The sequence below is a fragment of the Ammospiza nelsoni genome, chromosome 6 (assembly GCF_027579445.1).
Source record: "Ammospiza nelsoni isolate bAmmNel1 chromosome 6, bAmmNel1.pri, whole genome shotgun sequence".
NCBI classification, from domain to species: domain Eukaryota; kingdom Metazoa; phylum Chordata; class Aves; order Passeriformes; family Passerellidae; genus Ammospiza; species Ammospiza nelsoni.
Window position 1 is genome coordinate 60,067,353 of NC_080638.1, and position 71,834 is coordinate 60,139,186.

A 71,834-nucleotide genomic window follows, 5' to 3' on the forward strand; every position below is an offset into this window, starting at 1 on the left:
AGGAGAAAATACCAAAATTTCGGAAATTCCCCACTTACAAGAAAATGGACTGGGATTATATCAAGTGCAGTGAAAAACACAAAAACATGCCAAAACTAAGCTCACAGATGCTTCAAAAGCAGGGGAAAACGTCAGGGAAGAAGACACAACATGGAGGGCAAGATATGAGGGACATAGCATGGACACTTAAAAAGTTCGAAAAAATAGGAAAAAAATCTTTCCCAAAGTGAAAGCCATCAAAAGGCATGGCATGCCATCAAGGGCAGGGACAAGCAGCAAAGATTCCTCTAGTGGTCCTCATTGAAATCGCAAGATTCCCATTCCCTTCCCGAAAGGAAATGAAATTTCCTTTCGGGAAGGGAAAGGGAATCTTGCGACCCTGAAAAAAAAGCCTTACAAACACTCTGGAAAGGAGATAGGATCAAATGAAATGCAATTTTACAAAACCAGAAAATCGGGAATTTTAGTGTCTTCAAAAACTAGGCTCTGAAGAAATGAGCTGCATTGCAAAGGACCAACACATGCCAAAACTAAGCTCACAGATGTTGCAAAAGCAGGGGAAAAGTCAACGAAGAGTACACACCATAGGGAGAAAGATATGAGGGACATGGCATGGATGCTTAAAAAAAAACCAAAATCCCAAAGTCAAAACCATCAAAATGCAGGCAGGCCATATGCCATCAAGTGCAGACACATGCTGCAAAGCTTGCCAAAACTGATCCCCACGGAAGGCCAAAACAGAAAAGAGGGACTTACAAACACGCTGGAATGGAGATACCATCAAAGGAATTGCAATTGGAGGAGAAAATACCAAAATTTGGGAAATTCCCCGATTACAAGAAAATGGACTGGGATTATATCAGGTGCAGTGAAAAACACAAAAACATGCCAAAACTAAGCTCACAGATGTTTCAAAAGCAGGGGAAAACGTCAGGGAGGAAGACACAACATGGAGAGCAGGATATGAGGGACATAGCATGGACACTTAAAAAATTGGAAAAAAAAAAGGAAAAAAATCTCTCCCAAAGTGAAAGCCATCAAAAGGCATGGCATGCCATCAAGGGCAGGGACAAGCAGCAAAGATTCCTCTAGTGGTCCTCATTGAAATCGCAAGATTCCCTTTCCCTTCCCAAAAGGAAATGAAATTTCCTTTCGGGAAGGGAAAGGGAATCTTGCGACCCTGAAAAGAAAGCCTTACAAACACTCTGGAAAGGAGATAGGATCAAATGAAATGCAATTTTAAAAAACCAGAAAATCGGGAATTTTAGTGTCTTCAAAAACTAGGCTCTGAAGAAATGAGCTGCATTGCAAAGCACCAACACATGCCAAAACTAAGCTCACAGATGTTGCAAAAGCAGGGGAAAAGTCAACGAGGAGTACACACCATAGGGAGAAAGATATGAGGGACATGGCATGGATGCTTAAAAAAAAATATCCCAATGTCAAAACCATCAAAATGCAGGCAGGCCATATGCCATCAAGTGCAGACACGTGCGGAAAAGCTTGCCAAAACTGATCCCCACGGAAGGCCAAAACAGAAAAGAAGGACTTACAAACACGCTGCAATGGAGATACCATCAAAGGAATTGCAATTGGAGGAGAAAAAACCAAAATTTGGGAAATTCCCCGATTACAAGAAAATGGACTGGGATTATATCAGGTGCAGTGAAAAACACAAAAACATGCCAAAACTAAGCTCACAGATGTTTCAAAAGCAGGGGAAAACGTCAGGGAAGAAGACACAACATGGAGGGCAAGATATGACAAGATATGAGGGACACAGCATGGACACTTAAAAAATTCGAAAAAAAACGAAAAAAATCTTTCCCAAAGTGAAAGCCATCAAAAGGCATGGCATGCCATCAAGGGCAGGGACAAGCAGCAAAGATTCCTCTAGTGGTCCTCATTGAAATCGCAAGATTTCCTTTCCCTTCCCAAAAGGAAATGAAATTTCCTTTCGGGAAGGGAAAGGGAATCTTGCGACCCTGAAAAGAAAGCCTTACAAACACTCTGGAAAGGAGATAGGATCAAATGAAATGAAATTTTAAAAAACCAGAAAATCGGGAATTTTAGTGTCTTCAAAAACTAGGCTCTGAAGAAATGAGCTGCATTGCAAAGCACCAACACATGCCAAAACTAAGCTCACAGATGTTGCAAAAGCAGGGGAAAAGTCAACGAGGAGTACACACCTTAGGGAGAAAGATATGAGGGACATGGCATGGATGCTTAAAAAAACCAAAATCCCAAAGTTAAAACCATCAAAATGCAGGCAGGCCATATGCCATCAAGTGCAGTCACAAGCTGCAAAGCTTGCCAAAACTGATCCCCACTGAAGGCGAAAACAAAAAAGAAGGACTTACAAACACGCTGCAATGGAGATACCATCAAAGGAATTGCAATTGGAGGAGAAAATACCAAAATTTGGGAAATTCCCCGATTACAAGAAAATGGACTGGGATTATATCAGGTGCAGTGAAAAACACAAAAACATGCCAAAACTAAGCTCACAGATGTTTCAAAAGCAGGGGAAAACGTCAGGGAGGAAGACACAACATGGAGGGCAAGATATGAGGGACATAGCATGGACACTTAAAAAGTTCGAAAAAATAGGAAAAAAATCTTTCCCAAAGTGAAAGCCATCAAAAGGCATGGCATGCCATCAAGGGCAGGGACAAGCAGCAAAGATTCCTCTAGTTGTCCTCATTGAAATCGCAAGATTCCCTTTCCCTTCCCGAAAGGAAATTTCATTTCCTTTCGGGAAGGGAAAGGGAATCTTGCGACCCTGAAAAGAAAGCCTTACAAACACTCTGGAAAGGAGATAGGATCAAATGAAATGAAATTTTAAAAAACCAGAAAATCGGGAATTTTAGTGTCTTCAAAAACTAGGCTCTGAAGAAATGAGCTGCATTGCAAAGCACCAACACATGCCAAAACTAAGCTCACAGATGTTGCAAAAGCAGGGGAAAAGTCAACGAGGAGTACACACCATAGGGAGAAAGATATGAGGGACATGGCATGGATGCTTAAAAAAACCAAAATCCCAAAGTCAAAACAATCAAAATGCAGGCAGGCCATATGCCATCAAGTGCAGACACATGCTGCAAAGCTTGCCAAAACTGATCCCCACTGAAGGCCAAAACAGAAAAGAAGGACTTACAAACAGGCTGGAACGGAGATACCATCAAAGGAATTGCAATTGGAGGAGAAAATACCAAAATTTCGGAAATTCCCCACTTACAAGAAAATGGACTGGGATTATATCAAGTGCAGTGAAAAACACAAAAACATGCCAAAACTAAGCTCACAGATGTTTGAAAAGCAGGGGAAAAGCTCAGGGAAGAAGACACAACATGGAGGGCAAGATATGAGGGACATAGCATGGACACTTCAAAAGTTCGAAAAAATAGGAAAAAAATCTTTCCCAAAGTGAAAGCCATCAAAAGGCATGGCATGCCATCAAGGGCAGGGACAAGCAGCAAAGATTCCTCTAGTGGTCCTCATTGAAATCGCAAGATTCCCTTTCCCTTCCCGAAAGGAAATGAAATTTCCTTTCGGGAAGGGAAAGGGAATCTTGCGACCCTGAAAAGAAAGCCTTACAAACACTCTGGAAAGGAGATAGGATCAAATGAAATGCAATTGAAAAAAACCAGAAAATCGGGAATTTTAGTGTCTTCAAAAACTAGGCTCTGAAGAAATGAGCTGCATTGCAAAGGAACAACACATGCCAAAACAAAGCTCACAGATGTTGCAAAAGCAGGGGAAAAGTCAACGAGGAGTACACACCATAGGGAGAAAGATATGAGGGACATGGCATGGATGCTTAAAAAAAACAAACATCCCAAAGTCAAAACCATCACAATGCAGGCAGGCCATATGCCATCAAGTGCAGACACATGCTGCAAAGCTTGCCAAAACTGATCCCCACGGAAGGCCAAAACAGAAAAGAAGGACTTACAAACAGGCTGGAACGGAGATACCATCAAAGGAATTGCAATTGGAGGAGAAAATACCAAAATTTGGGAAATTCCCCAATTACAAGAAAATGGACTGGGATTATATCAAGTGCAGTGAAAAACACAAAAACATGCCAAAACAAAGCTCACAGATGTTTCAAAAGCAGGGGAAAACGTCAGGGAAGAAGACACAACATGGAGGGCAAGATATGAGGGACACAGCATGGACACTTAAAAAATTCGAAAAAATAGGAAAAAAATCTTTCCCAAAGTGAAAGCCATCAAAAGGCATGGCATGCCATCAAGGGCAGGGACAAGCAGCAAAGATTCCTCTAGTGGTCCTCATTCAAATCGCAAGATTCCCTTTCCCTTCCCGAAAGGAAATGAAATTTCCTTTCGGGAAGGGAAAGGGAATCTTGCGACCCTGAAAAGAAAGCCTTACAAACACTCTGGAAAGGAGATAGGATCAAATGAAATGCAATTTTAAAAAAACAGAAAATCGGGAATTTTAGTGTCTTCAAAAACTAGGCTCTGAAGAAATGAGCTGCATTGCAAAGGACCAACACATGCCAAAACTAAGCTCACAGATGTTGCAAAAGCAGGGGAAAAGTCAACGAAGAGTACACACCATAGGGAGAAAGATATGAGGGACATGGCATGGATGCTTAAAAAAAACCAAAATCTCAAAGTCAAAACCATCAAAATGCAGGCAGGCCATATGCCATTAAGTGCAGACACATGCTGCAAAGCTTGCCAAAACTGATCCCTACGGAAGGCCAAAACAGAAAAGAGGGACTTACAAACACGCTGGAATGGAGATACCATCAAAGGAATTGCAATTGGAGGAGAAAATACCAAGATTTGGGAAATTCCCCGATTACAAGAAAATGGACTGGGATTATATCAGGTGCAGTGAAAAACACAAAAACATGCCAAAACTAAGCTCACAGATGTTTCAAAAGCAGGGGAAAAAGTCAGGGAGGAAGACACAACATGGAGGGCAAGATATGAGGGACATAGCATGGACACTTCAAAAAATGGAAAGAAAAGGAAAAAAATCTTTCCCAAAGTGAAAGCCATCAAAAGGCATGGCATGCCATCAAGGGCAGGGACAAGCAGCAAAGATTCCTCTAGTGGTCCTCATTGAAATCGCAAGATTCCCTTTCCCTTCCCAAAAGGAAATGAAATTTCCTTTCGGGAAGGGAAAGGGAATCTTGCGACCCTGAAAAGAAAGCCTTACAAACACTCTGGAAAGGAGATAGGATCAAATGAAATGCAATTTTAAAAAACCAGAAAATCGGGAATTTTAGTGTCTTCAAAAACTAGGCTCTGAAGAAATGAGCTGCATTGCAAAGGACCAACACATGCCAAAACTAAGCTCACAGATGTTGCAAAAGCAGGGGAAAAGTCAACGAGGAGTACACACCATTGGGAGAAAGATATGAGGGACATGGCATGGATGCTTAAAAAAAAAAAATCCCAAAGTCAAAACCATCAAAATGCAGGCAGGCCATATGCCATCAAGTGCAGACACGTGCGGAAAAGCTTGCCAAAACTGATCCCCACGGAAGGCCAAAACAGAAAAGAAGGACTTACAAACACGCTGCAATGGAGATACCATCAAAGGAATTGCAATTGGAGGAGAAAAAACCAAAATTTGGGAAATTCCCCGATTACAAGAAAATGGACTGGGATTATATCAGGTGCAGTGAAAAACACAAAAACATGCCAAAACTAAGCTCACAGATGTTTCAAAAGCAGGGGAAAACGTCAGGGAAGAAGACACAACATGGAGGGCAAGATATGACAAGATATGAGGGACATAGCATGGACACTTAAAAAATTCGAAAAAAAACGAAAAAAATCTTTCCCAAAGTGAAAGCCATCAAAAGGCATGGCATGCCATCAAGGGCAGGGACAAGCAGCAAAGATTCCTCTAGTGGTCCTCATTGAAATCGCAAGATTTCCTTTCCCTTCCCAAAAGGAAATGAAATTTCCTTTCGGGAAGGGAAAGGGAATCTTGCGACCCTGAAAAGAAAGCCTTACAAACACTCTGGAAAGGAGATAGGATCAAATGAAATGCAATTTTAAAAAACCAGAAAATCGGGAATTTTAGTGTCTTCAAAAACTAGGCTCTGAAGAAATGAGCTGCATTGCAAAGCACCAACACATGCCAAAACTAAGCTCACAGATGTTGCAAAAGCAGGGGAAAAGTCAACGAGGAGTACACACCTTAGGGAGAAAGATATGAGGGACATGGCATGGATGCTTAAAAAAACCAAAATCCCAAAGTTAAAACCATCAAAATGCAGGCAGGCCATATGCCATCAAGTGCAGTCACAAGCTGCAAAGCTTGCCAAAACTGATCCCCACTGAAGGCGAAAACAAAAAAGAAGGACTTACAAACACGCTGCAATGGAGATACCATCAAAGGAATTGCAATTGGAGGAGAAAATACCAAAATTTGGGAAATTCCCCGATTACAAGAAAATGGACTGGGATTATATCAGGTGCAGTGAAAAACACAAAAACATGCCAAAACTAAGCTCACAGATGTTTCAAAAGCAGGGGAAAACGTCAGGGAGGAAGACACAACATGGAGGGCAAGATATGAGGGACATAGCATGGACACTTAAAAAGTTCGAAAAAATAGGAAAAAAATCTTTCCCAAAGTGAAAGCCATCAAAAGGCATGGCATGCCATCAAGGGCAGGGACAAGCAGCAAAGATTCCTCTAGTGGTCCTCATTGAAATCGCAAGATTCCCTTTCCCTTCCCGAAAGGAAATGAAATTTCCTTTCGGGAAGGGAAAGGGAATCTTGCGACCCTGAAAAGAAAGCCTTACAAACACTCTGGAAAGGAGATAGGATCAAATGAAATGCAATTGAAAAAAACCAGAAAATCGGGAATTTTAGTGTCTTCAAAAACTAGGCTCTGAAGAAATGAGCTGCATTGCAAAGGAACAACACATGCCAAAACAAAGCTCACAGATGTTGCAAAAGCAGGGGAAAAGTCAACGAAGAGTACACACCATAGGGAGAAAGATATGAGGGACACGGCATGGATGCTTAAAAAAAAAAAAATCCCAAAGTCAAAACCATCAAAATGCAGGCAGGCCATATGCCATCAAGTGCAGACACATGCTGCAAAGCTTGCCAAAACTGATCCCCACTGAAGGCCAAAACAGAAAAGAAGGACTTACAAACAGGCTGGAACGGAGATACCATCAAAGGAATTGCAATTGGAGGAGAAAATACCAAAATTTCGGAAATTCCCCACTTACAAGAAAATGGACTGGGATTATATCAAGTGCAGTGAAAAACACAAAAACATGCCAAAACTAAGCTCACAGATGTTTGAAAAGCAGGGGAAAAGCTCAGGGAAGAAGACACAACATGGAGGGCAAGATATGAGGGACATAGCATGGACACTTAAAAAGTTCGAAAAAATAGGAAAAAAATCTTTCCCAAAGTGAAAGCCATCAAAAGGCATGGCATGCCATCAAGGGCAGGGACAAGCAGCAAAGATTCCTCTAGTGGTCCTCATTGAAATCGCAAGATTCCCATTCCCTTCCCGAAAGGAAATGAAATTTCCTTTCGGGAAGGGAAAGGGAATCTTGCGACCCTGAAAAGAAAGCCTTACAAACACTCTGGAAAGGAGATAGGATCAAATGAAATGCAATTGAAAAAAACCAGAAAATCGGGAATTTTAGTGTCTTCAAAAACTAGGCTCTGAAGAAATGAGCTGCATTGCAAAGGAACAACACATGCCAAAACAAAGCTCACAGATGTTGCAAAAGCAGGGGAAAAGTCAACGAGGAGTACACACCATAGGGAGAAAGATATGAGGGACATGGCATGGATGCTTAAAAAAAACAAACATCCCAAAGTCAAAACCATCACAATGCAGGCAGGCCATATGCCATCAAGTGCAGACACATGCTGCAAAGCTTGCCAAAACTGATCCCCACGGAAGGCCAAAACAGAAAAGAAGGACTTACAAACAGGCTGGAACGGAGATACCATCAAAGGAATTGCAATTGGAGGAGAAAATACCAAAATTTGGGAAATTCCCCAATTACAAGAAAATGGACTGGGATTATATCAAGTGCAGTGAAAAACACAAAAACATGCCAAAACAAAGCTCACAGATGTTTCAAAAGCAGGGGAAAACGTCAGGGAAGAAGACACAACATGGAGGGCAAGATATGAGGGACACAGCATGGACACTTAAAAAATTCGAAAAAATAGGAAAAAAATCTTTCCCAAAGTGAAAGCCATCAAAAGGCATGGCATGCCATCAAGGGCAGGGACAAGCAGCAAAGATTCCTCTAGTGGTCCTCATTCAAATCGCAAGATTCCCTTTCCCTTCCCGAAAGGAAATGAAATTTCCTTTCGGGAAGGGAAAGGGAATCTTGCGACCCTGAAAAGAAAGCCTTACAAACACTCTGGAAAGGAGATAGGATCAAATGAAATGCAATTTTAAAAAAACAGAAAATCGGGAATTTTAGTGTCTTCAAAAACTAGGCTCTGAAGAAATGAGCTGCATTGCAAAGGACCAACACATGCCAAAACTAAGCTCACAGATGTTGCAAAAGCAGGGGAAAAGTCAACGAAGAGTACACACCATAGGGAGAAAGATATGAGGGACATGGCATGGATGCTTAAAAAAAACCAAAATCTCAAAGTCAAAACCATCAAAATGCAGGCAGGCCATATGCCATTAAGTGCAGACACATGCTGCAAAGCTTGCCAAAACTGATCCCTACGGAAGGCCAAAACAGAAAAGAGGGACTTACAAACACGCTGGAATGGAGATACCATCAAAGGAATTGCAATTGGAGGAGAAAATACCAAGATTTGGGAAATTCCCCGATTACAAGAAAATGGACTGGGATTATATCAGGTGCAGTGAAAAACACAAAAACATGCCAAAACTAAGCTCACAGATGTTTCAAAAGCAGGGGAAAAAGTCAGGGAGGAAGACACAACATGGAGGGCAAGATATGAGGGACATAGCATGGACACTTCAAAAAATGGAAAGAAAAGGAAAAAAATCTTTCCCAAAGTGAAAGCCATCAAAAGGCATGGCATGCCATCAAGGGCAGGGACAAGCAGCAAAGATTCCTCTAGTGGTCCTCATTGAAATCGCAAGATTCCCTTTCCCTTCCCAAAAGGAAATGAAATTTCCTTTCGGGAAGGGAAAGGGAATCTTGCGACCCTGAAAAGAAAGCCTTACAAACACTCTGGAAAGGAGATAGGATCAAATGAAATGCAATTTTAAAAAACCAGAAAATCGGGAATTTTAGTGTCTTCAAAAACTAGGCTCTGAAGAAATGAGCTGCATTGCAAAGGACCAACACATGCCAAAACTAAGCTCACAGATGTTGCAAAAGCAGGGGAAAAGTCAACGAGGAGTACACACCATTGGGAGAAAGATATGAGGGACATGGCATGGATGCTTAAAAAAAAAAAATCCCAAAGTCAAAACCATCAAAATGCAGGCAGGCCATATGCCATCAAGTGCAGACACGTGCGGAAAAGCTTGCCAAAACTGATCCCCACGGAAGGCCAAAACAGAAAAGAAGGACTTACAAACACGCTGCAATGGAGATACCATCAAAGGAATTGCAATTGGAGGAGAAAAAACCAAAATTTGGGAAATTCCCCGATTACAAGAAAATGGACTGGGATTATATCAGGTGCAGTGAAAAACACAAAAACATGCCAAAACTAAGCTCACAGATGTTTCAAAAGCAGGGGAAAACGTCAGGGAAGAAGACACAACATGGAGGGCAAGATATGACAAGATATGAGGGACATAGCATGGACACTTAAAAAATTCGAAAAAAAACGAAAAAAATCTTTCCCAAAGTGAAAGCCATCAAAAGGCATGGCATGCCATCAAGGGCAGGGACAAGCAGCAAAGATTCCTCTAGTGGTCCTCATTGAAATCGCAAGATTTCCTTTCCCTTCCCAAAAGGAAATGAAATTTCCTTTCGGGAAGGGAAAGGGAATCTTGCGACCCTGAAAAGAAAGCCTTACAAACACTCTGGAAAGGAGATAAGATAAAATGAAATGCAATTTTAAAAAAACAGAAAATCGGGAATTTTAGTGTCTTCAAAAACTAGGCTGTGAAGAAATGAGCTGCATTGCAAAGCACCAACACATGCCAAAACTAAGCTCACAGATGTTGCAAAAGCAGGGGAAAAGTCAACGAGGAGTACACACCATAGGGAGAAAGATATGAGGGACATGGCATGGATGCTTAAAAAAAAAAAAAACCCAAAGTCAAAACCATCAAAATGCAGGCAGGCCATATGCCACCAAGTGCAGACACATGCTGCAAAGCTTGCCAAAACTGATCCCCACGGAAGGCCAAAACAGAAAAGAAGGACTTACAAACACGCTGGAATGGAGATACCCTCAAAGGAATTGCAATTGGAGGAGAAAATACCAAAATTTGGGAAATTCCCCGATTACAAGAAAATGGACTGGGATTATATCAGGTGCAGTGAAAAACACAAAAACATGCCAAAACTAAGCTCACAGATGTTTCAAAAGCAGGGGAAAACGTCAGGGAAGAAGACACAACATGGAGGGCAAGATATGAGGGACATAGCATGGACACTTCAAAAATTCGGAAAAAAAAGAAAAAAATCTTTCCCAAAGTGAAAGCCATCAAAAGGCATGGCATGCCATCAAGGGCAGGGACAAGCAGCAAAGATTCCTCTAGTGGTCCTCATTCAAATCGCAAGATTCCCTTTCCCTTCCCAAAAGGAAATTTCATTTCCTTTCGGGAAGGGAAAGGGAATCTTGCGACCCTGAAAAGAAAGCCTTACAAACACTCTGGAAAGGAGATAGGATCAAATGAAATGCAATTTTACAAAAACAGAAAATCGGGAATTTTAGTGTCTTCAAAAACTAGGCTCTGAAGAAATGAGCTGCATTGCAAAGGACCAACACATGCCAAAACTAAGCTCACAGATGTTGCAAAAGCAGGGGAAAAGTCAACGAAGAGTACACACCATAGGGAGAAAGATATGAGGGACATGGCATGGATGCTTAAAAAAAACCAAAATCCCAAAGTCAAAACCATCAAAATGCAGGCAGGCCATATGCCATCAAGTGCAGACACATGCTGCAAAGCTTGCCAAAACTGATCCCTACGGAAGGCCAAAACAGAAAAGAGGGACTTACAAACACGCTGGAATGGAGATACCATCAAAGGAATTGCAATTGGAGGAGAAAATACCAAAATTTGGGAAATTCCCCGATTACAAGAAAATGGACTGGGATTATATCAGGTGCAGTGAAAAACACAAAAACATGCCAAAACTAAGCTCACTGATGTTTCAAAAGCAGGGGAAAAAGTCAGGGAGGAAGACACAACATGGAGAGCAGGATATGAGGGACATAGCATGGACACTTAAAAAATTGGAAAAAAAAAAGGAAAAAAATCTCTCCCAAAGTGAAAGCCATCAAAAGGCATGGCATGCCATCAAGGGCAGGGACAAGCAGCAAAGATTCCTCTAGTTGTCCTCATTGAAATCGCAAGATTCCCTTTCCCTTCCCGAAAGGAAATTTCATTTCCTTTCGGGAAGGGAAAGGGAATCTTGCGACCCTGAAAAGAAAGCCTTACAAACACTCTGGAAAGGAGATAGGATCAAATGAAATGAAATTTTAAAAAACCAGAAAATCGGGAATTTTAGTGTCTTCAAAAACTAGGCTCTGAAGAAATGAGCTGCATTGCAAAGCACCAACACATGCCAAAACTAAGCTCACAGATGTTGCAAAAGCAGGGGAAAAGTCAACGAGGAGTACACACCATAGGGAGAAAGATATGAGGGACATGGCATGGATGCTTAAAAAAACCAAAATCCCAAAGTCAAAACAATCAAAATGCAGGCAGGCCATATGCCATCAAGTGCAGACACATGCTGCAAAGCTTGCCAAAACTGATCCCCACTGAAGGCCAAAACAGAAAAGAAGGACTTACAAACACGCTGCAATGGAGATACCATGAAAGGAATTGCAATTGGAGGAGAAAAAACCAAAATTTGGGAAATTCCCCGATTACAAGAAAATGGACTGGGATTATATCAGGTGCAGTGAAAAACACAAAAGCATGCCAAAACTAAGCTCACAGATGTTTCAAAGGCAGGGGAAAAGGTCAGGGAAGAAGACACAACATGGAGGGCAAGATATGAGGGACATAGCATGGACACTTCAAAAAATGGAAAGAAAAGGAAAAAAATCTTTCCCAAAGTGAAAGCCATCAAAAGGCATGGCATGCCATCAAGGGCAGGGACAAGCAGCAAAGATTCCTCTAGTGGTCCTCATTGAAATCGCAAGATTCCCTTTCCCTTCCCAAAAGGAAATGAAATTTCCTTTCGGGAAGGGAAAGGGAATCTTGCGACCCTGAAAAGAAAGCCTTACAAACACTCTGGAAAGGAGATAGGATCAAATGAAATGCAATTTTAAAAAACCAGAAAATCGGGAATTTTAGTGTCTTCAAAAACTAGGCTCTGAAGAAATGAGCTGCATTGCAAAGGACCAACACATGCCAAAACTAAGCTCACAGATGTTGCAAAAGCAGGGGAAAAGTCAACGAGGAGTACACACCATAGGGAGAAAGATATGAGGGACATGGCATGGATGCTTAAAAAAAAAAAATCCCAAAGTCAAAACCATCAAAATGCAGGCAGGCCATATGCCATCAAGTGCAGACACGTGCGGAAAAGCTTGCCAAAACTGATCCCCACGGAAGGCCAAAACAGAAAAGAAGGACTTACAAACACGCTGCAATGGAGATACCATCAAAGGAATTGCAATTGGAGGAGAAAATACCAAAATTTGGGAAATTCCCCGATTACAAGAAAATGGACTGGGATTATATCAGGTGCAGTGAAAAACACAAAAACATGCCAAAACTAAGCTCACAGATGTTTCAAAAGCAGGGGAAAACGTCAGGGAAGAAGACACAACATGGAGGGCAAGATATGAGGGACACAGCATGGACACTTAAAAAATTCGAAAAAATAGGAAAAAAATCTTTCCCAAAGTGAAAGCCATCAAAAGGCATGGCATGCCATCAAGGGCAGGGACAAGCAGCAAAGATTCCTCTAGTGGTCCTCATTCAAATCGCAAGATTCCCTTTCCCTTCCCGAAAGGAAATTTCATTTCCTTTCGGGAAGGGAAAGGGAATCTTGCGACCCTGAAAAGAAAGCCTTACAAACACTCTGGAAAGGAGATAGGATCAAATGAAATGCAATTTTAAAAAAACAGAAAATCGGGAATTTTAGTGTCTTCAAAAACTAGGCTCTGAAGAAATGAGCTGCATTGCAAAGGACCAACACATGCCAAAACTAAGCTCACAGATGTTGCAAAAGCAGGGGAAAAGTCAACGAAGAGTACACACCATAGGGAGAAAGATATGAGGGACATGGCATGGATGCTTAAAAAAAACCAAAATCCCAAAGTCAAAACCATCAAAATGCAGGCAGGCCATATGCCATCAAGTGCAGACACATGCTGCAAAGCTTGCCAAAACTGATCCCTACGGAAGGCCAAAACAGAAAAGAGGGACTTACAAACACGCTGGAATGGAGATACCATCAAAGGAATTGCAATTGGAGGAGAAAATACCAAAATTTGGGAAATTCCCCGATTACAAGAAAATGGACTGGGATTATATCAGGTGCAGTGAAAAACACAAAAACATGCCAAAACTAAGCTCACAGATGTTTCAAAAGCAGGGGAAAAAGTCAGGGAGGAAGACACAACATGGAGAGCAGGATATGAGGGACATAGCATGGACACTTAAAAAATTGGAAAAAAAAAAGGAAAAAAATCTCTCCCAAAGTGAAAGCCATCAAAAGGCATGGCATGCCATCAAGGGCAGGGACAAGCAGCAAAGATTCCTCTAGTTGTCCTCATTGAAATCGCAAGATTCCCTTTCCCTTCCCGAAAGGAAATTTCATTTCCTTTCGGGAAGGGAAAGGGAATCTTGCGACCCTGAAAAGAAAGCCTTACAAACACTCTGGAAAGGAGATAGGATCAAATGAAATGAAATTTTAAAAAACCAGAAAATCGGGAATTTTAGTGTCTTCAAAAACTAGGCTCTGAAGAAATGAGCTGCATTGCAAAGCACCAACACATGCCAAAACTAAGCTCACAGATGTTGCAAAAGCAGGGGAAAAGTCAACGAGGAGTACACACCATAGGGAGAAAGATATGAGGGACATGGCATGGATGCTTAAAAAAACCAAAATCCCAAAGTCAAAACAATCAAAATGCAGGCAGGCCATATGCCATCAAGTGCAGACACATGCTGCAAAGCTTGCCAAAACTGATCCCCACTGAAGGCCAAAACAGAAAAGAAGGACTTACAAACACGCTGCAATGGAGATACCATGAAAGGAATTGCAATTGGAGGAGAAAAAACCAAAATTTGGGAAATTCCCCGATTACAAGAAAATGGACTGGGATTATATCAGGTGCAGTGAAAAACACAAAAGCATGCCAAAACTAAGCTCACAGATGTTTCAAAGGCAGGGGAAAAGGTCAGGGAAGAAGACACAACATGGAGGGCAAGATATGAGGGACATAGCATGGACACTTCAAAAAATGGAAAGAAAAGGAAAAAAATCTTTCCCAAAGTGAAAGCCATCAAAAGGCATGGCATGCCATCAAGGGCAGGGACAAGCAGCAAAGATTCCTCTAGTGGTCCTCATTGAAATCGCAAGATTCCCTTTCCCTTCCCAAAAGGAAATGAAATTTCCTTTCGGGAAGGGAAAGGGAATCTTGCGACCCTGAAAAGAAAGCCTTACAAACACTCTGGAAAGGAGATAGGATCAAATGAAATGCAATTTTAAAAAACCAGAAAATCGGGAATTTTAGTGTCTTCAAAAACTAGGCTCTGAAGAAATGAGCTGCATTGCAAAGGACCAACACATGCCAAAACTAAGCTCACAGATGTTGCAAAAGCAGGGGAAAAGTCAACGAGGAGTACACACCATAGGGAGAAAGATATGAGGGACATGGCATGGATGCTTAAAAAAAAAAAATCCCAAAGTCAAAACCATCAAAATGCAGGCAGGCCATATGCCATCAAGTGCAGACACGTGCGGAAAAGCTTGCCAAAACTGATCCCCACGGAAGGCCAAAACAGAAAAGAAGGACTTACAAACACGCTGCAATGGAGATACCATCAAAGGAATTGCAATTGGAGGAGAAAATACCAAAATTTGGGAAATTCCCCGATTACAAGAAAATGGACTGGGATTATATCAGGTGCAGTGAAAAACACAAAAACATGCCAAAACTAAGCTCACAGATGTTTCAAAAGCAGGGGAAAACGTCAGGGAAGAAGACACAACATGGAGGGCAAGATATGAGGGACACAGCATGGACACTTAAAAAATTCGAAAAAATAGGAAAAAAATCTTTCCCAAAGTGAAAGCCATCAAAAGGCATGGCATGCCATCAAGGGCAGGGACAAGCAGCAAAGATTCCTCTAGTGGTCCTCATTCAAATCGCAAGATTCCCTTTCCCTTCCCGAAAGGAAATTTCATTTCCTTTCGGGAAGGGAAAGGGAATCTTGCGACCCTGAAAAGAAAGCCTTACAAACACTCTGGAAAGGAGATAGGATCAAATGAAATGCAATTTTAAAAAAACAGAAAATCGGGAATTTTAGTGTCTTCAAAAACTAGGCTCTGAAGAAATGAGCTGCATTGCAAAGGACCAACACATGCCAAAACTAAGCTCACAGATGTTGCAAAAGCAGGGGAAAAGTCAACGAAGAGTACACACCATAGGGAGAAAGATATGAGGGACATGGCATGGATGCTTAAAAAAAACCAAAATCCCAAAGTCAAAACCATCAAAATGCAGGCAGGCCATATGCCATCAAGTGCAGACACATGCTGCAAAGCTTGCCAAAACTGATCCCTACGGAAGGCCAAAACAGAAAAGAGGGACTTACAAACACGCTGGAATGGAGATACCATCAAAGGAATTGCAATTGGAGGAGAAAATACCAAAATTTGGGAAATTCCCCGATTACAAGAAAATGGACTGGGATTATATCAGGTGCAGTGAAAAACACAAAAACATGCCAAAACTAAGCTCACAGATGTTTCAAAAGCAGGGGAAAAAGTCAGGGAGGAAGACACAACATGGAGAGCAGGATATGAGGGACATAGCATGGACACTTAAAAAATTGGAAAAAAAAAAGGAAAAAAATCTCTCCCAAAGTGAAAGCCATCAAAAGGCATGGCATGCCATCAAGGGCAGGGACAAGCAGCAAAGATTCCTCTAGTTGTCCTCATTGAAATCGCAAGATTCCCTTTCCCTTCCCGAAAGGAAATGAAATTTCCTTTCGGGAAGGGAAAGGGAATCTTGCGACCCTGAAAAGAAAGCCTTACAAACACTCTGGAAAGGAGATAGGATCAAATGAAATGAAATTTTAAAAAACCAGAAAATCGGGAATTTTAGTGTCTTCAAAAACTAGGCTCTGAAGAAATGAGCTGCATTGCAAAGCACCAACACATGCCAAAACTAAGCTCACAGATGTTGCAAAAGCAGGGGAAAAGTCAACGAGGAGTACACACCATAGGGAGAAAGATATGAGGGACATGGCATGGATGCTTAAAAAAACCAAAATCCCAAAGTCAAAACAATCAAAATGCAGGCAGGCCATATGCCATCAAGTGCAGACACATGCTGCAAAGCTTGCCAAAACTGATCCCCACTGAAGGCCAAAACAGAAAAGAAGGACTTACAAACACGCTGCAATGGAGATACCATGAAAGGAATTGCAATTGGAGGAGAAAAAACCAAAATTTGGGAAATTCCCCGATTACAAGAAAATGGACTGGGATTATATCAGGTGCAGTGAAAAACACAAAAGCATGCCAAAACTAAGCTCACAGATGTTTCAAAGGCAGGGGAAAAGGTCAGGGAAGAAGACACAACATGGAGGGCAAGATATGAGGGACATAGCATGGACACTTCAAAAAATGGAAAGAAAAGGAAAAAAATCTTTCCCAAAGTGAAAGCCATCAAAAGGCATGGCATGCCATCAAGGGCAGGGACAAGCAGCAAAGATTCCTCTAGTGGTCCTCATTGAAATCGCAAGATTCCCTTTCCCTTCCCAAAAGGAAATGAAATTTCCTTTCGGGAAGGGAAAGGGAATCTTGCGACCCTGAAAAGAAAGCCTTACAAACACTCTGGAAAGGAGATAGGATCAAATGAAATGCAATTTTAAAAAACCAGAAAATCGGGAATTTTAGTGTCTTCAAAAACTAGGCTCTGAAGAAATGAGCTGCATTGCAAAGGACCAACACATGCCAAAACTAAGCTCACAGATGTTGCAAAAGCAGGGGAAAAGTCAACGAGGAGTACACACCATAGGGAGAAAGATATGAGGGACATGGCATGGATGCTTAAAAAAACCAAAATCCCAAAGTCAAAACAATCAAAATGCAGGCAGGCCATATGCCATCAAGTGCAGACACATGCTGCAAAGCTTGCCAAAACTGATCCCCACTGAAGGCCAAAACAGAAAAGAAGGACTTACAAACACGCTGCAATGGAGATACCATGAAAGGAATTGCAATTGGAGGAGAAAAAACCAAAATTTGGGAAATTCCCCGATTACAAGAAAATGGACTGGGATTATATCAGGTGCAGTGAAAAACACAAAAGCATGCCAAAACTAAGCTCACAGATGTTTCAAAGGCAGGGGAAAAGGTCAGGGAAGAAGACACAACATGGAGGGCAAGATATGAGGGACATAGCATGGACACTTCAAAAAATGGAAAGAAAAGGAAAAAAATCTTTCCCAAAGTGAAAGCCATCAAAAGGCATGGCATGCCATCAAGGGCAGGGACAAGCAGCAAAGATTCCTCTAGTGGTCCTCATTGAAATCGCAAGATTCCCTTTCCCTTCCCAAAAGGAAATGAAATTTCCTTTCGGGAAGGGAAAGGGAATCTTGCGACCCTGAAAAGAAAGCCTTACAAACACTCTGGAAAGGAGATAGGATCAAATGAAATGCAATTTTAAAAAACCAGAAAATCGGGAATTTTAGTGTCTTCAAAAACTAGGCTCTGAAGAAATGAGCTGCATTGCAAAGGACCAACACATGCCAAAACTAAGCTCACAGATGTTGCAAAAGCAGGGGAAAAGTCAACGAGGAGTACACACCATAGGGAGAAAGATATGAGGGACATGGCATGGATGCTTAAAAAAAAAAAATCCCAAAGTCAAAACCATCAAAATGCAGGCAGGCCATATGCCATCAAGTGCAGACACGTGCGGAAAAGCTTGCCAAAACTGATCCCCACGGAAGGCCAAAACAGAAAAGAAGGACTTACAAACACGCTGCAATGGAGATACCATCAAAGGAATTGCAATTGGAGGAGAAAATACCAAAATTTGGGAAATTCCCCGATTACAAGAAAATGGACTGGGATTATATCAGGTGCAGTGAAAAACACAAAAACATGCCAAAACTAAGCTCACAGATGTTTCAAAAGCAGGGGAAAACGTCAGGGAAGAAGACACAACATGGAGGGCAAGATATGAGGGACACAGCATGGACACTTAAAAAATTCGAAAAAATAGGAAAAAAATCTTTCCCAAAGTGAAAGCCATCAAAAGGCATGGCATGCCATCAAGGGCAGGGACAAGCAGCAAAGATTCCTCTAGTGGTCCTCATTCAAATCGCAAGATTCCCTTTCCCTTCCCGAAAGGAAATTTCATTTCCTTTCGGGAAGGGAAAGGGAATCTTGCGACCCTGAAAAGAAAGCCTTACAAACACTCTGGAAAGGAGATAGGATCAAATGAAATGCAATTTTAAAAAAACAGAAAATCGGGAATTTTAGTGTCTTCAAAAACTAGGCTCTGAAGAAATGAGCTGCATTGCAAAGGACCAACACATGCCAAAACTAAGCTCACAGATGTTGCAAAAGCAGGGGAAAAGTCAACGAAGAGTACACACCATAGGGAGAAAGATATGAGGGACATGGCATGGATGCTTAAAAAAAACCAAAATCCCAAAGTCAAAACCATCAAAATGCAGGCAGGCCATATGCCATCAAGTGCAGACACATGCTGCAAAGCTTGCCAAAACTGATCCCTACGGAAGGCCAAAACAGAAAAGAGGGACTTACAAACACGCTGGAATGGAGATACCATCAAAGGAATTGCAATTGGAGGAGAAAATACCAAAATTTGGGAAATTCCCCGATTACAAGAAAATGGACTGGGATTATATCAGGTGCAGTGAAAAACACAAAAACATGCCAAAACTAAGCTCACAGATGTTTCAAAAGCAGGGGAAAAAGTCAGGGAGGAAGACACAACATGGAGAGCAGGATATGAGGGACATAGCATGGACACTTAAAAAATTGGAAAAAAAAAAGGAAAAAAATCTCTCCCAAAGTGAAAGCCATCAAAAGGCATGGCATGCCATCAAGGGCAGGGACAAGCAGCAAAGATTCCTCTAGTTGTCCTCATTGAAATCGCAAGATTCCCTTTCCCTTCCCGAAAGGAAATGAAATTTCCTTTCGGGAAGGGAAAGGGAATCTTGCGACCCTGAAAAGAAAGCCTTACAAACACTCTGGAAAGGAGATAGGATCAAATGAAATGAAATTTTAAAAAACCAGAAAATCGGGAATTTTAGTGTCTTCAAAAACTAGGCTCTGAAGAAATGAGCTGCATTGCAAAGCACCAACACATGCCAAAACTAAGCTCACAGATGTTGCAAAAGCAGGGGAAAAGTCAACGAGGAGTACACACCATAGGGAGAAAGATATGAGGGACATGGCATGGATGCTTAAAAAAACCAAAATCCCAAAGTCAAAACAATCAAAATGCAGGCAGGCCATATGCCATCAAGTGCAGACACATGCTGCAAAGCTTGCCAAAACTGATCCCCACTGAAGGCCAAAACAGAAAAGAAGGACTTACAAACACGCTGCAATGGAGATACCATGAAAGGAATTGCAATTGGAGGAGAAAAAACCAAAATTTGGGAAATTCCCCGATTACAAGAAAATGGACTGGGATTATATCAGGTGCAGTGAAAAACACAAAAGCATGCCAAAACTAAGCTCACAGATGTTTCAAAGGCAGGGGAAAAGGTCAGGGAAGAAGACACAACATGGAGGGCAAGATATGAGGGACATAGCATGGACACTTCAAAAAATGGAAAGAAAAGGAAAAAAATCTTTCCCAAAGTGAAAGCCATCAAAAGGCATGGCATGCCATCAAGGGCAGGGACAAGCAGCAAAGATTCCTCTAGTGGTCCTCATTGAAATCGCAAGATTCCCTTTCCCTTCCCAAAAGGAAATGAAATTTCCTTTCGGGAAGGGAAAGGGAATCTTGCGACCCTGAAAAGAAAGCCTTACAAACACTCTGGAAAGGAGATAGGATCAAATGAAATGCAATTTTAAAAAACCAGAAAATCGGGAATTTTAGTGTCTTCAAAAACTAGGCTCTGAAGAAATGAGCTGCATTGCAAAGGACCAACACATGCCAAAACTAAGCTCACAGATGTTGCAAAAGCAGGGGAAAAGTCAACGAGGAGTACACACCATTGGGAGAAAGATATGAGGGACATGGCATGGATGCTTAAAAAAAAAAAATCCCAAAGTCAAAACCATCAAAATGCAGGCAGGCCATATGCCATCAAGTGCAGACACGTGCGGAAAAGCTTGCCAAAACTGATCCCCACGGAAGGCCAAAACAGAAAAGAAGGACTTACAAACACGCTGCAATGGAGATACCATCAAAGGAATTGCAATTGGAGGAGAAAAAACCAAAATTTGGGAAATTCCCCGATTACAAGAAAATGGACTGGGATTATATCAGGTGCAGTGAAAAACACAAAAACATGCCAAAACTAAGCTCACAGATGTTTCAAAAGCAGGGGAAAACGTCAGGGAAGAAGACACAACATGGAGGGCAAGATATGAGGGACACAGCATGGACACTTAAAAAATTCGAAAAAATAGGAAAAAAATCTTTCCCAAAGTGAAAGCCATCAAAAGGCATGGCATGCCATCAAGGGCAGGGACAAGCAGCAAAGATTCCTCTAGTGGTCCTCATTCAAATCGCAAGATTCCCTTTCCCTTCCCGAAAGGAAATTTCATTTCCTTTCGGGAAGGGAAAGGGAATCTTGCGACCCTGAAAAGAAAGCCTTACAAACACTCTGGAAAGGAGATAGGATCAAATGAAATGCAATTTTAAAAAAACAGAAAATCGGGAATTTTAGTGTCTTCAAAAACTAGGCTCTGAAGAAATGAGCTGCATTGCAAAGGACCAACACATGCCAAAACTAAGCTCACAGATGTTGCAAAAGCAGGGGAAAAGTCAACGAAGAGTACACACCATAGGGAGAAAGATATGAGGGACATGGCATGGATGCTTAAAAAAAACCAAAATCCCAAAGTCAAAACCATCAAAATGCAGGCAGGCCATATGCCATCAAGTGCAGACACATGCTGCAAAGCTTGCCAAAACTGATCCCTACGGAAGGCCAAAACAGAAAAGAGGGACTTACAAACACGCTGGAATGGAGATACCATCAAAGGAATTGCAATTGGAGGAGAAAATACCAAAATTTGGGAAATTCCCCGATTACAAGAAAATGGACTGGGATTATATCAGGTGCAGTGAAAAACACAAAAACATGCCAAAACTAAGCTCACAGATGTTTCAAAAGCAGGGGAAAAAGTCAGGGAGGAAGACACAACATGGAGAGCAGGATATGAGGGACATAGCATGGACACTTAAAAAATTGGAAAAAAAAAAGGAAAAAAATCTCTCCCAAAGTGAAAGCCATCAAAAGGCATGGCATGCCATCAAGGGCAGGGACAAGCAGCAAAGATTCCTCTAGTTGTCCTCATTGAAATCGCAAGATTCCCTTTCCCTTCCCGAAAGGAAATTTCATTTCCTTTCGGGAAGGGAAAGGGAATCTTGCGACCCTGAAAAGAAAGCCTTACAAACACTCTGGAAAGGAGATAGGATCAAATGAAATGAAATTTTAAAAAACCAGAAAATCGGGAATTTTAGTGTCTTCAAAAACTAGGCTCTGAAGAAATGAGCTGCATTGCAAAGCACCAACACATGCCAAAACTAAGCTCACAGATGTTGCAAAAGCAGGGGAAAAGTCAACGAGGAGTACACACCATAGGGAGAAAGATATGAGGGACATGGCATGGATGCTTAAAAAAACCAAAATCCCAAAGTCAAAACAATCAAAATGCAGGCAGGCCATATGCCATCAAGTGCAGACACATGCTGCAAAGCTTGCCAAAACTGATCCCCACTGAAGGCCAAAACAGAAAAGAAGGACTTACAAACACGCTGCAATGGAGATACCATGAAAGGAATTGCAATTGGAGGAGAAAAAACCAAAATTTGGGAAATTCCCCGATTACAAGAAAATGGACTGGGATTATATCAGGTGCAGTGAAAAACACAAAAACATGCCAAAACTAAGCTCACAGATGTTTCAAAGGCAGGGGAAAAGGTCAGGGAAGAAGACACAACATGGAGGGCAAGATATGAGGGACATAGCATGGACACTTCAAAAAATGGAAAGAAAAGGAAAAAAATCTTTCCCAAAGTGAAAGCCATCAAAAGGCATGGCATGCCATCAAGGGCAGGGACAAGCAGCAAAGATTCCTCTAGTGGTCCTCATTGAAATCGCAAGATTCCCTTTCCCTTCCCAAAAGGAAATGAAATTTCCTTTCGGGAAGGGAAAGGGAATCTTGCGACCCTGAAAAGAAAGCCTTACAAACACTCTGGAAAGGAGATAGGATCAAATGAAATGCAATTTTAAAAAACCAGAAAATCGGGAATTTTAGTGTCTTCAAAAACTAGGCTCTGAAGAAATGAGCTGCATTGCAAAGGACCAACACATGCCAAAACTAAGCTCACAGATGTTGCAAAAGCAGGGGAAAAGTCAACGAGGAGTACACACCATTGGGAGAAAGATATGAGGGACATGGCATGGATGCTTAAAAAAAAAAAATCCCAAAGTCAAAACCATCAAAATGCAGGCAGGCCATATGCCATCAAGTGCAGACACGTGCGGAAAAGCTTGCCAAAACTGATCCCCACGGAAGGCCAAAACAGAAAAGAAGGACTTAGAAACACGCTGCAATGGAGATACCATCAAAGGAATTGCAATTGGAGGAGAAAAAACCAAAATTTGGGAAATTCCCCGATTACAAGAAAATGGACTGGGATTATATCAGGTGCAGTGAAAAACACAAAAACATGCCAAAACTAAGCTCACAGATGTTTCAAAAGCAGGGGAAAACGTCAGGGAAGAAGACACAACATGGAGGGCAAGATATGACAAGATATGAGGGACATAGCATGGACACTTAAAAAATTCGAAAAAAAAAGAAAAAAATCTTTCCCAAAGTGAAAGCCATCAAAAGGCATGGCATGCCATCAAGGGCAGGGACAAGCAGCAAAGATTCCTCTAGTGGTCCTCATTGAAATCGCAAGATTCCCTTTCCCTTCCCAAAAGGAAATGAAATTTCCTTTCGGGAAGGGAAAGGGAATCTTGCGACCCTGAAAAGAAAGCCTTACAAACACTCTGGAAAGGAGATAGGATCAAATGAAATGCAATTTTAAAAAACCAGAAAATCGGGAATTTTAGTGTCTTCAAAAACTAGGCTCTGAAGAAATGAGCTGCATTGCAAAGCACCAACACATGCCAAAACTAAGCTCACAGATGTTGCAAAAGCAGGGGAAAATTCAACGAGGAGTACACACCATTGGGAGAAAGATATGAGGGACATGGCATGGATGCTTAAAAAAACCAAAATCCCAAAGTCAAAACCATCAAAATGCAGGCAGGCCATATGCCATCAAGTGCAGACACGTGCGGAAACGCTTGCCAAAACTGACCCCCACGGAAGGCCAAAACAGAAAAGAAGGACTTACAAACACGCTGCAATGGAGATACCATTGGAGGAGAAGAAACCAAAATTTGGGAAATTCCCCGATTACAAGGAAATGGACTGGGATTATATCAGGTGCAGTGAAAAACACAAAAACATGCCAAAACTAAGCTCACAGATGTTTCAAAAGCAGGGGAAAACGTCAGGGAGGAAGACACAACATGGAGGGCAAGATATGAGGGACATAGCATGGACACTTCAAAAAATGGAAAGAAAAGGAAAAAAATCTTTCCCAAAGTGAAAGCCATCAAAAGGCATGGCATGCCATCAAGGGCAGGGACAAGCAGCAAAGATTCCTCTAGTGGTCCTCATTGAAATCGCAAGATTCCGTTATCTTTCCCAAAAGTAAATCTCATTTCCTTTCGGGAAGGGAAAGGGAATCTTGCGACCCTGAAAAGAAAGCCTTACAAACACTCTGGAAAGGAGATAGGATCAAATGAAATGCAATTTTAAAAAAACAGAAAATCGGGAATTTTAGTGTCTTCAAAAACTAGGCTGTGAAGAAATGAGCTGCATTGCAAAGCACCAACACATGCCAAAACTAAGCTCACAGATGTTGCAAAAGCAGGGGAAAAGTCAACGAGGAGTACACACCATAGGGAGAAAGATATGAGGGACATGGCATGGATGCTTAAAAAAAAAATAAATCCCAAAGTCAAAACCATCAAAATGCAGGCAGGCCATATGCCATCAAGTGCAGACACATGCTGCAAAGCTTGCCAAAACTGATCCCCACTGAAGGCCAAAACAGAAAAGAAGGACTTACAAACACGCTGCAATGGAGATACCATCAAAGGAATTGCAATTGGAGGAGAAAATACCAAAATTTGGGAAATTACCCGATTACAAGAAAATGGACTGGGATTATATCAAGTGCAGTGAAAAACACAAAAACATGCCAAAACTGAGCTCACAGATGTTTCAAAAGCAGGGGAAAACGTCAGGGAAGAAGACACAACACGGAGGGCAAGATATGAGGGACATAGCATGGACACTTCAAAAAATGGAAAAAAAAGGAAAAAAATCTTTCCCAAAGTGAAAGCCATCAAAAGGCATGGCATGCCATCAAGGGCAGGGACAAGCAGCAAAGATTCCTCTAGTGGTCCTCATTGAAATCGCAAGATTCCCTTTCCCTTCCCGAAAGGAAATGAAATTTCCTTTCGGGAAGGGAAAGGGAATCTTGCGACCCTGAAAAGAAAGCCTTACAAACACTCTGGAAAGGAGATAGGATCAAATGAAATGAAATTTTAAAAAACCAGAAAATCGGGAATTTTAGTGTCTTCAAAAACTAGGCTCTGAAGAAATGAGCTGCATTGCAAAGCACCAACACATGCCAAAACTAAGCTCACAGATGTTGCAAAAGCAGGGGAAAAGTCAACGAGGAGTACACACCATAGGGAGAAAGATATGAGGGACAAGGCATGGATGCTTAAAAAAAAACAAAATCCCAAAGTCAAAACCATCAAAATGCAGGCAGGCCATATGCCATCAAGTGCAGACACATGCGGCAAAGCTTGCCAAAACTGATCCCCACTGAAGGCCAAAACAGAAAAGAGGGACTTACAAACACGCTGCAATGGAGATACCATTGGAGGAGAAGAAACCAAAATTTGGGAAATTCCCCGATTACAAGGAAATGGACTGGGATTATATCAGGTGCAGTGAAAAACACAAAAACATGCCAAAACTAAGCTCACAGATGTTTCAAAAGCAGGGGAAAACGTCAGGGAGGAAGACACAACATGGAGGGCAAGATATGAGGGACATAGCATGGACACTTCAAAAAATGGAAAGAAAAGGAAAAAAATCTTTCCCAAAGTGAAAGCCATCAAAAGGCATGGCATGCCATCAAGGGCAGGGACAAGCAGCAAAGATTCCTCTAGTGGTCCTCATTGAAATCGCAAGATTCCGTTATCTTTCCCAAAAGTAAATCTCATTTCCTTTCGGGAAGGGAAAGGGAATCTTGCGACCCTGAAAAGAAAGCCTTACAAACACTCTGGAAAGGAGATAGGATCAAATGAAATGCAATTGGAAGAAAACAGAAAATTGGGAATTTGAGTGTGTTCAAAAACTAGGCTGTGAAGAAATGAGCTGCATTGCAAAGGACCAACACATGCCAAAACTAAGCTCACAGATGTTGCAAAAGCAGGGGAAAAGTCAACGAGGAGTATACACCATAGGGAGAAAGATATGAGGGACATGGCATGGATGCTTAAAAAAAAAAAAAAAAAAAAAATTCCTAAAGTCAAAACCATCAAATTGCAGGCAGGCCATATGCCATCAAGTGTTGACACATGCGGCAAAGCTTGCCAAAACTGATCCCCACGGAAGGCTAAAAACGAAAAGTAGGACTTACAAACACGCTGGAATGGAGATACCATCAAAGGCATTGCAATTGGAGGAGAAAATACCAAAATTTCGGAAATTCCCCGATTTCAAGAAAATGGACTGGGATTATATCAGGTGCAGTGAAAAACACAAAAACATGCCAAAACTAAGCTCACAGATGTTTCAAAAGCAGGGGAAAAGGTCAGGGAGGAAGACACAACTTGGAGGGCAAGATATGAGGGACGTGCCATGGACACTTGAAATTTCCTTTCGGGAATGGAAAAGTAATCTTGCGAATCCCAAAAGAAATGCTCGCAAACAGTCCAGAAAGGATATTAGATCAAATGAAATGCAATTGAAAAAACCAAAAATCGGGAATTTTAGTGTCTTAAAAAAATAGGCTTTGAGCAAATCAGCTGCATTGCAGAGGACCATAACATGCCACATGGAAGCTGACTGATTTTGGAAAAGCAGGGGAAAAAGTCAAGGAGGATGACGGAATTTGCAGAGGAAGCTATGAGGGACATGGCACGGATTCTTTAAAAAAAAAAAAAAAAACCAAAAAACTTCCCAAACTCAAAGCCATCAAAAAGCATGGCAGGCCATCAAGGGCAGGGACATGCACCAAAGATTCCTCTATTGGGCCCATTGAAATCGTAAGATTCTTTTTCCCATCACAAAAGGAAATCAATTTCCGGGTCCCCCTGCGGGTTTCCCCGGGCTTGCCGCGTGTCCCCAGCCGGCTGTGCCCGGGCAGCTTCCTCTGCTGTGAGGGCTGCAGAGCTGCGGGAGCCCAGGGCTCTATGCCGGCCATCCTGCACAGCTCCCAGCTCCTTCTGCCAGGGCCTCAGCGCCCGCCATTTGCCCTCCGACATGCACAGACAGCCCAGGCCCCATTTGTTGCTCTCATTGCGGCACTGCTGGCCCCAGCGCTCTCCAAGGCCTTCTCCAGGGGCACCTTCCTGCGGCCTTCCAGTCCCTGCCCGGGAGCCAGCAGAGACCTGCACAGATGCTGTTGGCAAAGGCCTGCAGGGACAGCACCAGGGCATGTGGCTTCCCAGTGACACAGGGAGGCCTTAGGCTGGAGATGGGCGAGGAATTCTGGCCTCGGAGGCTGCTGAGGGCTGGCCCACGCTGCCCACAGGAGCTGTGGCTGCCCCATCCCTGGCCGCGTTCCGGGCCAGATTGTATGGGCCTTTGGGCAACCTGGCCTAGCGGAAGGTGTCCCTGCCCTTGGCAGCAGGGCTGGAAGAAGACAATTTCTAAGGACGCTTCCAAGCCACGCCATTCTGGGATTCTGTGATCTGAGCAGCTGGATTGGCTTGACTTCATTTCTTTTTTTAGCTGTAAGGAGTGTATTCATGAGCCCAGATTCTCAGTGTGTGACATTTATCATTACTATAGGCCTGACTGAGATCTATAAATTCTTGCACACCCCAGATTCTGCAAATTTGCATTTTATTAAAACTAGTGTTAAGCAGTTTCCAGCTTTCCACTCTGAAATGCGCTAACTATGGAGCATTAATATGGGATACAGCAGATAGCGACACTAGATAAGGCTTTACTTGTACATAAAAATTGTATCATATATGTAATATATACATATGGCATATAATATATATTATGTAGCTATAATAATATATAATGTACATAATATATACACAATATGTATGTTTTATATGCAATAATTATATCTATTTTATGAGAAACTTTCCAGACATAAATGCACTAAGTCTTAATATATTTCAGAACAGATAGTGAAACTAAAATGTGTTCTCCAGTTATTACTTTAACAGAATCACATATTCAGCTCTTTAGAATTCTTTCTTACCATGACATAATATTTACATGTTTTTTTAATATTATTTCTGTAAGAATATTGTTTTACTGTCTTATATGATAATTTATAAACTTATGAGTATATAATTTGTACACGTGATATCAATATCTATGAAATAAAAATCTAGAGTCTTATATATACAAAATTCCAGGTGATCTCCAACACAGTTCGTCCAATGGTTCCATAAAGGTTTTCCTTCCAGGATGAAGGAGAGACTCCACTGATTGATTCATCCCAGGCAAGCAGTGCTAATTTTTCCTCTTGGTCCTTTTTGCCCTGTTTCTTTTTTTCTTTTTCATTCCCACATTCCCTTTTCTTTCTTACCTCAATTTTTGGCCTTTCTCAAAGGCAGGGAAAACCTGCATCTTGCAGGTTGGGTTTGGCGACTTTCGCCCTTCATATACGGCATGTGCTTTCTTCATGCGCATTCTTAGGATGGGGGAAATTCTTGCAGGGCTTTATGTTGATCTGGTTGACCTCTTTTGAAAAATTAGATGATATAAGGAGGTAGAATACACCCTCCCATGGCTTTCTGCCAGCTGAGGCGGCAGGAGAGGCTGTGGGACCTTTGCCAGAGCCTTTGCACGAATGCTCTTCTCCTTAAAGCACCAAATTTTTACTAGGAGGTGGCTCTCTGCTGCCAGCTGCAAGCAGCACAAGCACAGCTCTGTGGAGGAGAATTTCTTTCAATCATCAGGTCTAAGGATTGCTACAAGCCGACATTGCAGATCCAAGTACTCGCCTATCCCCTGGGAACAGACAACTGGATCCATCACCAAGCGATGGAAAAGGTTGGGTGGCTCAGCTGTTTGAACATCTGGGGGCAAACTGATCTCCTCAGGAAGGCTCTTGTTACCCATAATGAAGTGGTTGAGGCATTTCACTTCCAGGGATAAGAGCAGTCTCTCGCTGATGTCCATAAGTCGCATCAGGAAATGTCTCCTGCACCACTCTGACACGGGAATGATGTTCAGGAGGTGCATGACAATGGTCTTCATGGTGTAGGTGGAAAAGCCTATACCCAGCTGAAGATGGGAGAAGAGCTGCAGGCATCTCAGGTGCAAGCTGCCAGGAGGGGCCTGCCTGGCAATGTGCTTGAAGAACTTCATCTCTGCCACATCATAGGTCTCCAGCCACAGAGTGCTTGGGGTTCCAGCATATCCTGGCTGGCTGCTCACAAAGATGTCAGAGTTACCTCTCCGCACCCCGAAGACCATCTCAATCCTGAAGCTTTCCCTGCCGTTGGTCACCTTGAATTGGCAGGAGCGTGTGGAGGGCAGCAGCACTAAATGCCAGTTGTGGGACTGAGGCAAAGCTGGCCAGACTGCTCTCACCAGTTGGTAGAAACAGTGGGCAGTTTTCTGCATGTCCAGGTAGGAGCTGGTGCACAGGGTGTCCAGGAGGCTGGGATCCTGATTCCTCCTCAGCTCCTCTTCGGGGTGGTGCAGGAAGCACAGCATGTTCTCAGCTTGTTGCTCCCTGGTGCAGGTGCACTCCAGCTGCACAAGGACACGGAAGTTCCTCATGTGCCCCTGCCCTGCACTGTCCAGCTGCAGGTGGAAGCTGTGTCCTCGCGGAGGAGTCATGGGGATGAGCACGCGGTACACCACATCCTGCTCATGGGGACTCCAGCCTTCAAAGGCACTGCCCACCCCGATGGCTCTTTGCAGGACTGGGTAGAAACTGTTTGACAAGATGTGTCCAAAATAAACCATGTAATTGTCCATCAGGTCAGTTGTCCACTCACAGCCTGCCCATAGGTCCTGTACAGGCCACTGGATGCACTCCACTATCATCCTTCCTACGTTCTCTTGATCACGATCATCTGCTTCATTTCCACCCTCATCTTCACTTGCATTCACACTTTCTTCTTCAGGCTCCTCTCTCCTCATGCTCCTTTTGCACCCCATAAACCAAAGGACCAAGAGAAGGACCAGAAGCAGAGCAACAGCTAAGAGCTGCAAATACTTCCACACTCCACTTTGCTCCAGGGCCTACTGCTCCATCTCCCACTCCAGCCAAAACCTTTCCAGTTCCTCTTGCTCTGCCTGCACCTTCATGTGCAGAGATGTTTCCTCATCCCAAACATCACCCTTGGGCTGTGGGTACTGGATGAGTCTTTGCAAGAGCAAGAAAAGGAATACTATGGAATTCATAGCCTGCAGGAGGACAGAGAGAAGGTCTTGAGTGGTGCTGTGAGGGAGGCAATTAGCATTGGGTGAAGCAGGGATGGGGATCCTCAGGGATCTGAGGTCTGGAAGGACAGGGCCTCACACAGCTGGCAGGCAGTAGCAGCATCAGCCCTGTGGCCTGCCCAAGGCTCTCCCACGAGGGGCTGTCCCTGCATGCAGAGGGAGAACCCAGCCCCAGGGGCAGCATTTCTGGCCCAGCCCTTGTTCCCAGCCCAGCCTCCCCACCACATGTGCACTCACTGCTTGCCAAAGCAATGCAGGGCCAGCATTACCTGCTGGGGCCTTTTAGAGCTGCCCCCTTTGTGACACATCCCCCGTGATGTCACACGTGTCACAGATGTCACAACCCAGCCAACCCCACTCTTTATCCCCACCCTGGCTCAGGCACTCAGAGTGGCCCTTTAGTGAAGCTTCTTCAAAGAGTTCCCATTGTTCTTTCTTTTGGATTTATTTTCATCTGCCCTTCATTGGCAATCTCATAGATATCTCTGTTGGAAGGCACCCTTGAGGATCACTGAGTTTAAGCTTTGACTCCTCACTGGTTGAGCTATACTGAAATCTCAGTGTCAGTGAGACTGAAGAGTCTCTGAAGATCCCACAGTGCAACTGCAAACTTAACACTGCCTCCTCTATTAATAAATTGAGTCCCCAAATATTCCATGCCTTTTCAATCCCTCCAAAGAGGTGACTCAGCTATTTCCCTAGGCAGCCAGTTTCCATGCTTGATATTAGTTTTCATGAAAGCACTTTTTCTAAGATCCAATCTAAATATCAACATGTGATACCACTTGACGTCATTTTCCTTGGTCTTACTGCTTGTTTCCTTGTGTCACTGGACAAATGGAATCTTCAGACAAGCCCCTCCTTAGCCCAAGATTTTGTCAACAGCTCATATTTAAGAAATCTCTCTTGTCTGCAAGTTCTAAAGATCAAATCTATTTATAAAATGCATTATTTATTAAACAGGAGATAATAGATAAACGATCTCTGTCATAGTTACTTATGACTCAGTATAAAACTAAAAGGAACTAGAAGTAGATCACAGCATAACAAACAATGTACAACATGAAGCTAACCATATTAAAGCTTGTCAAGGAAACAGCACTGATCAGGAGTCAAATGTTACACACCACTGTGATGATAATAATAATGCAGATTTCTTTCACTTAACCTCCATGGCAGTAATTGCAAAACAAGTGTCCTTGTCCACAGGAGAAGCAACACACATTTCCAGAGAAATGTACAGAAAACTTCTGCTTTGTGAAAGTTTGGTATGGCTTTTATAGTTATAAAGTGAGGTGCCTGTCAGTCAGAAATCCAGCTTCTTTTTCCAGATCTCACTTCAACAGTAAGATGTTTATTAGGAGGTGGGAGATGCCAGCCCACTGTTAGCTCCATGGCTCCAAAAGAACTCGCTGCAAGACTGCTGGTCCTGTTTGAATTACCTGAGCAGTTAACAAACCACAGATCAGCTCTTGAGCAGAGTAAGATGCCCTGCCACACCTGTGAGAATATATCAACCCCCACCTGACTACAACTTCCCTTCAGGGAGCTGTAAAGGACCACAAGGTGCCCTCTGAGGCACTTTTTCTCTATGCTAAACACCCCCAATATTGCAGTGGGCGGCGTTCGGAGTGCCATGACCTTCCCAAAGAAGACTCTTAAAAAAGACACCTCACTGTCTGTGAGGTGAAATCTTGGGGGATTTCAGCTCTTTTATGATTCAAGTGACACAGAAGAAGGGATGGGGTCTTTGCGTGGAGTTCCAAGGAGAGCCTTTACTGAGCTTCTTCCTTGAAACAGTCCAAGAGTCACTCAGGCAGGGAAAGCTGGGAAAGCAGGTATTTATAGAGGGATCTTAAGGGGTGGGACAGAACACTCGGGCCAATGGGATGAGGGCACAGGGTGGAGTGAGGGGGAAGGGCCAGTGGGATACATTCAATCTGCATGTCACAACGAGGCATGCTGGGAGAAGCCTTTTTCCTCACCCTAAAAGGTGGTTCTGAGTTTTCCCGCTAGGGGAGTACAGTGGATTCTTTCCTTGTTGGCCCACCAGCCTCCGCACCCCACCTTCCTCAGCCCTTCTTCATCAGACTTGTGCTCTTACAGAAACATTTCTAATAAAAAGGACTAGAATTTGTGGACATCAGTACCCTTGAAACTACATGCTCAGGTGCTCTTATTAATTAGTCCCTTAAGCTTGCTCTCCCACAAGCCTTAGGATTAGCTCCACAGACAGTTTTTTCCCTAACGCTTAAGATTTTTTACTCAAGCATTTCTTGATTACTGTGGCCAAGACAGCACCAATCACCACTTCACCCACAAGAGCATTTCTATGGACAAACAACAGGTCTAGGAGGGCACTTTTCCTAGTTGGCTCCCACAGTAGCCATGTCAAAAAGCTATTTTCACTGTGGACGTCAGGAATTTTTTGGGCTTGTTTAGCTCTTCTCTGTGATATTTCCATTTGCAGCTAAGAAGTTGAGGTGCACCATGAGTATGACTTTGTGTGACTGATCAAAAAATTTCCTTTCATTCTTTATAGCATCATCTGTGATGGTGGTCACAAGGGCTTTCAGGTGAAGAGAGACAAGAATGTTTACTTCATGATCAGAAGGCTTGATTTGTTATTTTATGATATATATTACATTATGACTATACTAAAAGAAATAGAAGGAAAAGTTCTCAGAAGGCTAGCTAAGCTTAGAATAGAATGAATAACAAAGGAGCTCTCTCCGACTCTGTCTCAGAGAAAGCTCGGTGTTTGATTGACTATTAATTATACACATCTAACATGGGCCAATCACAGGTGCATCTGTTGCATTCCATGGCAACAGATAACCATTGTTTATATTCTTTTTCTGGGGCTTCAGCTTCCCAGAAGGGAAAATCTTAAAGAAAGGATTTTTATGAAAAGATGTCTGCGACACATCATCCACCAGTGTCATCATCCTGGCTCAGTGATCCATTAGAGACTGGGTGAAGCTCACAGAGGGAATAGATTCTCTCAGAAAAGGGATGGCAGTCAGTGTCCCAGTGGTAACAGCACTCTCTCTCACAAGCCCCCTGGCCCCAGCTACATTAGGTTTGACTCCATGAGTATCCTTTTACTCTAGAGGAAAGATGTGGCAGCAATTTCCCCTGCCAATTGAGCAGTGCCTTCTCCATGTCCTGCATTCTCAGATCTGTGTCAGCTTTTCCCCAGGGAGTGTCTAAGGATGGGCAGTTTCTCCTCCTCCACAAGGAGGAATATTAGCAATGCCTCCTGCATGGTCCCTGACCAGCTGGAGCTGCCAGCAAGAGTTTCTGGGTCCACTTAAAATGGTGACCCTGGCTGTGACAGTATGAGAGGAAAGGGTGATGAAAGTCATCTTTGTAGCCTCTGTAGTGTGACGACCCATCCTTAAGGGGAAGCAAGCACCGAAGATTTGTAAACGCTTGTGATTGAAAGGAATAACAAAAGTCAGGGGGTCCACAAATAATCAGAAAACTTTATTAACTAACTACACACTGGGCTTGGAAATCGATATTTGTCCCCCTCCTATTATAAAGCACATGGCAGTGGGTTTTGGATAAAAGGGTAGGATTAAAGGGAAGAGAGGAATTAAAGAGGGAGAGATGTATTAAAGAAAGAGAGAAAGAAAAAGACAAAGAATAAAAGAGAGAAAAAAAGAGAACACCAGTCCCAGTTACAGTGTTGATCCAGTTAATGGAATGTCAATCCAGGAGATAACCCTGGGTTCAGCATCAATCCAGCTGTGCCTATCTGGTCTATGAGATGTCCAGGGTCCTGAGGGCACTTCCCAGGCTTGGGGGTTACATTTTTATTCACAGGTTTCTCTGCCCTAAAGACAGGTTTCCCACTGTCTATGTCAATTAATTAGCATGTACAGTCCTTTCTTTCAGGCCTTCCTGGACATGGCTCAGATGGCTCTGATGGTTTTTGCGTGTCTGAATCCTGCTCTATAGTCCATGCCCTCTTCTTGGCCCTATTCTTGTGCTTATTCTTGTGCTTATGCTGTACTGTGCTGTGGCTCTTTCTCACAGAAAAGTGCTGCCATATTTCCTCCTGGTCCCCCATTTCCAGACAAATCTTGGTCTTTCTCACAGCATGTTAATACCAGCAGGCCTTGGCTATTACCAACAGTCCCTGGTTGGCTCCACTGCCATCCAATGTTCAGTGTTAGAGACATACACATTGGTCCCTTATGTTCTGAGAATCAAGAGCTCAAAAGGTCTGACTTTAGACTGCTTTACACTCGCAACAGAGTGGGCTTTAGTCATAGTTTTCCATCATTCAGGTCTTTTATCTGTAACTTTATTTGAAAGTTTGTCAACAAAAATGTTATTCCACTTGGGTTCGTAGTCAGAAAAAGTCAGGAAAGAAAAATAAGTCAGGAAAGAAAAATAAGTTTCCGAGGCTGTTCCTTAAAAAAAAACTGTGCTAATTAGACACCTGTTAGTTCCTGGGAACAAATGAAGTTTTGTATACATTCAAAAGGGATTAAGTACAAATGGAGTTTGTCAAGGCCAAGGCCTAATGAGTGTTTCCCATATTGTAGTGCAGCCAGGGGCAGGGGGAGTGCATCACCATAATCTACCCTGCAATGGAAGTGAGCTTCTCTGGGCCTCCACATGGTGGTCATCACTGTGGATGCTGTGGGAGACTGTCGAGATGACACAGCTCTGGTGATGGCAGAGGGCTGCTGCACGGCATTTTACCTTCTCTCTGTGTATCCCACATTCTCTTCTCTTTTTCTTGTCACTATGAGCGGGTTTTCTGCTACTGCCCGCGAGGCCCACAGACCTAGCTCTGTTAATGAGCCCCTCCTTCAGCAGCCATTGAGCAGCACACTTGTGAGCCGATGCCGAAGATCCCGGTACTCGCTCATTGCCTGGGAGTGGGCAACTGGATACCATGCCAGATGATGGAAGAGATTGGGTGGCTCAGCTGATGCAATGTCCAGAGGCAAGCTAATCTCCTGGGGCAATCTCTTGTTGCCTATGATAAAGTGCTTAAGGCACTTCTCCTCCAGGCAGCGGCGCAGGTTCACATTGATATCTCCCAGGCGCCGCAAAAAATACCTCCTGCGCCATCGTGACACGGGAACGGTGTTCAGGAGGTGCATGACAATGGTCTTCATTGTATAGGTGGAAAAGCAGAAGCCCAGCTGAAGACGGGAGAAGAGCTGCAGGCATCTCAGGTGCAAGCTGCCAGGAGGGGCCTGCCTGGCAATGTGCTTGAAGAACTTCATCTCTGCCACATCATAGGTCTCCAGCCACAGAGTGCTTGGGGTTCCAGCATATCCTGGCTGGCTGCTCACAAAGATGTCAGAGTTACCTCTCTGCACCCCGAAGACCATCTCAATCCTGAAGCTTTCCCTGCCGTTGGTCACCTTGAATTGGCAGGAGCGTGTGGAGGGCAGCAGCACTAAATGCCAGTTGTGGGACTGAGGCAAAGCTGGCCAGACTGCTCTCACCAGTTGGTAGAACCAGCGGGCAGTTTTCTGCACGTCCAGGTAGGAGCCGGTGCACAGGGTGTCCAGGAGGCTGGGATCCTGATTCCTCCTCAGCTCCTCCTCGGGGTGGTGCAGGAAGCACAGCATGTTCTCAGCCTGTTGCTCCCTGGTGCAGGTGCACTCCAGCTGCACAAGGACACGGAAGTTCCTCACGTGCCTCTGCCCTGCACTGTCCAGCTGCAGGTGGAAGCTGTGTCCTCGCGGAGGAGTCATGGGGATGAGCACGCGGTACACCACATCCTGCTCACGGGGACTCCAGCCTTCAAAGGCACTGCCCACCCCGATGGCTCTTTGCAGGACTGGGTAGAAACTGTTTGACAAAACGTGTCCAAAATAAACTGTGTAATTGTCCATCAGGTCTATTGTCCGCTCGCAGCCTCTCTGCAGGTCCTGTACTGGCCACTGGATGCGCTCGTCTAGAAGCCATTTCAGATCATTGTCAGAAAAATGGTCTTCATCTCCCTCACTGCTGTTCTCTGCCTCATCACTCCTTTTTTTCCAGGAGAAATAAAGTCCCAAGAGAAGGATGAGGAGCCCAGCAACAGCCCAGACCTGCCAGGGCTGCAAAGCAAAGCAGAGCTGGTCTCCCCAGACCCCTCCACTCTGTTTCAGGGTGAGCTGCTCCACCTGCTGCTCCAGCCTAATTCTCTTCCTCTCCAAACGCTTTCCACGCAGCTCCATGCGCAGATGTTTCTCCTCATCCAAAACATCACCCACAGGCTGCACGTACTGGATGAGGCTTTCCAGAAGCATGAAAAAGAATGTTATGGCATCCATGGTCTACAGGAGGATGAAGAGGAGGCTTAAATGGGGCCAGCAGGGAGGGAGATGACAATGAGGGCAGCAGGGATGGGAATAACAGGGATCTGGCGGCAGGAAGGACAGGGCCCCACACAGCTGGCAGGCAGCAAGGGATGTCTCACTGCCCCAGCAGCAGCAGCATCAGCCCTGCGGCCTGCCCAAGGCTCTCCCACGAGGGGCTGTCCCTGCATGCAGAGGGAGAACCCAGCCCCAGGGGCAGTGTTTCTGCCCCAGCCCTTGTTCCCAGCCCAGCCTCCCCACCACGTGTGCACTCACCGCTTGCCAAAGCAATGCAGAGCCAGCGTTACCTGCTGGGGCCTTTTAGAGCTGCCCGCTTTGTGACACGTCCCCCGTGATGTCACACGTGTCACAGCATGTCACAACCCAACCAAGCCAGCCCTGCCTTTCATCCCCACCCCCACTCAGGCACTCAGTGTAGCCTGAAGCAATCAGAGGCTGGATGCACACAAAGTGCACACCGAACTGCAGGTTAAGTTGTGGACTAGAGGTGTGGCTTCTGGGAGAACCTTCTAGAGGGTTATAGCTACAGCTTGAGCAGCTCTCGTGCTGACACAATTCACAGTGGAGTGGAAGATCTGACTGTGGTGGGTCCAAGTGTGTGGTACCACCAAAGGGCCTCTGTACCCTCACTGTTTTTTTGGAGGAGTGTCCACCCATCCTTGACTCCCTGGGGAGGAGGTACCGCATTCCTGAGCACACAGGACATGGAGAAGACACTGCTTTGTCAGTGTTTGTAATTTTTGGTGCACCATTCTCTAACAGCAAAAGCTCAGTCTGGGAGTCAGATCCAAAGATGAAGAGGCTGTGGCAAGGAGCCTGGAACTAGAGACTGCTGTTACCACATGGACACTGAATGCTTTCTCTTTGTGAGAGAGTCCAATACCTCTGGAAATTTCACCCTGTGCAAAGATGCCAATAAATGGCATCTTGAGCAAATGCTTCCTCTGTTGAGTGTCTGTGCCTCACTTTGGTGGGGAATGCAGGCACCAGTACTCACTGCTTGTGGTCAGTTCACCTTGGCTGGACAGAGAGAAAAAATAAGGACCAAAGACTTGTGGGCTGAGACAAGAACAGAGAGATTGCTCAGGCTCATCTGGGAAAAGCATATTTAATTCGCTACCAATTGAATCAGAGTGAGATAATGAAAAATAAAACAAATTTTCTTAAAATATCTTTCCCACACCATCTCTCCCTTCCTTCTGGGCCCAACTGATCACTGTGTCCAATGCTGTGAGGCAGGATTCACACAGCACTTGAGTAATTCTCCATGCTGGATTGCTTAACACAGCAGCCCTTACCTCCTGAACACAAGAGGTCTTAGCCAGCTACCAAAGGCAAGTGAGCAACTTCAGCATTTTCTTTACTCATGAATATCAGCCCTTTTCCTTGACAGCTGATAGCTATTCACAGGAATTTGGCTTTGCAGACCTGAAATAACAAAGTAGGAAGTAGGAGGATCTCCGTGGAATACTTTAGCCTAAGTATTTGACAATCTGGCATAAGATCACAGCATAAAAACTAAAATGACCCATGTTTGAAGACTGAATGTTCTGACCCATTATGAGGAATAGATATTTATAGGGAAACTGTAAGAAAGTGTAAAAAATACTGATTATTTAATGGTTTTAGCCCTAAGCACAACAGGAAGTACAACCACAATGACATGGTGATTCCCTTGGAAACTGATAATATTTTCCATTAAACTGGAATTTATTTTAGGCAATAATCTGTTTAAGGACACAGAATGCATAATGATGCAGTAAGATGCCATATGTAGAAAAAGAAAATGGCTAAACTGTGGGCATGACTGGGATGTGGAGGAGGAAAGGACACACTTAGGACAGAGGACTCAGTGTAAGAAAACCCTGTCCCAGCACATCATGTTACAGGAGGAAATGTTCCCTGCTCTCTGTTACCACTGGATGTCACTGCCTGGGTTTCCCTGCAGTGGACTGGGTAAATAATGCAGGTGGAAAAAGTCAGCATGGCTCCTCCTTGCCTGGCCCCTTAATTGCGTCACGGATCTCTCCTAGCTCAGGAACAAAAAGTATTAATTAACTGCCTTACCAGACACACTGCCTCCAGTTAATTAACTGCCTTACCAGACTCACTGCCTCCATAACTGCCAGGGCTATGACCAGCTCATCCAAGCTTCCTTTCTGTCCTCTGTAGCCCAGGATCCACTTCCAGCCCAAACCAGGGCTGTCAGTCTGTGTTCCAGGGGCATTGCAGATTCCTCATTCCAGCTTGCTCAGCCCAGCCATGGGTCCCAAAAAGCCAAGCCCACCAGGAGACCCTGCCTTGCCCAGTCCTCACAGCCCTGCCTGGCTGAGCTGCAGGATGATTTTCTGACTTTTTTCTCACAGAAAAGAAAGATTTTGTCTGACAGGGAAGGTATAGGTTGGATATTAGGAAGAAATCTTTCACCAAAAGAAAAATAAAGTACTGGAATGCTCTTCCCAGGGAGGTGGTAGAATCACCATCTCTGGATGTGTTTAAAAAAAGACTGGACATGGCACTTGGTGCTATGGTCTGGTTGAGGTGTTAGGGCATAGGTTGGACTCGATGATCTTAGACGTATCTTCCAACCTCATTACTCTGTGATTCTGTGACTTGAACTCATCCTGTTTCATCACCATGAACTTGCTCTATGAACACTCAGCAGGGCTGGCTGAACCTGCTGAGAACCTCCAGGTCTGCCCTGCTCCCTGGCTGGGGGCAGTGGGACAGAGAGACCACGGTGTTAGCTCACTCAGCTCCAGGGCCCTGAGGGAGCTGCCAGCCCTCACAGCACCTGAGCACGAGGTTGGCAGTGCCATCATAGTGCCATGATAGCCACGCTCTGCCACCACCCCTTGCCAGGGAACTGCACTCCAACCCACCACAGCCTTGGGCAGGCCAGTGGATCTTGTTGCTGGAACTACAAGCCACAGGTTGGGTGGCAGTGGGGGAGTCCCGAGGGAATTGGACCAGCAGAAGTCCTGTCAATTTATGGGTTGTGGAGAAGTTCTTGGTAGCTGGATCTGTTGATTTCCCACAACTGAAAGCTACAGAGATGAGGCCTCACTTCCATTTCTTCAGCTCCTTCTTGGGAAACAAATGCCATTGAACAGGCCTGTCAGAAGTTGATGCACCATAAGGGGTTGGAGACTCAAGAGAAGTGATGCTGCCAGCAGAAATTTGTTTTGATTTACAAAAAGAGTTCTGTTAACTTGCCTGGCAGTGTTCAAGGCCAGGTTGGATGAGGCCCTGAGCAGGCCTTTCCTGACATAGTGGGTGTCTTCCTTGTCCACAGCAGGGGGGTTGGAAGTAGATGATTTTTAAGGTCCTTTCCAACCCAAACCATTCTATGACTTCTGTGATAACTTGCACCTAGGTGGGATGTATTCATGATCTCCCAATGGACAAAGATAATGGTGGCTGGTTCACCAGGTACAGTGTTCCCATTTATCTTCCCAGCTATCTAGACAGGTTATCAGTGTGGTTATGAAGCAGTTGTGAGATGCCAGCACCAAGCTTTGCCTGTTGTACCTAAAGCAGCTCCCAGCACTTGGGAAGTGCTTGGTTTTCATGACTGGGGTGAATGGAGTCAAGCTAACCCAGTACCCAGACCCCTGTGGGGAAACTGAGTCAGTAATGGTGCTTTATCTCAAGCCACTGACACTCAGGAGCTATAACAAGCAGTACAGCTCTAGCAGCCTCCACCAGGAGCATGTTTTGCACTTTTTAATCTAGGCAAAACAAGGAGAGGAGAACAGTCAATGCTAATGGAAAATATTCTTACCTTTACAAGGAATGGTTTCAAGTAAAGCATTCCACTGAGTGAATTCCCCCTTCCTTTTTTCCTCAAAGCAACTTATCTGCAAGCATCCTAGCAGTGAACTGTGTTTTCCCTCCCTTGTTCCCTGTGGAGGTGTCAACCCAAGGATGAACAAGATGCTGTATGATGGGACACTCCTCTCACATCCAAACAATCTGTAGTGGTAATTAAAGATACACAGGCAGGCTATTAAAGATTCTTTGTATGAAGAAACAGACTGAGAAAAGTTGATGTGTATTCCCTGTTCCAGAGCTAGAGAAAAAACAAGGTCACCAAACTTCCTTGCAATCAAAGGTTTCTGGAGATGCAGGCACAAATAGCCCCTTTGGAGAGGGGCTTAGAGGGAAACCCAACTTAGTATATATATACAGGCTGGAGGAGACAGCATAAGAAAAATGAGGTTTCCTGGCATCTTACCCACACAATCAAACCACTGCATCTGTCACCAATATTGAAATTCTCATGATGTCCTTATTTTAGAGCAATAATTTAAATCTGAGGAAGAAGCACACCTTTGACGTGTAGCTTCAAAAGAAGTTAAAGGAAACACGGCACATCCTGTTTCAACAAACCCTTTTCCAGTAACCCTAAGGAAGATCTTCAAACATGTAAGTGTTTCGGAAGCTGCTTACCTTCATTCATAGTCTTCCTGTTTTCCTCTAAGGTCAAACAGATTTATATGTGAAAGGACAACCTGCAGTTGACAGAGTGAAGCCACATGCTGCTTCTTGTTTACACCAGTTCTGCAAAGCTAATCCCAGAGTCTCTGCCTTTTCTTGATGTTTTCAAACTCAATAAAACCACAAAGACTTATAATTCTGAAGAGCAGAATTATAAATGCTTTTTCAAAGGGTGATTTGCTTCAGTGTGTTCTCATTATTAAAGTAGGGCATCTGCTGAAATAAAAAAAAAGAAATTGTACACAAAGCAAATGAAAATGCTGGGAAATAGAAAGTCAAGAAAATTAATGGGTGTTAACAATGTCCATGGTGCAGCCAAGCTCAGACCTGTCTGCTGTCTGTTGCAAAATCAACATCTTCATTCAAGGGCTTCCCTCTCTCGCAAGTTCTTCTCAGTGGCAACCAAATTCTTCTTGAAGCTAATGGGAACAAGCTCTGACATTTATATAAATGACTTCTAAATGCATGAGAGCCATCCTTCTGAAACCAGCAGAGGCTACATTGCTGTAGGTAGCAGAGAATCAAAGTCACTTCTGTTGGCAAAGATCCTTAAGGTCATCGAGTCCAACCAGTAACCCACCACTAACCTGTGACCGTAAGCACCATGTCAGAGGACCTCAGAGGTCTTTTTCAACCTAAACAATTCTATGATTTTATGACTCCATGGATCTGATGGCATGGCACCAGTACCAGTGTAATGTATTCCCTTGGATACACTGCAGAGGAATTGCTGGCAGAAGAACCTGTTTGGATTTGGCACATATGCAACCACAGCCATTTGCCTGTGTGTCCAAGGTTTTGCCCTGAGCTGTTGAAGCTCTGCAGGGCTGCATGACCCTGCCCTGTGCTGCAAGCAGACAAGTGAAGCCCAAAAGATCAGTCCAGCTGCATTTCCCTGAGGCTGCCCCTGAACGCGGGGCACGAAGGATCAGAGGCTTGTCCTGGAGTCCTGTTCTTGGACTCAGCAGGACAAACAATGGTTTTCCAAGCAGACTCCTCTGTGAATCCCTTCCAGAAGGCTCACCTGTCCCCAGAGCCTTTTGAGCAGGAGATGGCCACCTGCCAGCTGCTCCAATCCTGACCCACTTTTCCTGAGAACCCAGCAAGGGAGAGTTTCACAGACAAGAGGAAATCCCTGAACAGCATGCAGCTCAGAGAATGGAAAGTTTTTTCTTGGGGAGGGTTGGGTTTATTGTGGTTTCCCCCCCCCCCCCCAACCCTGCTTCCAGCTTTCCAATGAATGCATCTGGCAGCACAGTGTCCCTGCCAGTGCGGGATCCCAGCGGAAAACAGAGCAGGGAGGGCTCTTCCTGCCCGGGGGAGGCTTCCCAGGAGTGTGAGGGATTTACAGTCACCTCCTCTGGCTCCCCATCCCCTGCAGAGTCGCCCTGAAGGCCATGTGCAGCGGCAGGCTGCAGACAGCTCTGCTGGTGGCTGGCTACTTTGCCTACCTGCTGGTGGGTGCTGCCGTGTTCCAGGCCCTGGAGAGGACCGCTGAGAAGCAGGAGAAAATGGCAGCTGTCCAGATGAAGGAGGCTTTTCTGCAGAACTTCACGCAGCTCACGGTGGCGGAGATGGAGCAGTTCATGAAGGTGAGTGGAAGGCCTTTCTCCCTCCTGTTTCTCCATCAGATGTTGTTTCCTGCTCATCCTCACTGCACAGGTAACTCTCACTGCTTTCCTTCTGTTTGTGGCCACTTGGATGCTTCCAGAAAACCCCTGTCTGGTGTGAGCAGGCAGCTCAGTCTGATGGTAAATACAGCTCGTGTAGCTGGACAAGATCTCATGTGTGCTAGCTATTAAATATCCCCATCCCACAATAGCCTGTGTTTTTTGGGGTCTTGCCTCCTGTTGATTCTGCTTTTAGTGGGGCTGTGCTCTTACACAATGGGTGGCATGGCAAGAAAAATGAGGCTGTCTGAAATGAGTAGGTGTAGCTGCCACTTGGAACAGCATCACAGATAGTGCAATACAGAAACAATAAGGAAAGGTCTGGATGGGGGGTTAAAAACCCAAAAAAACTCCAAATAGCTACAAGGAGGGTGGCATGATCAGAGTTTAGTTTTTGAGGAGGGTGGCATGATCAGAGTTTAGTTTTTGAGCATGCCGCAGAAGAGAAACAAGTAGCCTGGCCAGGGGAAGTATTTCTGGTTATGGCACAGGAAGATGAAGATGATCATGGTTGTCTCTTCAACTTGGGTATTTTAGAGCTCTATGTGCTGTAATGCAGGAGAAAATGAGGAGTTAAAACCTTGCTGGAAGCATTTCCACATGGAAATGGGCCACTTCACAGAATAAAGAAATGTGGGGAAGAACTGGTGTTTCTAATAGCAGAGCCAGAAATTCAGTCCCTATTTCACCCATGCATGCATCCTCTTCACCTTGTTTGTTATGGGTAGGGAAGAAGGTAAAAAAAATTAAATAGAGAGCTTTTCAATAATGGAAGGGGGAAAAATGAGCTTTTAAGACAAAGAAATCTTTGTGCAAGGGCTATGGAAATTATTTTTGTTAGCCTCAATTTTCTGAGACACCAGCAAAAACATAGTGAAGGGAGAAGCAGGGAGGAAGATTTTGCTGGTGCAATTTATTCCAGCATGTGTCCTGCTTCTGGCAGGGCTCTGTCCTGGATTTTATCTCAGTTGTTTCTGTACAAACCAGCCTGCCTTCCAGATGTCCAGTCCACTGTTCTCTGTTTGCAAAAGACAGGGACAGCTGGATACTGTTTGCTTTTAAAATTTCCTTTTAACTTAAAAAAAAAAGAGATAAAAAATTAACAGCACTTAGCATTAAAACCAAGAAAGAGTCTGAAAATGCATAAAGTGATAAATATAGCACTGGAGACGTGTGGAAGAAATATTTAGTCAAGCCTTGGGTGGCAGGGCAGTCCCAACTCAACTCAGCCCAAACCATCTCTGACAGATGTTCCTCTAACCTCTTCTCAAAGGCAACTTGACAAACATGTGTGCAAATGTGTAAATTTATCTATGTGTATACAGTTTGGAGAAGAATGTGTATGTCAGGCTTTGCAAATCAATGGACTTTCTCTGATTTTAATTCTGTGACACTAACCAAAATACAGACTTGAAATGAAATGCTCAGTGTATCTCATATGTACCCTGGCCCAGCTCACTGATGCACCACTGGGAGGGATCAGAGCCATTGCTCATACAGGTGGGTGATCAGATCTTGGATCCACCACTCCCATCTCAACTGCAAGTCCAAATCCAACAATCAGCCATCCCCATCTCCTAAACCAGTGCTCTGCTACATCCCAGTCACTCACAGGACTGTGATTTTCCAAACTACTTGGCCTGAAAGAAACAAGGTCCTTGGTCACACTGAAAGAAACAATTTCTCTCCAAACACCACTAGAGCAGTCAGCACAATCAGGGCAGAAGTTGAACACCCAAACCCACTGGATAATGGCTTCCCAGCCTTGGAGGTGAAGGTGTGAATAGTGTCAGACAGTCTCTGAAGGGAGGTGAGTGGTACTCACAGGAGAGGAGCAGCAGTTGGCTAAACCTGTAGTATTTTTGCAGCAAGCACTTGAGAAAAGCAGTCATTATGATACCAAACTTTGCTTTCTCTCCCAGAACCTGATTGAAGCCATTCAAAATGGAGTATACCCTGTTGGAAATGAGTCACAGTTTGAAGAGAGCAACTGGGATTTCAGCAACTCCTTCTTCTTTGCAGGCACAGTTGTCTCCACAATAGGTAGGTCTAATGCTTTCCATTTATGTGTGCTTGTGTGTGAGTGATGCTTATTGTGTCTGGTTATTAGGGACATGAATGGATAATACTTTCCAGGATAAAAACTCCAGACCTTTGTTGTCATGGGTTAGTCCTAAGACCTTCCCAGTGCACAGTTCTTCATGCTTTATTTTGGCTTGTCAAATATCAGTGGCCTTTCCTATTATTTCCCACTTGTTTCTTCTTCTCAAATAATCTGTTATAATGTTCACTCTGCTGATATTTGTAGGTGGGGGATAAACTTCACTTTCCTGGTGTTTATTCCAGGCTTTAAATCTGAGAGTGCTGTAAAACATAAAAGATGTAAGGAAAGAAGTGAATCCTGCTGGGGCCTGGGCACTGTCTCCATAACCTCTTTTGAGCTGTTAATTCACATATTCAATTAGGAACATGCCAGGAGGAAAAAATGGGAAGGGGAAAAGGCAGGTGTGCCAAACTTAAGGATAAAATCCATACTGTTGGCACCTGCTTCACAGTCATGCAGTGGAAGTCAGATCTGTGTTTTTACAGAGTGGTGCTGAGGCCTCACTGCCACCAGACCCTAAAAGCACATCTGATCTGTGAGTGTGACATGTCCCAAGGGCCCCAGCAGTGTCCCAGCACCATGGGAGCTGTGTGAGTGCTGCCTGAGCCCACAGGGAGACCTCCTGCTGTAGAAGGGGAGGGTTCTGACCCATCACTGAAACTGGAATATTTCTACAACAGGGAGCACAGGAGAGCTCATGCATTTGGAAATCCAGTAGCCCAAAAATCACTCAGTTATTTTGTCTTTTCTCCCAAAGAAAACATTGCATTTTCCAAGTAATGGATGCCTTGACATGAACTGTGCATGGGAAATGCAGTTTCACAGGGTCACTGATAGCATAAGGACATACACAAAGTTCAGTATCCTTGCACTCAGGCATGTAACTCATGGGGTCCAAGAGTCTTGAGATTAAAGGACGTGTTTGGGGCTGTTCCACTACTTAGATAAATCCTCTCTTAGTAAGACCTTGAGGCAAATGTCTCTTGGGCATGAATAAATCAGCCACCAACAAGGTTTGGGCTAATTAGCACCATGAATTCTAATGCACACTGCACTGTCTTGGGACTGGAGTCAGTATCTGGACACAGCAGCTCACTGGGATGGAGCCAGGGAGGTCACTAACACACAGGCACATCAACAAGAAGCTGGAGATGCGATCCTGACAGCCTGGGACTCCAGCTCTGATGTCTTCCAGATCCTCAGAGTTCTATTTTCTGACTTTCCATGTATTTGTCATAGGACAGAGCATGTTTCCCATAATTAAATCTTGATTGTGTTTTTGTTCCCACTAAGGCTGTGTTGGGAACTCACAGTGCTTCTGCATTCCCCCAGACATGCAGGGTGAACCACTTCATCTGCTCACTGCCTTTTTCAGAGGAAAAAAAACCTGCTTTTGGGCTAAGAAGCACTAGCCACATCTTTTAGGGTCAAAGGCAGGCTGGATTGGAGTAAAGGGTGAACATGACTGTGAATTGCTGCAGTTCGTTGGAATATCTCCTCTGACCCATCTTTTTTTTTTATAGGTTATGGCACATTACATCCTAAAACTGCTGGGGGACAGATATTTTGTGTGTTTTTTGCTCTTTTTGGAATCCCTCTGAACATTGTTTTTCTGCACCGTGTCGGTAAGATGCTCTCACTGCTCTGTAAAAAGCTGGGGAAATTCCTGTACGAGAAAGGAATGAGAAAGGTAATTGGTTTTATTTACTCAGACACAATTATATGCTCATTTCTAGTGTTTTTCTCAAGTTTTATGCTGCCTTATCCTCGATTGTATTTGCTCTTGTGCTGGTTTAGATGTTGTTCTAGGGCAGGAAAAGAGGCATTCTTCACTTGCAGAGCTAAGCAGACATGTCAGCCATAGAAGAGATATTCAGACAAAGGCATGCATTTTGTCTTCCCATCTAGATGGCAGAAATCCACCCCCTTCAGCAATCAGTGGAGAGATGGGGCGTTCCACTTCATTTCTTGAGACACTTATCTCAGGAGCCAACACCCTAGGGAAGTGCATGCATCCCTTTAAAACCAGTCAGGGTGATTAAACATCACCTTGAGGCTGCAAAAAGCGGGTGAGCTGTGCAAAGCTGTAAAAATTAGGTGAGATGTAGAGCTTTTAGTGGATTTTAACTCAATGCATAGTGTGCTACCCCTCCTAACTGATTACCCATTCCTTTAGTTTCCCTCCACCCTTAACTGCATCAGGCTGGAGATGTCCATTTGAGCCTGGTTGCTGAAAGATGAGGAGACACCTGTAACAAGCTACAGACAGGATGGCTTTTGTCTGGTTTATGCCCCAATTTATTTTCAGCTCCTCCCCTTCTCTCAGCGCTGCTGAGGAAGTGAGAATAGCTTTTCTGTGTCTCCTACTGTAATTCTCTTTCAGGACAAGGTAGGATTGCTACAGATAACTCTGTTCAGATTACTGAGTTTCTTGAATATATGGCAAATTTTAACAGAAGATAAGGCTCAATCAGACACAGACTCAAGCATGTACACAATACATGAATACATGAGAAGTTATCCAGCAGTTGCCATTAATTTCCAGGCAATCTGGATTTGGAACATTTTATACATAGAAACTATGTGTGTCTGGCTGATAAATCTCTACATATAACAAGTCTTCTTCTCTAGTCACAGCTCCTCTATGACTGCTGGGAAGTAGAATTGTTTAAAAGTCTCTTTATCAAGACCTCATTAGTTTTTGGGTTTGTTTCTTTTTTTTTTTTTCAGTGAGATATCCACTGGTTAGGAGCCAAGTTGTGGCATTGATGCAATGAGAAATAAAGTCAGTAATTAAGACTCTTGAAGATATTCCTGTCAGAAATGGTGCTATTAGTTTGTATAAAAAATATTCTTTTCCCAGGCAAATCTGAATTTAGGTGCAAAACCTAAATACCTAAAAATTAAAAATGAAGTTGTATGGTGAAAAGTGGAAATGGTTTGACTCTGGTAAATGTCATTAGATAGGAATTTCTCCAATAGTCACAGTCATTGATACAATCAGGTAAAACACTACATCTTCCAGGGCCACTGTGGACATGCAACACTCATAACACCTGGCTTCCCACTGCTTCTAAGCAGAACTAAGGTATTTCCAGAGGAAAAGCACTCAGCAGAAATCCTTCAGATCCTCCTGATCCCAGATAGCCACCCACTTTGAATAACCACCATTTTATATAGCTTATTTCTGTCTCAAATCATGATTATAATTGAACTGGTTTCTTTTTCAGAAGAAGATCAAATTTCTGACCCTTTTGTTCTTCCTGGCAACGGGGATCCTGGTTTTTCTGTGCTTGCCATCAGTCTTCTTCCAGATAACAGAGGGCTGGTCCTACAGTGAAGGAATTTACTTTGCATTTATCACCCTCAGCACCATTGGCTTTGGAGATTATGTTGTAGGTAAGGTTGATTCCAGAGAGGAAACACAACCAAACACCAGGATAATGACTGTAATCCCATGGGTTGACTGAATGTACTGTAGAGACAAATCTGTCAAAAGTCTTTGCCTGGTCTTTGCCTTGTACAATTCTGGGGGGAAATGCTCACTTCTTTGTATGTGCTGATATAAGCACAAAGGCATCAAAATATAAGGAAATGAGGTGTTTTGGGGTGCAAAGAAGACAAGTATTTTTGTTAGGGAAGGGTGAGATAAGGAAAAGTGGAATTTTTACTACCAAGAGGCAACAGTTTATGACAGCTGTACAAAACAAGGTGTGTATCAGTGCTTTAGCCATCTCAGATTTAGGTTTCACAGTGTAAAGTGAAGAAATAAGTGATCATGTTTCAGAATATATGATTTCACACAACAGACTAAGAGGTGGAAATCTCATCCACGGGAAATTGGGGAAATCTACTCACAGTATTAGAAGTGGGCTTAAATATAAAAGTGCAAAAGTGGGCTTCTTTAGTCCTGAGTATCTCTGGAGGTTTTTTATCCTCACAAGCCACAGCTTGGGATTTCCCCTGAAGAAACATTGTTTAAGCTGCACTTAAGCATGCTGGAGTGCTTCTCAAAGCATTTCCATGGATCTGCTGGACAAAATACACACTCCATGGAATAAGTTTCCAAAGAAACTGCAAAATAATTACCAGGGGCAAAATCAGTGTCCACAGAAGAAGCAGGAAACCGAACTCCATGGAGAATCCAAGATTTCTCTACAACAACCTGTCCTGCCATCATCTTGCCAGCTGAACTTCTCCTCAGCAGGGATATACAAAGAAAACTGTAACTAATACTTGCACCAGTGCTGTCCCCACAGAGGGTCTGACATCCTCACACACCTTTCTGGGGGACAGACATCCACCACACAGCAAACCCCAGGCTCTCAAGCCTTGCAGAAGTGCTAGACAGGCCTTGGAGCCTCTCTGTTGGAAGGATTTCTTACATCAGGCTGATGCCTTTGGCAGAGGGAGCCCACAAACTTTTCCAAGCACTGATGTGTCACTGCTGACTGTAATTTCTCTAAATCTATTCCATGAAATAGTCTGCTGTACAGAATTATGGGGAGGGGCTGGTGCCATGCAGGAGAAAAACTGAGCATCCAAATGTTGCATTGTCTTTCCTTGTCCAAATCACAGGTGTGTTTTACTATAATGGCAGCAAGTCACAGCCTGAAAACCATGACTTCATAGTACTCCTCTGCAGCCATATTGCTTTACAAAAACAGTTAATTGTATTTTAACTTTCTAATTGTTATTTAAAAAGAACAGTTAGATAGGCCTCATGGCTCTATGATTTCATCTTCATTAGGATGACTCAACTCGATCTAAAATATTTTTCTGTGCCAGTATTTATCTTAATTGGCTTTAACAACAGTAATAAAATGTTGATAAGTTTAATGCTTCACATCTTCACAATGAAACAAGCAGAATCAATGAGTGCTCTGAGAATTATGCACTGAGAATTGCTGACAGATGATAAATGGTTTTGCATTGGCCAAGTGGAACAGAACAGGTTTGAGTTGATTTGCATTTTAGTAATTCAAAATTGTGTGTACCTGAGCCTGTTTGGGGCAGGCAGACATGCTGGGAAGATGGCTCAGCCTGGGTTTAACTGTTGGGAATACATACAGGTGATGCCTCTAGGGTGAAACTCTCTGGTATTTTACACTGAATATTCCCTGCTCAAGTTCAGTTTTGGGTTAACAACACAAAGATGTTACTTGTGGCTTTGCTAACCCCACATCATGAACTCCAGATAAGAGCAAACGAGGAGATGCTTTGTACCAAGGCTGAGAATTGAGAGTCCCTTTGCCAACTCAATGCCAGCAGCAGAAAAAGAAACAACTGTTGAATATCTGTGCATGAGGACAAACCTGCCCACTGCTGCCCCATTTCCAGAACTCTTGGATAACAAAGAACAAAAATCTTGCCCGTTAATCTATGCAGAAATTGAAAAGAGTTGCCAGCACCTGGGCTCCTTCTGGGCAGGTTCACCACAAGGTTTGTGGTGGTCTCCCTGTCCATGCACAGTGTTGTGTTATCCACCATGTCAAATCACCTCTGGCAGTGACCTGGAGCACTCCATAAGCAATATCACCAAGTGTTCCTGCAGATGCCAGGGCCACACCACCTGTACCATGATGATAATATTGTGTGGAACCAAGCAAATGCTCTCTGTATGCTGAGGTCAAACAAAATGGCCCATGCAGAACAGCAGGTGTGAGGTCCTGGCTGATGCTAAGAGGATCAGACTGCATGAAATAAGCTTTGGTCCACTGGTTTCCAGCATAGAAAGTTCTGTTCTTGGCATGTGTCAGTAAATTCTCATCAGTCATGTAGGTTTTTAAATGGGGGAAGCTCCTGAAGCCGTTCAAAAGTGAGGTGGGAATTGCAGCTGCTCTCTCTGTGTGCTCGCAGGTACCTGTAATTTAAGGGAAATATTTTAATAAATATTGTTGTAATCACACTCTATAGAAATACAGGGAATTACAATTACCCAGATAATAATGGTTGTGTGGTTACAGTGGCCCATTGTGCTCTGCTTTTTGTGCTTTGGGAGTTTGGGTGTAATTCCAAGATAATACAATACAATTTAACACTACTTCCTACATTATTTCATTTACCTGCACGTGCAGCAGTTGAACTGGGATTGCTATGTAGTAAGGGGGAAAAAATAACCTGCTCTGATGGTAATTCACCTCAATCACAGGATCATAGAATCACAGAATGATTCACTTCAATTCCAGTGTGTCATTTGACAGGCCAGCATATTTGTATCATATTTATTTCATATATCAGTTCATTGCAACAATAAGAGAATTGCCCAGCCTTAACCTAATGCTCTAGAGCTGAGGGTCTCCATTACAGCAAAAAAATCACTTTAAAGTACTCAATATAAAACATACTGATGAATTCATTTGGCTGTTCCACTTTACACTGGCCAAGGAAATTTTAATTTTTTCATTTTCTCCTTCTTTCTCCCCCCTTATCTTCAGGCAAACAGTCTGACAGGAAATACTTTTCCTACTATCGAGTGCTTGTGGCCATTTGGATTCTTTTTGGCCTTGCCTGGATTGCTCTGCTGTTTAATTTATTGACAACAGTACTAGAAGATACTGAAAAAATAATTGTCAAGGATCTCCAGCAAATTGGAAAGGTGAGTAAGGACAATGTAGGAAGCCAGCAAAGAAGATGCTGGCCTGTTCAATTTATTCCAGAAGAAGAACCACTACCACCACGTGCTGGAGGGGATGCAATGAAAATGGAGTCATTAACAGCAGATTCTGAACACACAAAAAATGAAAAAAAAGTGTTTTCTAATAGCAAAACTATTGCCATAATGAGTCGAGAATTCAGTTCTTCCTTGGAGAATTGCTAGTTAATTATTCTAAAGAAATTCCTATAGAAATAAAATTTCTCCCACCTTTTGCTGAGATATGACCTTTTAGAACCCAAGAACTACAGTTACACAAAGCCTGGATATTAATGGTAAGAAACTTGCTCCTCAGTTTGCAGCTAGGTTGTGCTCACAGCCTGAGAAGTGCACTTGCTTTGCAAGGTGTTTTTAAGGTGCTCTCACAAAAATGCAGAGGAGGGGCATGGAAGAGCTTGCTGGTTCTGTTTGGATTTTGCAGCTTGCAAGAAATCATGTCTCTTCCAGGAACTGACATGCAGAAGCTTTTCTGGCATTGCATTGCACTTTTGGAAGAAGAAATAAGGGTATATAATTTAATAGATGCCTGACTTGAGCCATCATATTGGATAAGGTGTTATGGTCTGAAAACATGTTTAAATGACAAGACCTGAGCTCAGTTCAGAGACACTTGAAGCATCTAATGGACAGGGTCATGAAAAGGTTAGCATGTTAGAAATGGTTGATTCTACCTCTTCCTCTTTTATTCTAAGTTGAATAAAGGCAATTTCAGCTTTTATCCCTGTGGCTCTGAAAAATCTTTCTGATGGTGTTTATAAAAACACATCAATGTCTTTAATTCAATTTTTATAGTAATTTTATTCTGTAAGTTTTTCATAAGAACAGAGACCAGTTTGAGGAGGGGAGTCCTTGCTGCTATGTTTTTATTCCATAGGAACTGTGAAGCCATTTAGCAATGATTCTGTGGTGCTGTTGATTTCCAAGGGTGAGTGGTGTCTAAACCTTCAACCAGGTGAAAAAAAAAGGATGTCAGATCTGGGTATGGTTTTCCAGATGTGTTCTCTGGCCTGCAAGCCACTTCTGGGTGAAGACTCTGACTTTCAAAGGGTTGATCCATGTGTCACAGGCCTTCTGTGTGCCAAAGATGCATGGAAACCCAACCCTGAAGAGGTGGCAAAGCAGCTGGGGTAGACACAGCCATAGAGGTGAAACGTCCCATGTGTATTTGTGGTCACACCAAAAGTCAGTCCAGCCCAACACCTTCTCTGACCATGCCTGATGTGTCCCCAGCAGTGACAGGGGGACAGGATCAGCAGCTCTGCCATGCCCCAGCACAGGGGGGGCCAAGCCCTCTGCCAGGCTGCCCATGCAGGAAATGGGCTCTGTACATCAAAATCCATGAACTTGCCCAAATGCTGAGCTCACATCAGCACCCACAGGACCCCCCAGGCCAGTCCATGGCTTTAGTGCACCAATCCCTCACTCTGACAGTGCTGAAGCTGTCACTTGACAGGTTGCTGTGAGCCCCTCAAGCTCCTCTTTTGTCAGACTGAATAGTTGTTTTTTGCTCACCCTCTGGGTGTTACTTACAGCATGACCAGCCCATGCCAGAGTTATTCCTGTATGAAAGGGAGAATAAATTACAGCTAAAAAGCAATTTCAGGTCATAAAGATGCAGTCAGCCTTGAAGCTGGATTCACAACTATCTCAGTCAAACAGAGTCGTGCTTCTTGCCAAAGCAATTCTGCTGGCTCAAGACCTGGCATGTAGACCTGGCCAAACATGCACTTTGTTTCCCTCCAGAAATTATTTTCCAGTGTTACTCTCAAGGTTGACTTCTCACCTCATATGTCTCTCTGTCAGTAAACGTTTTTGAGGCAGCAGGAGCAAAACCTGACTGAAATCAAAGAAGGGCAGCAGGCACCAGAGCCAGGCAGAGAAAGCAGCTGGATGCTCCCAGGCAGGGATCTCTTCACCTCTCTGTTTTGTCCTCTCACTGAGCATTAACCCACATTATTATTTTCCAGGCATCATTCTATTCTCTTTTTTTCCTTTTTATTTTTTTTTTCTTTTTCCCCAGCCCTTCCCAGCAGGATCGTTAACCCCACTCCCAGTCTAATGTAGGGACTGCCAGGGCTGGTTTAGGGGGTGTGATGGGGGTGCAGTAGTCATTTTGCACAGCCTCTCATTGTTCCTTCCATGCCAATTCCTGGTGTCTAGAATGGAGGGTTTCTTCAGCTTCTTCCCACTACTCCCTGTTGTGACAAATAACACAACTCAGCCCTGGAACAGGCTGCAGCTGTCCCATTGTAACACAGAGTGACCAAAGATGCTTTTTTTAGACATTTCAGGAAGGGCAAAAGAGACATCCCATGGCCTCTGACTGTAAACAGCAAGCACAGAGCCAGGCTGTGCCTTTTGGAGCAAAATAGGGCAAATTCTCATTCTTTTGCCCTCATGGGTGTTTAACAATGAGCCTTGAAACCCAAGCACTTCCCATTCCAGGAGTCCATCTGTGTGACTGTGTTCACAGGAGTCTCAGGTTGAGGGAAGAGATGAGGATCTGATTCCATATTTCAGAAGGCCTGATTTATTATTTTATTATACATATTACATTAAAACTATACTAAAAGAATAGAAGAAAAGATTTCATACGAAGGCTAGCTAAGAATAGAATAGGAAAGAATGGTAACAAAGGCTTGTGGCTCGGGCTCTCTGTCTGAGCCAGCTGACTGTGATTGGCCATTCATTAGAAACAACCACATGAGACCAATCACAGATGCACCTGTTGCATTCCACAGCAGCAGATAATCATTGTTTACATTTTGTTCCTGAGGCCTCTCAGCTTCTCAGGAGGAAAAATCCTAAGGAAAGGATTTTTCATAGAAGATGTCTGCGACACATCTGTCCTGCGTAGTTATTGCCACAGGGTGCAGGCATTTTAACTCATCCCTCCTGCCATGCTCCAGGGTAAGGATGTGGCCTACAGGGACTGAAAAAGCCACCCAAGGCCTGAGGATCCAGGAAACATTAACCAGGAATGGCCATGGTGGGGCTGTCCAGAACTGAGGTGTCCCTTCAACTGGAGATGCCACCCTGGGAGCACAGAAAACACATCCATTAAAAAAATATAAAAATAAAAACTAAAAATATATAAAAATAAAGTAGCTCAGGAGAAGCTCAGCTGCTGTGAGAAAGAAGGCTGCCCATTCATAAATCCTTACTCCAGCAGAGGCCTTTTGGAGAAGGGTCTTATCTTTGCTCCTTGTGCCCTCCAGTGGCTGTGTGCTGCAGACCCTTTTCCTTGACATCCCTGCCAGGTTTGGGGAGCCTTTCTCCACCTCCCACTGTTGCAGCTCTGTTTTGCCACTACCCTGTATTTTTATCCCGTTCACACGAGTTTGAAAAAGGCTAAAAAATGCCTCATTCTCCAGGAAGAGATGGGGATGAGCACCTCAGCCTGGTGCAGCCAAGGTCCCTGCCTTATGCCCACACTGAGACAGCTCTTTGGAGGCCAGTTGGAGGTGTGATGGCTTTCTGCCAGCAAACCATCACAAGAAGGTTGTGACATCTTCCATCACAAGAAGGATCCTCACTGGCAGCACACAGGGTGGTGATGGTGAAGAGCATTCCCACCACACGCGCCATGCAGCAGCTTCCCATGCACAAAATCTGTTTTGGGATCAAGGCACACATTCCCACCCCCTGTCCTGCAGGGAAAGGGATTGGTCTGGAAAAAATTGTGCAAAAAGGCAATTTTGGGTGCAGGATCTGGGGCCTGGAGGGGCTGGCTCCCTCTGCAGCAGCCTGGAGGGCAGGCGGTGCCTCCTGCAGCACCAGGGGTGGAGATAGGAGCTGCAGATATGTGGAAGGAAGAACCAGCACTAAAGGGTGTGTGGTCCTCTCTGCTGGGAAAGGCAAGGGGAAAGCCTGGGAAAGCTGCAAGCCAGGGTGGGAGAAGAACTTTTTTTGGATGTGCTGTTGTTCCTCGTTCTTAATCTGAATGATGAATCCGTCTCCAAAAGGGCTTAGGCACAGTGACAAATCTCTCCAGGGCTGGAGCAAGCAGCCTTTTCCAGCATTATCATCCTCAGAGCATTGCACAACAGCAGCAGAAATTGTCCTCACATCACCCTGGAAGGGGGAATTGTTGATTCCTGTGCAGGTAACAGGGCCCCAGAGAAAATTCAGTGTATCCCAAACTCGTGCGTCAGACCTCTGGCTCTCTCAGCCAGGACCAGGTGTCCTGGAATTGTTTACTGATAAACTAGACCCAGACAATGATTCTCTACTTGTTGAGGTTAAAAAAATAGAATTGAAAGCAGAATTAGAGCAGAGATTCTACTCCACATCTGGAGATTTAAAATAATCCCAAGATTTTTAATTCATGAGTATAAGCCAGGCTTTGCTGTTCTTCTGCACGTTCTCCTTGCCCAAGGGACAGAAACCAGGAATAAATCCGTTCCAAAATCCCTGTTCTGCCAAGTGACAGAGGGACAGAAATCCTCTGGAGACCAAGCAGAAGCAGAAGGGTTTTCCTCTGGCAAATCTGTACAGCCTTTTCTGGGAGCTTCTCAAAGCTCTCCCTGTGACCCATTCCCATTGTGCCACACAGGGAAATCCAATTTTCACAGAGCAGCCTCCTGTGCCACTGCCAGCTCTCCCTCTGCAGCTTGTTTTCAAATGGGAAACATTTCCAAGGCAAGCCAAATACTTTCCAATACATGAAACCAGTTGCTGAAAAACTCCAGGAGTAGGATTGTGAAATATATTATCTGGGATTAAATGGCAGCAGCATGTTCCTGCATTCAGTCTCTGCTGCTCCTCATACATCACCCACATCTTTGCTGCCAGCTAGGAAACACTAGCACTTCTGCACTTGGAACCAAGGAAAAGCCATGAGGAATTATTTTTCCCTTCAGAAATTCGATTGCCTCCAGAGAGAACAGGAGAAGCTACACTTTGATCTGTCTTTAATTAGTAGATGGGCTGTTAGGGATCGTTTGAGGTCTCCCTCAATTAATAGCCAGTTCATTTGGAGAGATTTTTTTTTTTTTCTGGAAGAAGAGGCACTACTGAAAACAGTGGAACACCTTGGCTAATGTAACATCACACAGCCAGTGGGATTTTTTTTTTTACAGCAATTGCTAAGCATGGGCCACACACATGCTATTTTCCACTCTGTCACACTTGGACTTGTGCTTTCTTGCCTGCCTCGTGACCAAAAGGCTGGATCCAGCTCAGAACAGGTTTAACAAACATAACTAATCACTCTACAAAGGCTTGCTTGTAATCCATCCCTCATGATCACACCCAAAGAAACAAAAGCCCCAGGTTTTGGTGCCAGCCAAGTCTCTCAAACCATTCCAGTAGGATTCAAAGTGGTGTTGAACATAGGTTTGACACCACATCTCAAAGTGTGAGGAAAGGGGATCCTTTGGGATCCCTCACATGGAATGTCTGATGGGATGTCTGAGGATCAGCCTGGGCAACACTGACTTTACTCCATCATGGGTAAAGTCAACATTAGCCCTTCTGGGGCTAAAAAGTTGGGGGAAAAGTAAAAATACTGCCTCCAGAGAGCCTTGTCCATGCTCCTACCTCCCTGCAGCCAGTTCCACCTCCAACCCAGAACAGGAACTCAATCTGCTTAGAAAATTCAGCATTTACTATCACGAGTGGTTCTGGACTCAATTAGGGTAATTCTCAAGCCTAATTGGTTTGGAAAAGCTTATTATGCTGAGTTAAAATTAGGGCAATTATTGAATCCATTTGATTACCAGACATGATTTAGGAGATGTGTCTCTTGAATAAACACTTTCCAAATTTCTCTTTCAATTACTCTTACATTTGTGGTTGGAAACTACATATGTACTTTGTGGTGAGATGCTGAAGCATGAAATAATAAATCCCCAGAAAGACAGATACCCTGATAAGCAGAACAATAATAATAACAAGAATGAGTCATTGAAAAATGAAGGAGGTAAAATTTACAATTTAAACTGATGGCTTCCTTGAGAGGGATTAGCCAGAAAGATGCTGATGTTCTCAAAGAACAAATGTGGTTTGAGGTGAATCCAGCTTCTCAAAGTAAAAGATGACTGTTCATCTTTTGGCATGGAGAAAATCATGCATCATGACCAGAAAAGAGCATAAGTCAGAATTTGTGCTGAAAGTCCCCCAGTAATCACTGTTCCCTTAATTTAAATGACTCATTGAATGCTTTAAGATCAAGGACAAGTTCTTAAATTTTAAATGTTTTTGGAGATTTACTGGAAACCAAGATGAGACCTAAGCAGGTTTCATCTGTCTATTCTCAGCTTCAAAAGTCCAGGCATTAATCTCAAAATAAAATATGCACTGCCTGAGAATTTGAAATATGCAAGAGGCCCGGTATGGGCACCTTCCAGTTGCTGGAAACCAATTCTCCCCATCCAAGCAGTCTGCATCTTCACAAAGCATGTAGGAGCTGTTCAGTGTCTCTGTTGTGCAAGTTTGTCACAAATCAATGCTGGGGTTGGGGCCTGTATGTTGCCCCAAATTAGATGTAAATCAATCAGAGGTCAATGCCAATCTCAGCAGAACTTCAGCCAGTTTCCCAATTGACAGTATAAAAGTCCAACACATACATTTTTTAAATATATTTTTTCCTTTTTTCCTTTCTTTCCTGATTTGTTTCTTCCTTACAGCCTTCAAGCTGGTGATGGGATGAAGGATGGGTACAGCAGAGTCCCAGAAATGCATGGGCAGCTCCTGGAGAACATGGCCCAGCAACAAGGCCTCCGAAGTGCTTAAAGGCTGAATGCAATAACAACAGTGCTAGCACAGTTGGGTGATGCCAAATAGCCAAAAACTGCCAGGGGGAAGAAAAAAAGAGGAATTCCAGCAGTGGTTGTAAAAATCTGTTCCTTGCTTGCAGCAGGTCTCTGAGCAAAAGCCTGAATACAAGCTGCCCACACTTTTTTGCTCAAACATGGGTCATTTTTTTGCTCAAACATGGATCATTTTCTGGGCTGGTGTTTGGTAACAACACTTCCCAGTCATTATCTCACAGTCATTATCTCTGTAGGGGCTGAGCCTGCCTTGGCAAACCAATCAGTGAAGGTGGAAAACATCCTCTGGGGGTATCAAGGGAGAAGCACAACTTTTGGTGCATGAAATTTGCATTATGGCATTTGTAGTAGTGAACAGTGCTCAGCCATACTGGAGTTTGGTGTGGCAGCCAGGGTGCCTTCCAGCTGCTCTTCTGGGAAGTTAAAACATGACAGGAAATTTCTACAGAGACCCCTGCTTTGGCACAGGGTTTTCTCATGAGTATGGTTCAAGGACAAAACCAGAGAATGGCAAACTCATGCTCAACCCCCCAAAGCCCACACTTACTTCACACATGCCAAAAAGCAGAGCAGTGAGGTACAGAAATGAGAAATGTGTTCACTCCCCCACCAAGGCCATCTGTCTTAGGTGGTGACAGCAGGATGATGAGAGGTGGCATAAAGAAGAACAGGCAGAGCATTCTTCCCTCTGGGATTATGGATAATGGCTGATTTTGGGGATCAGCCTGCACAATAGGTAAACCCCCTTTATGCACAGGTGTCCATCAACTGAGACAAAAAGTGTGTTGTGGTTGAAGAGGGACTTTTTACAAGGACAGGGAGGGACAGGACAAGGGAAAATGGGCTTCAAACTGACAGAGGGCAGGGTTAGGTTAGATATTAGAAAGAAATTCTTCCCTGATAGGGTGCTGAGGTCCTGGCACTGCTGCCCAGAGGAGCTGTGAGTGCCCCATCCCAGCCCTTTTCCAGGCCAAGCTGGATGGATGGGGCTTGGAGCAACCCGGCCTAGGGGGTGTCCCTGTCCATGGCAGAGGTTTGGAATATGATGGTCTTTGAGATCCTTCCCAATCCAAATCGTCCCGTGTTTCTGGGATTCTGCAAAGTCACTGTGCACACACACGACAGAGCCTGCAGATGTCACCATCAACCCAAGCAAGAAAAAGGCACAGCACAAACCGAGCAGAAAAACCCCACTCACAGACTTCTCCTTCAGTCCCTGCTCCCCTGCCTGGGACAGACAGACAGACAGGAGGCTTTCCAGTCCACCTGGATAAAGTGCTTGAATCACGGACAAAATCAACGAATGTGGTTTATAGCTGTGCGTGAAAGCATTTTGTGAGCACATTATGCTGATATAGATCACGTGGGTGCTTCCCTGTGTGTAGGTGCTCATCATTTTACATACATATATAATAAAATCACCTATATGTATGTATGTATGTATATATATATGTGTGTGTGTGTGTGTGTATATATATATATATATATATATTTATAACATATAGGTGATTTTATATATGTATATAAAATGTTATATCTATATGTTATATATATTATATAAATATAACTTTATATACACACACATATATATATGTGTGTATATATGTATATAAATTATATGTATATAATTTCATAACTTCTTGTCTGAAAAATCACAGGTTCTTTGCCATCAACTTTAGCTGAAGGTAAAAGCAAGGCGTGTTCTCCGGTGCCTTTTCTAACCATATACATATTAATCTCTTCCAGTGCACATTCCTGTGTCCCATCCAGCTGATGAGCTGAGAAATGGAGCAATCAGCCCTGTAGAAAGGATCTGAGAACATTGGCACAGGTGTTCCCAGAGAAAGAAGACAATATGCCCTCTAGTCTCTGTAGTAAGGTCAGTGTTGACTTTTCAAGGAATTGGTTGTCTCCTCTATTTCCCTCGGATTGTTAAGTTCGTTTTATGGCTCTCTTTCAGCAATCTAAATTTGCCTGTTAAGAAAAAAAAAAGGCTTAAAAAATCCCAACTCTGCCTCTTCTTCCCTTGAACTCTGCCCTCTCCTTACTGCCCACAAGATTAAATGCATTCAACATTTATAGGGAAGGAAAAGGCCCTGAGCTCTGCTGAAGGCTGGCATTTGCATTGTCCCTGTCACAGTGTGGAGCTGTGATGCAGAATAAAGCCACAAGCAGAGCCAAGCATTGAGGCAACAGAGGTGTGGGACCCAAAGGGCAGTGCTGGTCACCCTTGCAGGGCTGCAGAGGGATGTGCAGGGTGGCAGAGCACCCTCCAACCTTACCTTGTACCTGCAGAAAACTGGGGGGGATATTTGGGGGCTGTTTGTTTAAACACACTACACACCCTTCTGAACATGACATTTAAAAAAATACCACAAAAGGAAATGCCAGATTGGGCTGGGGAATGCTTGTGGGGTACAGAGGTGTTGTTTGTACATGAAAAGACCCTCAGGGTTCTCCTGTACCAAAGTTTTCATCCTCACAAAGTTTGAGCAGGGCCTGGAGGGATGGTGACATGGAAGATTAATGGATCTCTCCCAGCCATAGGTTGTCAGTTTAAGTCAAGCACTGCTAATGCAGGATGCTGTCCTGAGACCTCTGTTAGCCCAATGACAAAGCTTTTTTTAAGTCCTCTGTGTAAAAGGCATAATCCTTGTATGCCAATGGATCATATCCTCGAGATCCCTAGGGAGCCAGGCAAATGTGGAAAGAAAGGGAAAGGAAATCCCTTATTTCATAATGGTGCAAACAGACATGTCAGGAGAATTACATCAATATGCAGCACATGTGAAATTTAATACTCCTCCTAATGCATTTAGATGAGGCAAAACGTAAAGTCTGTACTGCCTCTGGGAATAATTCTGGTAGGAAGCTTTCACCACTAGGAACCAAGGTCTTTCTACTTTACTCTGGAATTTGAGCCTTTGTTTTCAAAGCCTTCCTGAGAGACTTCAAAATCAAGTTTGTTACGTGTACGGGTCTCTTTGAAGATCTGTCAATTCCAGAGTGAAACACCAGGGCTCTTCCCAGCCATGCTGGTGTAAATGAAGAGCAGAAGGGTTGAAAATCAGTCAAATACTCACAAGGGCCCATCCAACCTGCCAAAGAGGAGAAGCTTTGCACTGCAGAAAACCAAGATAAGCAAACACAATGGAGCCCTTATCCTTTGCCCAGTATCAGCTGGCATTGCTGCAAGAGTCCATCAGATCTGCATGGATTTCCACCAGCTTTAACTGTGGCCCACAAGGCTCTCAAAGGCCTATAAACACAATATTTGATTTGGAGTCCTTGCAGACAGGAGGAGCCTGAAGTCTTCTCGCTGGTTTCCCTCCCTTTTATCAAACCATGGATACGGAATTCAGCAAAGGATACAGCTCAGATGTGGCTTGAATTCAGACAAGTGACTTGAAGTGATGATTTTCCCCCCCACCAGGCTGCAGATGATCGATGTATTATGCATGAAAATAGTGCCAGGCACAGATGGGGTGGGAGTAGAAGGTGTGAGCTGATAATGACAGCAGCCAAGTTCTGCTAGAAAAGACTCTACAACACACTTGCATGTTGGGCAGAAAAAGGATGCAGCATGCATGAGAGGCTAGCCATGGTTTAAAGGGTCAAACAGATTAATTACAATCAGAACTGAGATTTATGCAAAGATTTGAGTGGCATGGTTGCCAGAGAAACAGGGGATTAGCCTTGATGATTCAAGGAATCATCTTCCAATCTTGTGTTCTTGAATAACCATTAGGGAGCTGAGTAAAACACGTTTTCTGGGGTTTAAAAGCTGAAGACAGGGAATCCAAAGGGGTGACATAGTACTGCATCAGATATTGCCTTCAGCAGGATCCTGGCTTGTGCTCAGCACAGTGCTGAGAACTTGGCGCCAGGTCCAAAGCTGAAACAAACAGGAATTTCTTCATGGACATTTCTAGGGTTTGGATCCAGGCCACTGAAGACCAGCATGTGAGGCCTAATCCCGTAAAAACAGTCAATGTTTGGATGGGAAACGTGTCACTGATCTGGAGCCAGGTGGGTGCAGACTTCCGTGGGAGGATGAGTCAAGAGAGCTCTGGCACCATCTGCAAAAGGACCTGATGCTGTGGGAGAGAGCTCAGCAAGTGTAAAAACCCATGAGGAAGCAGTGACGGTCTAAAGAAAAACCCACAATTCCCCTGGTTGTCCTTAGAGCATTCTGGAGATCACTGCAAGACCAAGCACTTGAAGTGTTTCCCTTCCACCTCTGAGCCATGAGACAGGGATGGTCTGTTCCTCACACAGCTTCTCTGGAGGAACTCCAGCCTTGAGCACAGAACTGGCAGCTGGCAGGGTGCCACTGGCTTTGCCAGATCTGACCACAGCTGGTCCCGATGCAATAAAATGTTGAATCACCAGAATCTGAGAATGTGATTGTCTGGAGGGTCACCAAGAAAAATCAGCAAAGACTTGATGGCACCTTGCGGTGCATTTGCCAGTTCCAGGCTCTGTGGAAACCTCACCTGTCAAATTTCCTCCAAACTGGGCTCAGATGCTTGAATTTGCCAGTGGGGAAAAGCATTTCTGATAACTCTGCCCAACTTAAGCTTGCAAAGAAACCTCAAGTAGAGAGAGCCTCACAATGAATAAAGGTTTGTCTCACAAAATTCCCATGCCCCAAGGGGGTGCAACCCACTCACCCAAAACCAAGAGCAAATGTGTGACAGAAAGGATGCATTGGGATACTGGGTGCAGCTCAGCATCCATGATGGTTCATGAGTGATCCATCAGCTCTGCCAGCCACTGGAATGGGTTTTTTCTGCTTCCCCTCCATCTGCCAGCTCAGCAAGACATCTCCACAGGGATCTACACATATCCTGAGACACCTTCAAACAGGCTTCCCTGTCACTGCAGCCCAACACAGTTTCCATAAAGTATAGAAGGACCTGAAGGGCTTGAGTAAGATCAGTTTCACGGGTTGCCCAGAAAAAAGCTGTGGCTGCCCCATGTTCGGAAGGGTTGGATGGGGCTTGGAGCAGCCTGGTGTGGAAGGTGTCCCTGCCCATGGAACTGGCAGGGGATGGAACAGGGTGATCTGTAAGATCCCTCCCAACCCAAACTATTCAGTGCTTTCTATGATTACCATGATTTCACCAGCTTTACACCCAATCAGACCTGCCACAGACTGGTGAAAGCCCCTTCATTCCCACTCTAGCTGTCCTTAAGGTCACATTTTGTGGTGTTAGCACCATCAAGACCTGCACATCAATCTGGATCTGTCCTCCATCTGTCCTGCATCCTTATCTCATGTGTTTTCAAGGAGCTCAGCAGAAATTTATGGATCAAAGCTAATCGATAATACCGGAGCCCTTTCACCATATTGCTTTCACTAAATTACTGCATCCTTTAAAAACAGAAATCTTAGCAGACCGCAGTACAATGCCAGACAGACTGTCACTTCCAAATTATGTTTATTTATTCTCCCTCTGCCTCTTGGCTGGCCCCATTACCAGCATATCTCAGTGTCTCTCAGCCATCAGCATATTTCCCTCCCTTCCCCCTACCCCGAGGTTCATCTCCTCTCAAGTACAAAGTGGACTGACACGGCAAGTTTTTGAGCCTATTTAACACCAGCTTTATCTGAGGAGAACTAGATCCAGTGACAGAGCCTCAGAATTAATTACAAGAAGGTGAATTCCCCGTCACAGAGCCTGGCACGGTGTCACTGCAAACATTTTAACAGCCAGTCCCTGGCCCTTGACTGCCTTTGTGCAGTGTAAAGCAATTATTTGTACCTGCTTGGTGAAACGTGTCAGCCCCTTCAGAGGTGCTGTGACACAGCAAACGAGCTCCAGCCCTTGTTATTCACCAGGAAAAGGGTGTGTAGTGCGTCTTGGCTCTGCACAAAGTCACTGGAGCTCAAGCTCTTCAGGGATCTGAACGCAGCAGTTCTGTGTAATCTGCTCAGAGAACACCTTGTAGGTGAGGCCCAGGGATGTGGCCAAAAGCAGAAATGGGACTCGAGGCCAAGGAAGGGAAGTGTGAATCTCAAACAAGTACATCCTTGCTGAGCCCCATCAGCAGGGAAGAATGGAAGACTGAACCCCCTCTTTCATCTCCCTTCTGTCAAGTGTTTTCAGTCCTTTTCTCTCCCTTTTCACCTCCCCTGGTGGAAACTCTTTTCGATTCTCACCCCAGGTCCAACTGCTTCCCCTTCCTGTGCTTCAGCTGTTACAGCTGACACATTCCTAACACATTCCTTCTTTATTCTCAACAAATAATAAAAAAAAAAAAAAAGAAAAAAAAAAAAAAAAGGAAGAAGTTTGTGTTCTGGGGTTTTCTTTATTACAAATTTGCACAGAGCTGAGCTGACACTGGGGTTAACCAGTAAAGTCCATTAGAGATGATCCTGGGAGACCAGAGAGGGAAAATAAGGAAAGTTGCATTACAGCCTGGAGCAAGGAACGGAAACTGTTTATCCCTTCCACTGCAGCATGCCCCAGGGCAAGGAAGGAGGGATGGAGGGATGGAGGGATGAGATGAGGTTTGTTACAGCGGAGAGCAAAGGGAATTGACTGCATAAACCAGAGATTGGGACACAGGGCAGAAACAAACATTGGAGGGGACATCTCTGCCTTTCCTGGAGGAAAGGACCTGTCTGCACATCCCAAATTCTCCCTCCATTGGAGAGGGAGTAATCTTTTGAGGCTCTTTTAAGATCAGAGGCAGATCAGATTTACCCAGGGCCTTTGGGCTTTAGTCAGAGCTCCTGGACCTCTCCAAATTGAAGATCACCTGTGGAGCACCTTGAGCTCACCTGGGGAAGAAGTGCTGGAGACCAAATTGCTCCTGGGCAGAAGGTTCCTCTGTGGGGTGTGTGATGGCCTCCCCAGGCAGAGGGGACAGGGTGAGCCATCAGCCCAGCCCCAAGAGAGGAAGTTTTCCAGCTGATGGGCAGGAAAATGGAGCTGTTCTCAGTGAACTCCTCTGTGGTGCAGAAACAAAGTCCTTTCTCATTAGGGAGGAATTCAATGGGCCTCTCTGGGAGTCAGCACCACAGCAGCAAAAGGTCAGGTCTCCTTCTGGAAGCCTTTTTTACTTCTGCCAGCAGGAAAAATATTCTAAAATATCACCTAAAGAGCCCTGTTCCCCCGTATTCCCTTCCAAATACAAAAAGGAGGAAATTGCCTCAATGTGGTGAGCGATGCTGTGGTGGGGATGGCAAATCTCCCTGTCCAGCCCATGGGAGTTCCCTTTGCACCTGACAGTTTTGCTATTAACAGACCATGGCTAATTAGGAGGGGAAGGAACAATGGGAACATCCTATCCCCTACACAGGGCACAGTGCAGAGATTGCCACATCTGTGGAGACCCTGCCAGCATCAGCTGTCATGGGGGGGCTGTTTGATGTGAGACTTTCTATGGGGAAATTCAGCCTGTTTAATTGTCCCAGTTACACCTCTGGTGCCTGGGTCCGCCTGCCCCAATCAGAATAAATTCTCCCAGTGCTCCCCTAAATTACAGAAATGTGCTTTCCACTATCATCTTGGGGTGAAGACACATGGAGTCTGCTCTGGCAATAAGAGCCATGTCAACACAAAGGTTTCTCACCTTCATGACCTGTTGCCATCACTCAATTCTGCTTTTGTAGCCTCTGAAAAATCAGATTCCTCAAGACCCATGGAGGTCCATCTTCATGTCCCATAGCCCAGCACATCCAACCTTTGCTGAAACCATTTCGAGTGTATGTTACATGGGAAAACTGCAAATGGTTTGCTGTCTATTGTAATCTTTCTGTGCCAGTCCCCTTTCTCAAATTGTTTGTGAATATGAAGTTCCACTTCTGTGATTGAGGCGAATTATTTGCTTAAGATAATTTATGGTTACTCTTAACTCAGCATGTTGGCTAGGCAGTCATTTATGGATTTTCAAATGGACTTGTAGAGAGCTTTAATCACACATTGTCCAAACTCCAGGACCCGAACTGAAGGAGTTTTGTTTCAGCTCCCATCAGCTACAGAGGTCACAGTTAAGTAAAATCGGCTTAAGCTGGGATTGGAAAGCTGTGTCTGCTACATTAGCAGAGAGATCAGATGACAGATTTGGTCTGGCCTCATTATCTAGCCATAAAAATGTGAGGGCCTGAAGTATTTAGGGAATAGGAATGCAGAGAGCAGGAGGGATTTCTGGAGGATCTCTATGCAGTATTTGCTGTCTGGGAAAATGAGCCCAAAGGACCCCCCCACCCAAACTGTCTGATGTGAGCTCTTATCTCCAACAACAAACTGAAAGCAGGAGAATCAGTCTCTTCCTTTTGCAAACAGTGCAGGGAACAGGGGCTCCTGTATGTCTACAACATCTTGCATTTATTTTTAGCTTCATCTGTTTGGTTAGTGAGGTCGCTGGAGCCCAGGCTCAAACATGTTCCCCTGACCTGCCAAGGCTCTGGCTTGCCTGTAGCTGTACAGACCCCAAAGCAACAGAGCTAATGTGCAAGACAATTTTGTGTCAGTATTTTATGCTAGACTTTAAATCAGTGTCCTCATTTATTGCAACGCTTCTTCTTTGGGTATGAAAATTGCAAAATACACTTTGAGCAGTTTTGATCCAAAAAAACCTATTTGATTGGGCTATTTCCTGGCTGAAGTAACCCCCATGACTTTTCCAGTCATTCTGCATTTAGGATTTAATTTACACAGTTCAAGGATTAAATCACAATTTCCAGCCTTTGGTATAAAAACAAACAAACAAACAAACAAACAAAAAATCCAGCCTTCCTTCCCCCCAGAGTTGGGAAACATTATTCAAATCACTGCTAGGAAATAAATGTCAGGGTACCTGAAGCCACCACCTCCCATCATTTCCATCCTCACCAAAGCTAGAAAATGAGTTTGTGAGGGAAACCTTTCTCATGGAGCTGCAGAGGAATTAGCAAATAATGCTTTTTGGAATGATAGCTCGTCCTGCAAATGCAATAAATTCCTGACGGAGTCCCCAAGCCCAGGGCTGGAAGCATGCCAGGACAGAGAGAGGGGAGAGCAGGCAAAATTCATCACTGCTCCACAAGTGAGGTGAAGCTGAGGAGCCTGCAGGAAACGCAGCAGGTGAGAGGGGAGGTGGCACAGCCCTGGGTCTCACAGGGTGAACTCTTGTCCTGACAGGCTTTTTGAGCACACTGGCTTAAACCTCGCCTGCACAGCTCCTGCTCGGAGAAAAGATGTCCCCCAAGGAGAAAAACACCTCCAGAAGTGTGCATCTATCTTTATTTTCACTCCTTGTGTCATTCTGGGAAAAGCCCTTTTCTAAATGCTGACATAACCCTTTCTCCCCTAGGGAAATATTCGTGTAGCTGCAGGTGACTGAATCAGGGAAGCTCAGAAAAAGTTCCTGTTAACAGAATAAGCCACAGGGACTGCCCATGTGCAGATTTTAGAGCTCCTGCAAATGCAAAACAAAATGTCCCTGCAGGGTGACTGGAGCTAATGTGCTTTGCTTTACATTTGCATTTGGCTCAGAGTCACACAGAGGCTTCTTGCTGGGGCAAAAGTGATAAAGAATTAAGCTCCTATTACTCAGCTGCCTGCAAGAATTTGCTATATCTGTGGTGGAAAAAATGTTGCAGAAAAAACATGGCTTTTCCTCACATGGAACCAGAAAATGTTAAAGATTTGCTTCAGCTCTCCTCCTCTCTGCTCGGTGTGTCTGAAGTTCACGCACCAAGAAGAAATTCCCACTTTTCTATTACCAGAATAAGAAATATTTCTGCAAGCACATTATTCATCTAGAGAAGGCATGGTCACTGCCATAGCAGATTATATGAATCAAGGTACTTAACTCTAGAAAATGACAATTTGTTGAATTTCATTAAGACCTTCTGTTGTTTGGGGTTTTTTTCATTGTTTCTGTCTCCTATTCTAAATTGCTAAGAGATATCACCTCCTTATCAGAATGCCAGGAGAATGACTTATCACAGAGTCACAGAATCATGGAATGGTTTGGGTTGGAAGGGACCTTAAAGATCTTCTCATTCCAGCCCCTGCCATGGGCAGGGACACCTTCCACCAGTTCAGGTTACCTAGAACCCCATCCAAGCTGGCTTTGAACACCTCCAGGGATGAAACTTTATTGGGAGTGCAGAAATTGATATCCCCATGGATCCACTATTTGCTAATCACTGGTCAAATCTGCAGATAATTTGTGACTTATTTCATTGTTGAAAAGTTTTGATAATCAGATTAGCCAGTGGGTGACAGAATGGCACACACATGATGGGAAATTGTTCAGAATTCACTGTAAACTGCTTGGAGACCTGTGCTGTGGAAAAGAAGTCATTTAAGATTTCCAGCCACACAAACCTGAGTATCCAGGCTCATTCTGAGTTGTTTGAGAATGGGCAGGGAAAAAAAATAGAAGAAAATCCCCTGATAATTCATCTGTGGAGGGTAATTTACTGGGTCTAATCAGAGCAAACATCTCTATGGCTGGAATGCTGAAATAAATTAAATAGAAAGCCTTCAAGGTCATAGCTTCCCAAGCTAATAATGCAGCACTGCTGTGCTCAGGTGGAGATGCTCTGTGCTCCACTGTGAAAAATCTCCATCAGCTGCATGGAATGGGAATATTTCAAGCAGTGATCAGACCTGCCTGAAAGAAAATGGAGTGAAGAGAGGATATAGAGAATTCAATCTTCAGACTTGAGCAGCTCAGTGAACGAAGTTTAGACACTCAGATTGGAAATAAAATGCTTTAAAAAAAGAAATTTACATTTGGGGTGGGGGAGAGGTAGTGAGGAGAGTTTGGAGAATGTTGATAGCAAGTGTAAGCTGTAAGATGCAAATCTTGCTGTTCTGCTTCCAAATGCTGATGCAGAAGCAATTGAATATTTCAGGAGTGTTACACATCCCAAGTCCTGCAGGGATCATCCCTCTGGATCAGAGGTTTATAACCCTCGGGCAGCCTCAGCTGACCAGGGGTTACCACCCCACCAGATGTGCAGCACAGCCATTTCTCTGCCTTTCCAACCCAGCCCTGAAGAAATGGGGCTGCAGGAGCAACAAATATCACCTTAACTGGTGGGCTGCAGGAGCAACAAATATCATCTTAACATGGAGCAGGTCTCAGCTAAAGGCAGCCAGGAGGGGATGGATCAGGCAGGGGCAGATGAGGCAGTGGAAGCAGTGGAGACCCCAGACAGGGGCTCACAGCAGTGCAGGAGGGTCTCCTGGCCCATGTCTGGGTGGGTGGACACCCTGGAAGGATCCTGCCTGGTTTCTGTTGAAGTCCTGAGCCTTTGAGGTCAGCCTTAACAGCCCTGGTTATTGTCATTCTGAAATTCCTGGGAGGATGCCCTGAGATTTCTTTGCTACCACAGGTCTACTGTTCTGTTGATTTTGATGTCAGCAGGCATCAATCCATAGCAGGACTGGAAATGTCTCTGGTTTTATTATTTTATTTTATTTTATTTTATTTTATTTTATTTTATTTTATTTTATTTTATTTTTATTTCATTATTTCTTTTATATTATTTTAAATTTTATTTTTATTTTATTATTTATTTTCTTTTTTATTTTTATGTTTTTGTTTTATATTATATTATTTTTAATTTTTAATATTTTTGTTTTATTAATTTTATTTTTATTTTTATTTCATTATTTATTTTCCTTTATTTTATTTTATTTTTATTTTTATTTTTTATTTTTTATATTTTATTTTAATATTTTATATTTTTATTTAATTTTGTTTTATTTTGATAAATATGCATTTCACAGCCACCCTCAACTTCACACACTCATGCCTGTGAATCTCACCATTCAAAATGACTGCTTCACCCTAGCTGTTAATTTAAAATTAGATCCTGTGCCTATATATGCACACACACACACACACACACACACACACACACACAGAGTGCCATCCACTTTGGTTTATTCTCCTCTGCATACATTATTCGAGCACAGTCTTGAAAGATGTGACCACAGACCTGTTTGTGTGCCCTCCATCAGCCCCTGCTTTGCTCCATCCACAATGATCCAGATCCCCACACTGGGTGGCTGCTGAGTTTGTCTCTCCCTGTTCATCACACACATTCTGTCCTCGTTCCCTCTGCACACATTTCTGACCCTGGGCTCAGCATTCCTGTGAAGAGCTTTCTCTTTGAGACTGAAAACCCCACCAGCACTAATGGGTGCACCTTCAGCAGAGCCCTGTGCCACCAAATGATACCATTATCCCTGGTTTTGAAGATGGGGAGCAGAGCTGCAGAGACAGGAAGGTCAACAGCATTAAAAGCATCTGCTAATTTGAGAAAGCACAAGGCAGGATTTTTCAGAGTGCTTTTTTTCCACAGCACTTTACTTGGTCACAGCACAGGTGGCCTTTGACTGTGTCTGCAGTCGTGAGAGCTTCACCCTGGGGTCTGGCACATGGGGTCACAAGCCGGGGACCAAAGCCACCAGCAGCAGCTTGTAATTAGTGCCCATCTCTGAGGGGTCTGAAGAGACACACAGAAAAATTCCCATCTGAAGCAGGCTGGGCTGGCAAAGCTCTTAAAAAACAAACACTGCATCTTCTGATGGAAAATATCACATCTCTCAGCTGTGGCTGAATAGTTTCCAGCTTCTGGCTTGTTTCTCTGTGAATTCAAGCCTGCCAGGAAGGTGCTTAGATTGCTGTGAGGGCATTCATGCCTCCACTGGAAAAACCTGGCTGTGAAAATCAAAGCTGTGAAAACCACCAAATTTTGCACAGATGCCACGATAATAAGAAATAAAGAGCAGGCAAGAGGCTTTTCAATGAGCTGGTAGACTCATCAGCTGAGTTGTCAGCTGGAAAACAGGAATTCCCTTTTTCCAGAACAGGAGGTTCTTTTGCCAGTACCTGTTTGGGTTGAGATCCATCATGTTGGGGATGCTGCCTCTTCCTCTTTGCATTTTTTTCCCAGAACAGCCACAAAATTTGATTGTTTAAGCACCATTGTGGTTACCTTCAATATCTAGACACCCTGTCAGAAAGACCCAAGCTGTCCTACATGTTCAGAAAAAAATAACAAAATGGATTGAAAATCCAAGGGGTTGGGAGGGGAACCTTCTCCCTCTGCTTCCTGTGGTTACACAAATTCAAGTCTTTTAATAAAAGTATATAATTCCCCATTTTCTGCCAAACTCCCAATTGTTTCTTTAACTGGTTCTTTTGCCAGTACCTGTTTGGGTTGAGATCCATCATAATGGGGATGCTGCTTCTTCCTCTTTGCTTTTTTCTTCCCAGAACAGCCACAAAATCTGATTGTTTAAGCACCATTGTTGTTACCTTCAATATCTAGACACCCTGTCAGAAAAACCCAATCTGTCCTATATGTTCAGAAAAAAAAGAACAAATAGGTTGAAAATCCAAGGGATTGGGAGGGGGACCCTATCCCTCTGCTTCCTGTGGTTACACAAATTCAAGTATTTTAATAAAAGTATGCAATTCCCCATTTTCTGCCAAACTTCCCATTGTTTCTTTAACCTAAGGTAAGATTCTAT

The 71,834-nt window shown here is 43.9% G+C and overlaps 2 protein-coding genes and 1 pseudogene across 3 annotated transcripts; 1 reads left to right on the top strand and 2 right to left on the bottom strand.

The window, feature by feature from the left end:
- Positions 1 to 28,792: 28,792 nt before the first annotated feature.
- Positions 28,793 to 30,453, bottom strand: LOC132074881 (inositol 1,4,5-trisphosphate receptor-interacting protein-like 1; annotated as a pseudogene).
- Positions 30,454 to 35,130: 4,677 nt separating this feature from the next.
- On the bottom strand, positions 35,131 to 36,594 carry LOC132074882 (inositol 1,4,5-trisphosphate receptor-interacting protein-like 1). Its single transcript, XM_059474920.1, has one exon. It carries the CDS (start codon positions 36,592 to 36,594, stop codon positions 35,131 to 35,133), a length of 1,464 nt encoding a protein of 487 aa, XP_059330903.1.
- Positions 36,595 to 42,536: 5,942 nt separating this feature from the next.
- Positions 42,537 to 58,267, top strand: LOC132074814 (potassium channel subfamily K member 16-like). 2 transcript variants are annotated; one of them, XM_059474844.1, is made up of 6 exons: positions 42,537 to 42,731; positions 44,732 to 44,852; positions 46,437 to 46,603; positions 48,144 to 48,312; positions 51,351 to 51,511; positions 58,198 to 58,267. In XM_059474844.1, the coding sequence occupies exons 1-6, from the start codon at positions 42,537 to 42,539 to the stop codon at positions 58,210 to 58,212; spliced, it is 828 nt and encodes a 275-aa protein (XP_059330827.1). In that variant the 3' UTR covers positions 58,213 to 58,267. The 2 variants fall into 2 exon arrangements, with proteins under 2 accessions (XP_059330827.1, XP_059330826.1); XM_059474843.1 differs by lacking the exon at positions 58,198 to 58,267 and having other exon boundaries at positions 51,351 to 52,190.
- Positions 58,268 to 71,834: the final 13,567 nt, after the last annotated feature.

Excerpts from the sequence above, each read along its gene's own strand:
- LOC132074814 (XM_059474843.1), top strand. The coding sequence starts at position 42,537 with ATGTGCAGCGGCAGGCTGCAGACAGCTCTGCTGGTGGCTGGCTACTTT. Across the intron at positions 42,732-44,731 it reads AGATGGAGCAGTTCATGAAG|AACCTGATTGAAGCCATTCA; the intron begins GTGAGTGGAAGG and ends TTTCTCTCCCAG. Across the intron at positions 48,313-51,350 it reads CTTTGGAGATTATGTTGTAG|GCAAACAGTCTGACAGGAAA; the intron begins GTAAGGTTGATT and ends CCTTATCTTCAG.
- LOC132074882 (XM_059474920.1), bottom strand. The coding sequence starts at position 36,594 with ATGGATGCCATAACATTCTTTTTCATGCTTCTGGAAAGCCTCATCCAG.